The sequence below is a fragment of the Drosophila kikkawai genome, chromosome 2R (genome assembly GCF_030179895.1).
Source record: "Drosophila kikkawai strain 14028-0561.14 chromosome 2R, DkikHiC1v2, whole genome shotgun sequence".
Lineage (NCBI taxonomy): Eukaryota > Metazoa > Arthropoda > Insecta > Diptera > Drosophilidae > Drosophila > Drosophila kikkawai.
Window position 1 is genome coordinate 3,300,196 of NC_091729.1, and position 60,948 is coordinate 3,361,143.

At 42.0% G+C, this 60,948-nt stretch overlaps 2 protein-coding genes across 2 annotated transcripts; both read left to right on the forward strand.

The window, feature by feature from the left end:
- The first annotated feature begins 37,176 nt into the window (after positions 1 to 37,176).
- Positions 37,177 to 38,580, forward strand: LOC138928069 (uncharacterized). The gene is made up of 3 exons (XM_070284352.1): positions 37,177 to 37,535; positions 37,600 to 37,785; positions 37,932 to 38,580. Exons 1-3 carry the CDS (start codon positions 37,177 to 37,179, stop codon positions 38,578 to 38,580), a joined length of 1,194 nt encoding a protein of 397 aa, XP_070140453.1.
- Positions 38,581 to 58,838: 20,258 nt separating this feature from the next.
- On the forward strand, positions 58,839 to 59,501 carry LOC138928070 (uncharacterized). The gene is made up of 3 exons (XM_070284353.1): positions 58,839 to 59,029; positions 59,130 to 59,389; positions 59,479 to 59,501. Exons 1-3 carry the CDS (start codon positions 58,839 to 58,841, stop codon positions 59,499 to 59,501), a joined length of 474 nt encoding a protein of 157 aa, XP_070140454.1.
- The last annotated feature ends 1,447 nt before the right edge of the window (positions 59,502 to 60,948 follow it).

A 60,948-nucleotide genomic window follows, 5' to 3' on the forward strand; every position in this document is an offset into this window, starting at 1 on the left:
ACCTTCTTCTCCGCGTATTCGTGCCTTGTGTCCGGGATTTGTGCAACACAAGTGCTGCGGATTGAAAATTCTTAGGGTGAAAAGAAGAAGGAATTTTCGAGTGACCCACCCTTGTGGTTTCTTTTGGAGCTCCAGTAGGGACCCGAGGTAGGAAAGGGGTACGTAAAGTAATTTGTTGGCCGGTGTGTCGTTGGCCATTTCTCCTTGGCCACTTCTTTTGATCCTTTGGCGGCAGCCTTGGCGCGAGCGCATCTCTGGCTAGGGTCGCGACCACGTTGAGGATCTGGGAGGCGCGTACGATGCCATGTACAAATTAAGCTGAAACGACAATTATAACATATTAAAAAGCGCAATGAACACCGAGTAAGCGTTATTACCTGGGGGAGATGAGTCGGTCGCCAGACCGCTTGGAATAGACTCCGGTCCGCCGGAGAATGGGTGATGCCCCGAGATAACCAGGAGGCATCACTGGATGGGAGGGTGCGTCGTGGCGTCTACACCTAAGCCACCAATTCGTCCAATTTGTCGTCCAAGTCTTTGTTTACATTTTTAACATAGTGATGTGAGTTTTGTCAGCGATAGGTGTTAGTCGAGACGTCCGATATTTTTTTCGGTATTCGATTGTGCGGACTGCGGGCATCGGGTCGAACCCGCCCTGGGCCACTCTGAGCTAGCCCGGCATTGCCCTGGCAAGAAGCAGTTCCGTTACATGATTATTTTCTCTTTTAATTCCAAGCGTTCCTATACATAGTTCGATATTTTATATTCATGATTACGTTGGTGCAAGTAGCACATAGATCCGCAATGCATACACTAGGCAGGAATATAGAAACAAAAGCTTACAGAGATTCTATAATGATCATTACCCAATCAGATTTTTATGTTATCAATACTAGCGCTGCTAGATGAGCATTTAGACGCGATTAGAAGTCTCACTACTTTTGCAGCCCAAAACCAGGAGTTTAGTCATATGCTACGGCTGTCGCTGCAGCAGAAAACAAAAACAAAACACAGGAGGACAGAAAGAGAGAGAAACAGGGGCACGCGACAGCCACAGCATATTATGACGAAACTCCTTTTGCTCTGCTCTCATCTCGCTCTCAATTTTTTGCTACGGCTACGGCTACGCAGAGCACTGCTATTTATTTTTTGCTATAGCTATAGCCGTAGTTTTTGATCCGAGAAAACTACGAGCAGAGCAGACCATAGGCTTTGCCGTTCTTCTGCTACGGCTCTCAGCAAAATGAGAGCGGTAGCAATAGCAAAATGAAATACTACGGGAGTAGCGTAGTTTTTCAAACGCTGCCCAAAACAACAATGCAGACAAGAAATAACGGACCGAGCTTACGGCTCTTCATGAAAGCAGCGGCCTGATGCGGACGATCATATTAGGTCACATCAAATTATTGTTTGTATATATATACATGTAAGATAATTGGATATTATCTGTTTATTAAGTTTATTAGTTTATAAGGATTATATTTAGGTTTACAAAGTAATAGGATATTGATTAAGGGGTTATATACAGTTGTGATGAAGAAAAAATCGACTTCTTCAAGTATGTATATACTGTTGAGAATATTCTCACAAAAATTCATAACGATCGGAGCATTAGAACCGAAGTTGTAGCTATTTATAGTGCACGACCTGCACATCGGCTTGAACCAACTTGAAACTTTAAACGCGATTATCTCAGAACCTTGTTTTTTCGAAATAACCCTTGCGGTGGACACGATTACTAAAAAACTATTGATCCGATCAACACGAAATTTTGACCACTTATTTATTATAACAATAGCTAGTCCTTTTTTTTTTAAACTTAGAGCATAAAAATTGAAAATCTTATACCTTGAAAAAGTAAATTTTTTGTTAAAACCTTTTTTTTTTTTTTTTTTTTTTTTTGGCATAACATTAAACAAAATTTTATTAACGTTGATCAACCAACCTAATGGCTATAAAACGTTGGTTATAAATATGAACAAAACAATAACATGGCACTTAACAGAAACGGAAACAAATTAACAAATTTTTAATGACAAGTGGAAAATGCTAGTTACTGCTTTAATACTCGCGAGGTATGTCTTCCTCTTGTCCAGAGATCGGCGGGATGTCTACGTTTGAGCCTTCTTCTGACTGACGTGTTGGCCAATGAAGCCGCTAGGCGATTGGTGTGAGCAGTGAGACGTTCGTTATACCGACTTGAATGCCGGTTGATCTGCTCCCTGATAGAGGGAATGTGGAGGTCACTTGCCAAGGCTTTATTTCTAACGTACCAGGGGGCATTAGCAATCAAGCGCAGCGCCCGGTTTTGGACTCTTTGCACCTTCATGACGTTCGAGTCAGAAGCCATGCCCCACAATTGGATGCAGTAAGTCATCGAAGGCACAACAATTGACTTAAATAGCAACATTTTGTTGCCAAGGCTGAGCTTGCTCGTTGGTCTAAGCATCCAGTTGAGCTTTTTAAGTTTAGCACGACAGGAAGCTGCTACCTTCGTTGTGTGTTGCTTCCAGGTGAGCCGCTTGTCCAGGATCAGACCCAAGTACTGTGCCTGAGGTGCTTGTGGGATGGCGATGTGATGGAGATCAACCCTAGGGAGGATCTTTCCATTAAGGGTGAAGTTGCAGTGCTGCGACTTTCTATTATTTATAGAAATATTCCACCTGTTGGTCCACTTGCCGTATGAGTCCAGAAATTCCTGGGTGATCCTTGAAGCTTCGTTTCGACAAGGGGAGTTAACAAGGAACGCGGTGTCGTCAGCATAGGTGGCCAGAAGTGTGCCCGGTCCATTAGGGCTTGGTAGGTCTGAAGTGAACAGAGTGTACAGTACTGGGCCCAGGACACTTCCCTGCGGAACGCCAGCACGAACCATACGAATGCTTGCTCTTTCCCCTCTCACCTCAACCATAAAACTACGATCGTGCAGGTATGACTTTAAAAGCAGGAATTGGCCAGTCGGTAGTAGAGACTTCAACTTATAAAGTAAGCCATCATGCCACACGCGATCAAAAGCTTCCTTGACATCAAGAAAAATAGCAGAGCTGTATTGCTTGTTTTCAAAAGCATTTAAAATGTGCTGGACGACTCGATGTGCTTGCTCTGGGGTCCCATGATGCTGCCTAAAACCAAACTGGTGGTCGGGAATGGCTTCCTGAACGCTTCTTACTCCCATTATTCTAGTAAGGAATATTCTCTCGAAAATCTTAGAGAAGGTGGGTAGTAAGCTTATCGGTCGGTATGACTCAACAAGGTTCTCCGGTTTACCAGGCTTTGGTATCATCGTTATCACAGCACACTTCCATTGAGAGGGGAAGTGGTGGATACGAAGCATGGAGTTAAAAAGGAGAACAAGGAACAAGATTCCCTTTTTAGGCAAAGCCTTGGCAATTCTGCTGTCAATGCCATCAAATCCCGGCGCTTTACTGGGATGTAACTTTCGAATATGAAGACAAACTTCTTCTGGGCTTACATGTTGGATCGGAGCCGCTTCAGGGGAGGGGGCATTTATGAAGGCTAATGTTTCTTCAACATCCTCGGGGTTCGCGAGGTCGAAAGGCTGGAAGCGCTTCTCTAGTTCATCCGCAAAAGCTAGTGAAATCTCTGCATCAGACCTGCACCATGTATCGTCAGATTTCTTAATGGGGATCTTTCGGATGGGCTGTCGCTTAATATTCCGGGTACATTTCCAGAGGTTAAAGCCGTTCGATTTGGTGGGGTCAGCGTTGAGGAGCATCTCATCAAAATATTCACGCTTTGTCTCATACAGAAGCTTTTTGAGATCGTTTTCGGCGCGTCGATATGCGGCTTTGTCGACTGGGTCTTGGGATCTCATATATCTGCGCCGAAGGGATCTCTTCAACCTTACTAGATCCATAACCTCAGGTTTTAAAAGAGCCTGAGGTGGGTTAGATGAGTTCGGTACTTGTCCACAGGTTGAGGCCTCGGCAGCGGTATGAATATTTCGTATAAATATCTCGACAGCGTCGTCTATATCGTCCGGAGAGTTTAACACCATGTTGAGGTTAACAAGCCGGTTAACTGTAGCTTGGAAGCGTGGAAGGTTCGCATTTCGAGGCAGGATGCGAGGCCTATGGCAAATTTTCTGCGCAGCAACTCTTAATTTAATTATTAATGGGATGTGATCAGAGCTAAGCTCAAAATTTTCTGAGATGGTGAGGCACTCAGGTCGTATCCCACTGTAGACAGCAAAGTCAATAGCTGTTGGAGTTCTTTGGCTATGAGGATAGTGCGTAGGCCCTCCAGTTGCAAGGACCTGGACATTAGACCTTTGAACTATGCCGGCGAGTGCTCTTCCGCGGGTAGTTGAGTTTCGAGACCCCCAAAGGCGATGATGAGCATTCCAGTCACCTGCGACGATGAAGTTCCTTCCAAGATCGTCAAAAAGTTTTTCGAAGTCGTCAGCAGAACATTGAAAATTTGGTGGACAATAGATGGACGCAATAGCAGTTTCGCCATGATCAGTTTTAACTTTAACTGCTACACATTGTAAATTTGGACTTTGCATACTGTAGAACTGGTAATATTGAAGACAGGATTTTATAATAATTGCTGAGCCACCGCGTTTTCGATCGGCAGGATGAGTAGCTTGATGGATATCGTACCCGTGCAATTTGTAGAACGACCTTGAGCAAAAGTGTGTTTCACTGACCAGCATAATATCAATATTATGACCTTGCACAAATAGCTCCAGCTCAAGGGCTTTGTTGGCAAGTCCGTCAGCGTTCCACACACCAATGTTAAGGCCAATTTGACTCATTGTTGGACTATATTAGCAGGGAAAAATCCAGAAACTGCTTGTGCAGTTCCTGGAGAAGTTTGTGGTAGGAGTCTAGAGACAAGACCCATCATCGACACCATCATTTGGAATAATTTGTCAAACTGGGCGACAAGGACGGAAATTCTTTCGTTCGATTGCAAGAACATTTGCTCTTGGCGTTGCCACTGATGGTCGTTGAAAGATTGCTGCGAGCTGCGTCGCTGTTGTTGAGGGAAAGACTGCTGCTGTTGTTGTTGTTGTGAATGCTGCAGCTGGTGCTGTTGCTGCTGCTGCTGTTGGTGCTGCTGCTGCTGGTGCTGCTGCTGCTGGTGCTCCTGCTGCTGGTGCTGCTGCTGCTGCTGCTGGAGCTGCTGCTGCTGGTGCTGCTGCTGCTGGTGCTGCTGCTGGTGGTGCTGCTGCTGCTGACGAGAGGGTTCCTTTTGGTGGCGTAGCTGACTTTTCTTACCATTGTAGCTGCCCAATGGGGGAAATTGTTGACTCTGCAGGACATTCATAGGAGCATGGTGCTGGGGGCGACTAACTTGCCCACGAACTGCGTTAGCGTAGGAGCTTGAAGTTACAAGGTTAGACCGAACTATTGGATGAGCTGGCTGTTGGGGAACGGTGCTGCGAGGAGTTGTGACACTTTTCCGTCGATTAGCAACTTGCTGATAAACGAGGCAGCCTTTATAGCTAGCTGTATGGTCTCCGCCACAGTTTACACACTTCACTGGGTGAAGATCCTTTGAGCAGGCCTCCACACCGTGTTGCAGACCGCATCTGACGCAGTTGAAAAGCTTTTGGCAATGATTTTTTGTGTGTCCAAAAGCTTGGCACCGGTGGCATTGGACAACATCATCCTTTTTGTAGGGGAGTTCAACTTGAACCCGTTGCCGACAAAGCGTTTTAATATCATGGATTTCTTTGTTATTTGTCGCTGGTTCCAGTTCAACAAAAACTAAGTTAACGAACTTGGTTTTGTCGAAGCGGCTTCTGGGCCTGTTAACAAATCGAACCGTGTGACCAGCCGATGTAAGGCTTTCCTTTATGTTTTCATCCGGGACAGAATGATGGACACCACGGATGACAACTCGATAAGACCTTTCTTCTTTCAACTGCCAAGAATGGAAAGGCACTTTTTTAAGAGTCAGGGATTTTGTTATAGCTCTGTATGTATCAGAATCAGCAGCTAAGATGGAAACAGAGTTGTTGGAATGACATTTTAGGGAGTATTTGGTCGGGTCAACGATTTTGTCTGTGGATCTGATAAGTCCGTTCAGATTCTCACAGTTATCAACCACAATCGGAGGTGGTTTGTGGGTGGATAAATGTTCCTGACTCCCAGGCCGGCTGAGATTGTTGTTGTTGCTTCCGGCATTGTTGGTAGAGCTGCTGGTAAGACTACTGCCGTTGTTAATAGTATTGCTACTGTTGGTGTTAACCTGCCTTAAGCCGGTTGAAGTACTAGCTATTGCTGGGTCTTCGGGGCTGACTGCTTGAGGACCTTCGATGTCTGTGTCCATGTCTGACAGTTCATCGAATTGGTTGGTAGAAGTATTAGGGCTATTGGAATTTTTCAGAATTTTGGTGGCTGAGCTCGGTGATCCGGAGACGAGACGGCGTTTGTTGTTCGCCGATCTAGGGGTCCACCAGTCTTCATCGTCGCCATTTATGACTGCTAGCTCTGGTTCTACATCAATGTTTGATATTGGTGCGGTGTTGACGGAGGAGGAGGCGGCAAGTCGCCGGCTGAATTCGGCTAATGAGCAATTAAGTGCCTCACTCATTTGTCGTTGCTGCCGAGCCACGATCTCGCTGATGTTTAGATCTTCTTCGGTGTCCGAAAGATTAGACATTATGGACTGCTTTACTGACTTGTTGGATTAATAGGTCCTTTATCCGACCTCCAAAAAGAAGAGCGTAGCCAAGTGGATAAGACGCAAGCCCCGCAGTCGGGCGGCACCCAGAACAAATGCGACTGTCTTTTGGTTTCACTTGGATTTCGCGATTGGAACAAACAACGGAAAGTAAGGGCACTGACACCACGACCTTAGAGGTCGGATTTGGAAAAGCAATAGCTTTTGCCACAGAGGTGGACTTGTCCATAGATTCTTCACAATGAAGTTCGCAGCGAAGCAAAAATGCGTTTGCACTTCACGAAAACATGAGAAATTTATTTATTTTTTTGTAATTTTCCCTTTTTCTTTTTTAATAGCCGAAAACACGCCCGATGCCTTTGACAGCTAACGCAAAGCGATTTTGTTAAAACCGTCGCTATTTTTTTTTTAAATCAAAATTTTTACAAATCCATGGTCTAGAGGACTAGGCAATACAATATACTAACGACATTTTTTTTAAATTTTTGATTTCGGATGAACCGTTTTCGGGATATGATGTCCACCGCAAGTCACCATCGAAAAAAAGACGATCTTGGAATTCGGCCATAACATTTTTAATATTTAATATTTTTTATGATACAATTTTATAAAGTACCCAGAAACATGTACTAAACAACGTCGGCAAAACATTTTTAATAAATATTTTTTATGATGTCAAAACAAAATCGACAAAATTGCATTTTTTTGCGCGGTACAACTGTATATAACCCCTTAAGTATTTAACAGCTTATTATCGCGACTTTCGAAGGGTTTTTCAACCGGATTATCTGCTCTACAAACGACGCTACGACTTTGTCAACTTTTCTCAACGGCTTCTCTTTCTTAGTGATGTACGACTCTTGCCGATATTTGCATGGGCTGCCAACTGATGCCCATAATGCCTCCTTACATTCGGCCATCCTGCAAAACATCTGCCCCAGATGTATCATCCTCCTCAGAACTCAGGTCGTCATCTTCTTCGTAGTAAGAATAGCGCCACAGCTTCATAAAATCAGTGCTTGTAGATGTTTGTAGTGGACCCTCAAATTCTACTGCTTTTTTGACATCGTATCTGCCGTTTCGTTTTACTTGAGTTACTTCGTAAGGTCCCATGTATTTATTAGCCAACTTTCTTCCGGTTATGAACTGCGTTGCTTTGATGGCTACTAGGTGGTAGTTCTTTTTATAGGTTTCTTGAGCTTTTTCGGTTTGTAGCCTAGTTTCTTGCCAAATTCGATTCCGTTCGTCTTGTAGGTTTAAAAGCATTTCATCTTGAAGAATCTTCATAAGCTCAGGACTGGAGTTATTTCTCATTCGTTGACCAAACATAACTTCAAAGGGTGTGAAGCTAGTCGATGCGTGGACATGTGCGTTTATAGCCTGCTGCACTTGGGATGTGTACTTATACCATTTTGCTGGTTCCGCTGCTGACATCTTTGAGAGTACAGAAATAATAACTCAGTTGACCCGTTCGATTTGGCCATTGCTCCTTGGTACGCCTGCTGTAGTCTCGATATGTTCAATCTTGTTGTTACTGCAAAATTCTCTATAAACATTTGATGAAAACGCAGCTTCTTTATCGCTGATGATTTTTTGAGGACTGCCAAATATTAAAATCCACGATTCCAGGTGGCGGATAGCTTCTTCTGCGTTTGTCGACTTAGTAGGGAATATACAAGTATATTTCGAAAAAACATCGATAACTGCGAAATACTTGTAGCTTTTCGACGTCAAGTCCAACGAACCTAAATGATCAATGTGCAATGTTAAAAGTGGTATGTGGGCTTTATCGATTGCGTGTAGATAATCCTCTTGTTTACCCAACTTTTGGTTGTGAGTGATGCATTCAATGCAGTTCGAAATTACCTGCTTTACTTTCTTTTCCAAGTGTGGTATGTAAAAATCCTGCTGAACTGCATGTATTGTCTTCTGAGTTCCCATGTGGCCAAAGTTATGTGAATTCTGTATTATCTCCTTTTCCATACATTTTGGTACTGCCAACATAATTGTCCATTTATTTGTTTAAAAATTATGTCGTTCTTGACTTCATAATCTGCCTTCTGCTTCAAAATTTCGCTAACCGTTGTTAGATGTTCATCATTCTGCTGCGCTCTTCTGATCTGTGGGTGTACCTTCAACGTAATGATCATTGCAGGAAAACGACTCAGGCTATCGACATGCTGCATTCTGGTTCCTGCTCGGTGCTCTGCATTGAAGGCAAAATCTTGTAGGTACATAAATCAGCCACGGCGTCACTTCTCGAGGAATATCTTTCTTGGAGATTGTCTGTTTAAATGCTGCACAGTCAGTGACTAAATCAAAGTGTGTTCCCAACAAGTAATGTCGAAGTCTCTTCGTTGCTAGGTAAGCTGCCTTTACTTCAAGTACGTAACTTGTAAGCCTTTCTTCTTGTGGTGTTGCTTTCTTACTCCAGTAAAAAACATGGTGCCATTTGCCATCGTGTTGCTGCAGTAGTGTTCCACCGAATCCATGCTTAGATGCATCTACACGCAGTTGTGTTTTAGCGCTTTGACTCCAAATCTTGATAACAGGTTCATCTATTAGGGCTGCTTTTAATTGTTCTACTGCTTGCTTCTGTTCTCCCTCAATTTAAAAAGCCGAATCTTTTTTCAATAGCTGCGTAAGGGGTTTAGCGATAAGGGCGTAGCTCTTAATAAACTTACGGAAGTAGCCCGTCAATCCAAGAAATGCTTGTATACCTCTGATATTTATCGGCATTGAAAAATTTTTAACGGCTTTAACCTTCTCTTTCCCAGGCCATATCTCTCCATTTTCCACCTCGTAGCCAAGGAAATTAATATGCTCTTTTAAAAAGTGGCACTTCGACCATTAAATATCGAGGCAGTACTGCTCTGCCTGCTTTAGGACCCGCTGCATGTTGTTAAGACATTCTTCAACTGTTCGTCCAAAAACAACAATGTCGTCTATGTACATCTCCATAACACCTTCATTGATCAGCTGCTGGAAAATATATGTGACATACCTCACGAAAACTGCTGGCAAATTACAAAATCCAAATGGAGCTCTGTTAAATTCGAAAAACGGTGTGTTTTTGCGGCTGGGTTCATCAATTTCGACGTGGAAGAAACCATTCTTGAGGTCAAAGACTGAAAAATACTTTGTGTTTAGGAGTGGGGTGGCTGGTAAAATCCTCCGCAAAAGGATTAGTAGAAAAATCCGTCCCACGAAGAAGAAAAAACGCAGCAAAAAATCCAGAAATTAGGGGGTCGAAAAATGACATCGGCGGAGTGCCCTTTACATGCATTTATTGACAGTCGTATTGGAACTAAAACTTGAGCTTAGCCTAAGGCCCGCTGTCGACCGAGAAGCCCAGCTTAACGGCGCGAGAGCGGGAGAGCGGGAGAACCGGGAATTGGAGCGGCGCAGCCGTCCCTAGAAGCGAGCGACGATCGGGAACACGGGAGCGTGCGATCGGGAATACCGAGGAGCGGAGAGCGGGCGAGCGTTGCTAAGCTGGAAGCGCTTGAGCTTTTGGACGCTCGGTGGGCAGAGGGGAAGCAGGGGCCTCCTGGCGTAAACATTCTCCCCCCCCTTGCAATCACTCGGGTTGCAATAAACCCGTACAGGACGATGGTATGGAGGGGCGTCAGAGCGCCGCGGAGATCGTTGATGCTGGAGCGACGAGTAGCGATGAAGGACGGATGAGTGCCAAGGAGAGGCGGCTGATTGCCATGGAGAGGCGGGAGCTTGTCGCAAGGAGCTTGCTGAACAAGGTGGAGGCGTCGAATGCCGTGACCAGGACGCATCACTGTGCGCTAGAAGACGTCGAACTGTCCGTAGCGGACGAACGTTGGCAGACTCGCCAATGGTAGGACTAAGAACCTCGAGTACGTCTGCCTTCCAGAGCGATCGCGGTGTGTGGAAGTGAAGCCCTCGTAAGTGACCTGGATGAAAAGGGATGACATGGAGATGAGTAATGGTCAATAATGTGCGAACTAGAAGTATGGGGGTGACCGACGCTGCGAGCGGAGTGGATGCTCTGGACGGTCATGCGGATGCAGGAGAGTGTGGTGGTGCTGATTGCACGTCTTGCATCGGTCACCGCTGCGGCAGGTTCCCTCGGAATGTTCGTGGGCCAAACAGTTAGAACAATAGCGGTGGTCGAGAACCGCACGGAGCCTCTTCTCAGCGCAGAGTTTCAGGAACTGTTGGCATTTCCGGAGCGGGTGGAATCCGCTGCAGACTCGGCAACGGTAGGACTGCGTACCTCGGGTACGTCTGCTCTCCAGGCCAGCAGCACTGCGAGCGGCAAGGAATTTTACCGGTGAACTTTTTGACGAAACGGAAATTCGTGTCGAGAAGACAGACACGCCGCCGGTAGCGGTTGTAGACACTGGGCCTGTGAGAACCCACCCGAAGATCGTCTCTTGGGCCAGGAGAGAGCCCAAGATGTTATTTTTGGAACCGCCCAGAAGCACAGACGGAAGTATGTCAGCTCCAATTAGGACGTCGATATCAGAACTCTCGAAGAACGCTGGATCCGCTAAGGGGAGATCAGGAAGCTGCTTTAGGAAATCTCTCGGAACTGGATATGAGGGAAGTTTTCCAGCGAGTTGAGGAAGAACATAAGCTGTCGTTTGTAACTGCAGCCCGGGTCTGGAGGGAGCGCGAATTGAAAATTTGCAGAGCTTTGTGGCTTGAGCGGCAACTGTATCGTTGAGACCGGAAACTTGGGTCTGCGTTGGCTGGGATGGAAGTTTTACGATATTGAGAAGCCTCTCAGTAATAAAGGTCGCTTCAGAACCTGAATCGATCAGGGCTCGCGTACAGTCCCGTTGCTGGTGCCCTCGCGAAAAACAATTCAAGCAGAGTTGCTTTCTTCGGATGAAGTCTGTCCGCTCATTGACATTCATGTCTAGGAAACGCGGACATATACGGATAGGGTGGTTTTCCCTGGAGCAAAGATCGCACCCTCTTGGGGCTGGAGTCTCTCGGGCCTCATACGAGTTGAGCCGGCGCGCAGGGGCGCTTGCAGGGGTCGATCGGGGGGGAAACTGCCCAGAACTGCTAGGCCTGATATCATCGATCGCCTCTAGAGTACGGTGACGCTCGGTCAAAAACGAGTTCAGCTCGTTGCAGGTCGGAATTTCGGCCTTGTTGTGGACGGATTGCTCCCACATGGACAGTGTGGTTTTGGGAAGTTTTGTGGAAACCATGTATACCAGGAGACAATCCCAGGCTTCTACTTGGATGGAGGACATAGATAAGGCTGTTAGGCAACTCTGGATAGTGCCTTGCAGCTCTTTCAGAGCGGCTCCTGACTCTTGGGGGACTGCTGGAAGGTTGAATAGGATCTTCAACTGGCTGTTGACAAGCAACCGCCGATTTTCGAAACGTTCGGTGAGGCTCTGCCATGCGGAGATGAACCCTTCGTTTGTGAGAGGAGCCTTCGACACAATGGCATGGGCATCGCCACTTGTCTTTGACAGCAGGTGGAACAGCTTTTCCACCGGTGTGAGGCGCGAATTCTGGATATAGATCGCCGTAAAAAGGTCTCAGAACGTTGGCCACCGAATATAGTCCCCAGTGAAGACTTCGGTGTCCACTGGTGGCAGACGACAACCCGTAGAAGGGGGTGGTTGACTACTGGCGGAAGCCTGTGTGGGTTGGAAGGCGGCCCTGTCAATTACGCCCTGCAGCTGAAACACACACTTCGAAAACACAGAATAGCAGTAACTATACTTCGATTCTAGCTCTGATGCAATGGTCGGAGGATCGTCGGCTTCGGCAAGGAGGTCGGAGCAGCTTTCATAGCTTTTCTCCACCTTTTCCCACAGGGCCCTAATTTGGTCCCGATGGATTTGGCACATGCCAGGGGGCAATCTGTCCGTGTCAGGGGCAGCCGGAGTGTGCAGGTTAGCCTCGAATTGGGTAACACGGTCTGTTGCGGCAATGAATTTTTTGAGGGCGATATCTATCGCCTTTTGAGCCATGTTGGACACGGATCGCGTAACCTTTGGCGCTGGACCGGGGCAAAGGTTCACTGAATTGTCGCTTTTTGCCCTTGGGATGGCAATGGCTGCCTTCGACCTTAGAGGAGTTGAGCGCGGAGACGGGCGCGGAGATGCGGATCGGGATCTCTCCAAACGGATTGACGGGAGCACACGGAGCTTCTTGTCGTCACCTGTGGGCATTCTCGGACTCACAGACGGTCAAATTAATGCACTCGGCACAATCTGGGTCGCTAACAACGTTACTTGTCGCCCAAGAAATACACACGAATTGCGAAGGAAAGACGACTCAACTCTGGTTCGCGTAACGCCAGTGGACACAGCACCAGCGACAAAAAAAAATGTCAGCGGCAAGCGAAGAGAAAACAGGAGCAAATCCTCAGCGGAGAAGTTCGGCCACGAAACACAAATGATGGATGGGAAGCGATTGCAGCGATTGCTGCTGCTGGCCGAATTAGTGCTGAATGTCGGACCCGGGCTCTGGATATTAGGAGCCAATTGTATATTTATATATGTATATTCCGTGGTTCGGACGTGGAGCTTGTATGTATGAATTGGAAACTTTCTTTATTAATTATATTCCGTAATAAAGAGAAAAAAAAATAATTAATTTTTAGTGTCGGAAATAATGGATAAGAAGTATTTAATTATCGACACGTAATTACCGCGGCGCCGAAAAGGCTGAATTAAAAAAATAACCCTTGGCGATGACGTGGAAACCTCACTGTATTATGCCGTCGGCAAAGCAGTGCGCAAACGAGGCGCTTACGAGAGATAAAGGCACAGAAAACCGAAACAACAACAACACCAGCGCGGCTGATGCGGCGGTCAGCGCGGGAATCTGAAACTAACCGTAAATCGCAGTTTGGTTTTGCCGTCGGCAAAACACCGTATAAGCGAAGAGTTCAGGAGCTAGAACAAGGCGGATCACAAAAAACACAACAACAACACGTCTGCTGCGGCGGTTGTGCGGATCTTGGAGAAATAACACTTGCACTTGAGTTTCTTATTTCGGTTATTTTCGTTTGTTGGTTTTATTGTAATTTAATTCCTGTATGGGCGGGCAGAAAAATATAATGACATATGTATGGAGTTGGATACGCCTGCAAAAATATATGTATGGTTATTTGCACAGTGGAACACCGATATCGGGAACTGCAGCGACGTACAAAAAATATATATTTGAGGCAGAAAATATTTACATATGGGCAATCAGAACGGGTTTGTGTGGGGGTATGTGTTGGATGTTTCGCCTTATGGTACAGTGGGAACACGAAGAGTGGACTGTATTTTGGAGTTTGGCAGATAAATCTGTGAAGGCCTCTGAACCTTGCGTGGAGAAAAAAAAACAAATGGCACACAACAAAAATATATATGTTGACACCGGCGTATATTAATTGAGCCTTTTTGTTTTATTTATTTAATTTGATTTATTTATTTCACACAATTTCACTGTATTTCGGCGGAGACGGACTTGCACGGAAAATGTATGTGCATAAGTTATCACACGTATGTAGGTATGTATGTTGATGTACATATGCCTTGACCGTTGGCGAGTGGAGCGGAGAAGCGAAAGAACAAAAAAAACGGCAGGCAATATGGCGATCACACAAAACGGAGACGGATTGAAAAAACTGGGCGATGGAATTAGGGAGAAATGGATTTTTCCTTCAAACTGCCGTTGTGTCGGAAAACTCGGATCGGGAGTTGACACAAAAAATCGTACGTAGGTTGACCGAAATTTAAATTTCGAACAACTATTAACGACCGGCACGTAGAGACGGGAGGACACTTTTTACTTATCTTTTCTGCGGCGGCACCACCAAAGCTGCTGGGAGAAAAGGATTCCAGGACGATATCCTTATCCGGCTCGAAGGACCATGTTTAGGAGTGGGGTGGCTGGTAAAATCCTCCGCAAAAGGATTAGTAGAAAAATCCGTCCCACGAAGAAGAAAAAACGCAGCAAAAAATCCAGAAATTAGGGGGTCGAAAAATGACATCGGCGGAGTGCCCTTTACATGCATTTATTGACAGTCGTATTGGAACTAAAACTTGAGCTTAGCCTAAGGCCCGCTGTCGACCGAGAAGCCCAGCTTAACGGCGCGAGAGCGGGAGAGCGGGAGAACCGGGAATTGGAGCGGCGCAGCCGTCCCTAGAAGCGAGCGACGATCGGGAACACGGGAGCGTGCGATCGGGAATACCGAGGAGCGGAGAGCGGGCGAGCGTTGCTAAGCTGGAAGCGCTTGAGCTTTTGGACGCTCGGTGGGCAGAGGGGAAGCAGGGGCCTCCTGGCGTAAACACTTTGCACCTTGCATCTTATCAAGCACTTCCTCTATGAGTGGAACTGGGAATCTATCTTTCAGAACCATTGTGTTCAAAATACGGTAGTCTATGCAAAGCCTGTATGTGTTATCCTTCTTCTTAGCTAGGAAAACTTTACTCGCAACATCAGAATGGGATTCACGTACAATACCCTGCTGTAACCATTCCAAGACCTGTTTGCGAATTATCTCTCGTTCTGCTGCTGATGATCAACTAGGCTGCTCCCTAAATGCCATTTTGTTGCAATTCGGAATTATTGTCATCTTCACTGGACAGGTTAGCTCCCTCGACGGTTTGTAATTATCAACTAACTGCTTGACGACTGTTTTGTATTTGTGTGGAACATCTAGTTCTGTATCCTGACTTACAACGTTGTAGACATTATGTTGTACACAAGCTTCTTCGGCGTCATCTTCTCCAGTGAAAGCATATTTGCCTTTCTCCAGCAAAACTGTGAACTTCTTCAGGAAATTAAAGCCGATGATTACGTTGACATTGACTTTGGAATCAGGGACGATGAGAAACTTATGATGAGTAGCCATTCCATCCACTTTGACTTGTGCATTCACCGCACCTGTACCAACTGTACTAGTTGTCGCAATATTTCCAAGACCGTACAATTTAGCAAAACTTGTTTGCAGTGGATTTTCAGCAAACTTCTCCTTATATGTCCAGAATCGCATAAGGGACACGTCAGCACCAGTGTCGACTAGACAGGAAACGCTTTTGTTGTTGATGGTAAGGGTCTTCTCCCTTGACTCGCTGATCACACCGATATTCGGATTTTCTCCTCTACAATTGCGTGATGTGTGCCCACTGCCGCTGCACTTAAAACATTTAGTCTCCTCTTTGCATTCAGCTCTCATATGCTCGGGCGAGCCGCAGTCGAAACAATACCTTTTGTTTTGGTTTTGTTATTCGAATCGCCTCCCTGGTTTTACTGCTTTGCCGACGTCACTCTGATGCACTGCTTGCTTTCGTCCGGCTGTTGGTTTTGTCATCATTTCGATCGTTTCAAATCGGCTTTGCAACTCCTTAAAACTTGGCGCACTGTAAAGAAGATATTTAAGATCGTTACTCAGCTTTAGTCCATCTGCTATATAATAAATCACCGATTCATCTTCAACCAATCCTTGAGCTGCTATCTTTCGCATATGCAATAGGTATTCATGAAAGTTCTCACTTTTCTTTCGTTCTCCCAACTGCTTGTGCACTTCAGCACTGCTTAGAGATTTATCAAATTCATCCAACAATACGGCAGTTAATTTCTCATACGTTGGCACAGTGGTAGTCTCAAGAAATAACTTAGCTGTGCCCTTCATTTTCATATGAGCGTTCACATATTTCTTCTTGGTTGTCAGCTCATAGGCATCTGCGTTCTCGTCAAAACATTTTAGCCACTGCTTAATTGGGATTGAAACTCCATCAAAATCTGGCACAACTTTAGAGAAGCTTTCAATTGGAATGGCATTCCTGTTGGAATCGCTTTGTCCAATTTTCGCTGCAAGCAGTTTGAGCACTTCTCTCAATTCGTTGTTGTTGTTATTCTGGTTGTGATTTTTGTTCTTCTTTGCAGTCCGAATCATTATTACAATGTTTTATTAAACTGCAACTTGATCTTTCCTGTTTTGTCTCTGTCCTCTGTATTCGACTGACGCTCACACACACAACTGTACTTTTTTCGACTCTTTCAATGGCTGCTTCGATTGAGCCCCCATGTAAGATAATTGGATATTATCTGTTTATTATGTTTATTAGTTTATAAGGATTATATTTAGGTTTACAAAGTAATAGGATATTGATTAAGTATTTAACAGCTTATTATCGGGACTTTCGAAGGGTTTTACAACTTATTTATCTGCTCTACAAACGACGCTACGGCTTCTTCAACTTTTCTCGACGGCTTCTCTCTCTTAGTGATGTACGATAGCTACTCCCTCTTGAAGATACGACTCTTGCCGATATTTGCATGGGCTGCCAACTGATGCCCATAACGCCTGCTTACATACATATTGGTTCACTTACCCCATCCAATCTCCGTTGAAGGCCTTCACGATGACGTGGATGACGAGCTGTTTGCTTATCCCCCAATTTAATGCAACTAATTTAACATGACTGATTATTTTGATCTATCCCTTCCTGCTTATCGCTTCATCTGCATTTTTGGTTGTGGTTGTTGGTAGTGATAATGAACCTAGGTCATGTTTTACACAAATCGCTTTAGCTTAGCGAGCGCATGCAAGTACTACAGGATTCATCCGTTAAAAGAAGCCAAATGCAAACTGGATTGGATTAAGAACGCGAAGCTTTTACATTTTAACTAATCCTAACCAACTCTGGGCTCCAGATAGAAGCTGTATCTAATGCCTGTTTTTGTTTAGGAAGGAATTTCCTCTGATTCTCCACATTCGTCCAGTGCTGGGCGATCCGGGTGATCCCTCGCCACAGCTTTTGTCGTCGCCCTTCCTCTGCAGCAGCTTACGCAGCTCGGTAAGGAAAATAGGTAATCCCACGCCGATGATGACCAAGCTGGCCCGTAATCCGTTTTTACGGAAAGAGCTTTACGTCGTATCAGAAAAACTATTTACCGACTGACGATGAATGCAGAGTAAACTGCGATATGCTTGAGTGTCTCTATCGAACAAATATTAATGCAAGACTGCAAAAGGCTGGGAGTCTCAAAATAATTACCCAAAACCGGTGCGCGACACTGGCGGGCAGTTAACTGGTATGATGCAATGACCGATGCCTTGTATTCCGGCATTTCCTGAATCTCACTAGCTACCTTTTGTGCCGATATTTTGGGATTTTTTAAAAATTTTCGAACAATGAATCGTTCATCGGAGGCACTAAAAATTTTGTTCGGAGCTTTTCTTCCTTTATTTTCGATACGATTTCTGAAAACAGAACGATGTATTATGGCTTTAACTGTGCCATCAGGTAAATTGACCATTTCACCAATTTTCCGGCGAGAATGTCCTGTTTTGTAATGATTTAGGACTAACTCACGTTGTTCTATAGTTGTGCGTTTTCCCATGGTCGTAACACGTGCCTTCGCGATCAAATCTTACTTAAAGTGAGGAATATACATATGTAGGTTGCGAATGCAGTCAACATAAGCAACAACAAAAACCGTAATTCTTACTAACCGGACAACGCAATTGTTCTTGGAATATTATGGGTCAAATAAGCTATGGCGTTAAAATAAACAGTATTTTTTGTTTTTGTTCATTAATTAAAAAGTTGTTGGTTAAGGGGTTATATACAGTTGTGATGATAAAAAAAAATCTACTTTTTTTTATTGCATATTCTTCAAGTATATACTATTGAGAATACTCTCACAAAAATTCATAAAGATTCATAAAGTAAATTTTTTGTTAAAACCGTCGCCATTTTTTTTTTAATCAAAATTTTTACAAATCCATGGTCTAGAGGACTAGGCAATACAATATACTAACGAAATTTTTTTTAATTGTTGATTTCGGATGAACCGTTCTCGGGATATGATGTCCACCGCAAGTCACCATCGAAAAAAAGACGATCTTGGAATTCGGCCATAACATTTTTAATATTTAATATTTTTTTATGAAAAAATTTTATAAAGTACCTAGAAACATGTACTAAACAACGTCGGCAAAAAATTTTTAATAAATAATTTTTATGATGTCAAAAAAAAATCGACAAAATTGCATTTTTTTTGTGCGGTACAACTGTATATAACCCCTTAAAATGAATATACTAAACTATATTTTTTAAGTTAAAATGTTAGCTTACCATTCTGCGATTAATTTTTGTCGGTTGCTCTTATGGTTCAGAAGTTATAGCTCTTTAAAGTTGGAAATTAGGTGTGGGTCAAAAAGGCTGTAAGCCACTGTATAAGAAAACGAGTTGGTCGCAAATAAACTCTAAAGCTAAGCGGAGCACTTCGAGTCTTTTGTCTTCTTGGGCGGGTAACAGTTTTCCCCCTTAATACATGTTTGGCAAGACCATTTTTTTCTGAAAATTAGTTAAGGGTTGTCCTTTTTCATGTGATTTCAATTCATAAGCTGGCTGTACTAGTTTCAAGACAACTTTTTTATAACATTTTTAGAAAATGGCCACTTTTGCATCTTACGCAATAATCCAAGCAAAATATACTTGATTTGTTTGAAACTGTATTTTTGTTTGAGTTGTACGAATTAATAAGTACTAACAGGATGGTCAAATATATCATATTGCTCCCAATGGAACGGGTAGAAAATTTAACAAATTTCTCTGAGATGAAATTTTAAGAAAGAAAATTGAAATCTTGTAGTTCTTCAATATGTTTTTGAGATATGGCCATTTCTTAATGGTCAAGAATTTCTTATAACTGCCATAGGAACTATAGGGAAATTAAATCCTTAAAATTTATTTAAAACAAATAAAATAATTCATAAATGTGTACGATTTTTTAATTATGTACTTACTATAGGGGTATTTAAACATCGATATGCCGAAGTTAGCTTTCTTACTTGCCATTCTTTTTAATAAAATATTTTGTACACTGCTGGTCAATCAACTCGGCTTTTGATACCGTAAATGAAAATGCAATCAAAGGCCACTTATATTAAATACTGAGATTCTTCTTTTACCCCATCAGTTCTTGCCGGCGGCAGCTACTCTTTTAACACAGATTCAATTCTTATTGATTACTGATGTGACTGCAGCTCGAATTTCACACACCCCGTCACTCCCTAACCAACACCTCTCATAGAGGGGGATAAGTCAACAGTCGACGATGTGTTGCTACGTGATGGGATTTTAGAAAAGCTCCGCCAAATCGTTTTTATTCGTAGATAAGCTAACTTTCATTGCTAACTTTGTTATTCGGTATGTGCATATATACATACATACATACATTTATATATTTTGTATCAATTGGTGGCAGAAATGATATTCTTTATTCATAACTAATATGCAATTCAATTATGGGCGATGATTTGATTTCTTGAAAGTAAATGAGATAATAAATATTCTACGAAATAAAAACTTGAATTTTAAAATATACTCAAATATTAACATACAATAATATCCTAACGTTTCGGCCTACCAATACTCTGGATATTATAATATTAGTGAGAAGGTATACAGTGGATAACATTAATATTCGTTTTATTATTTTTAAACTTTAAACGCAAATAAAATATTTTGAAAACACATAATTAACAAGAAAGGAAGCTAACTTCGGCACGCCGAAGTTTGTATACCCTTGCAGATTGGTTTCGATGTTTATATTATAGATTTAAATGCTGAAAACACTCACAAAACAGAGTTTCATTACATTTTACTTATACTTATTATGTTTATAGTTTGACAGTTACAGTTTTACATTCCCAGCTTTACATATTTTATACATTTACCAATCGCTTCTATGGCAGCTATATGATATAGTTGTCCGATTTTTATAAAATTTATACCAGAATTCTAGAATAATAAAAAAAGCTTATATCTTAGAGTAGATAAACATACGTTGAAAAACAACGAAGCTATAATTTTTTTCCTATTTAATTCTTGGACGTTCCTATGGCAGCTATATCATATAGTCGTCCGATTTTCATAAAATTTTTAACGAAATTCTAAAATAATATAAAATGGCCATATCTAAAAAATTATTCAAATATGTTGAAAAACAGCAAAGTTATAATTTTTTTTCTAAAAATATATCGAACATTTGTATGGCAGCTATATGATATAGTCATCCGATCCGGCCCGTTCCGACATATATAGCAGGGAGAGTATATAGATATAGTCTTCTTCTGCAAAGTTTTATTCAGATAGCTTTAAAACTGAGGGACTAGTTTGCGTAGAAACGGACAGACGGACAGACAGACGGACGGACGGACAGACGGACGGACGGACATGGCTAGATCGACTCGGCTGTTGAATATATATACTTTATCGGGTCGGAAAGGTCTCCTTCACTGCGTTGCAAACTTCTGACTGAAATTATAATACCCTGCAAGGGTATAAAAAGAGAAAGTAAAACTTCGCTGTTTTTCAACAAAATTTTCACATTCTTTGCGATATGGCTTTTTATTTATTTTTATTATTTCAGACTTATGGTTTTGTTGTTTGAAAATCTGACTACTATATCATAATTAATATAATATTATACATTCCTTGTTTTTCAACGAATTTTCATCTACTCTGAGATATGACATTTTTCTTATTATTTTAGAACTTCTATTTTATTTCTATGAAAATGGGACTAAAGAAAAATGCCACGCTGCGAATGTAAAACTGTAACTGATGCAATGAAAACTTTAAAACTGTGATATAAAACTGTAAATATAATAAGTTTAGATAAATGTATAAAAGATGTTATTACTTTGTTTTTTTTCAGCATATATGTTTATCTATTTCTATTACATAAGATATTTTAAATTCAATATATATTAATTTTATACTTAGATGGAACATTTTTGTTTTCGAATTGGCAAAATACAGACTAATATTTTTCAGAATTCGGTTCGGTTTTTTTTTTTGACTAGTGTTATTATACGCATGTAAAAATATTAGAACAAATTAGAAAATTAGTTTAGTTATTAGTTTTGCGGTTATTATACATGAATATGAAATAATTTCGGCGAAAAGTCTAACACGCAACCCGTGAACTACGGTTGAGTTTTATTTTGATAAAAAAAATAAGAAAGGAAGCTAACTTCGGCACGCCGAAGTTTGTATACCCTTGCAGATTGGTTTTGATGTTTATATTATTTATATTATTATATTATTAAATGCTGAAAACACTCACAAAACAGAGTTTCATTACATTTTACCTATACTTATTATGTTTACAGTTACAGTTTTACATTCCCAGCTTTACATATTCTATATATTTACCGATCGCTTCTATGGCAGCTATATGATACAGTTGTCCGATTTTTATGAAATTTATACCAAAGATCTAAACTAATAAAAAAAGCTTATACCTCAGAGTTGATAAAAATACGTTGAAAGACAACGAAGCTATAATTTTTATACCCTTGCAGGGTATTATAATTTCAGTCAGAGTTTGCAACGCAGTGAAGGAGACGTTTCCGACCCTATATAGTATATATATTCTTGATCAGCATCAACAGCCGAGTCGATCTAGCCATGTCCGTCTGTCTGTCCGTCCGTCCGTCCGTCCGTCTGTCCGTTTCTACGCAAACTAGTCCCTCAGTTTTAAAGCTATCTGAATGAAACTTTGCATAGTTTTCTATATACTCACACTGCTATATATGTCGGAACGGGCCTGATCGGACGACTAAATCATATAGCTGCCATACAAATGTTCGATAAATTTTTAGAAAAAATTTATATATTAGCTGTTTTTCTACATTTTTGCATCATTTTTGAGATATGGCCATTTTATATTATTTCAGAATTTCGGTTTTAATTTTTTGAAAATCGGACGACTATATCACATAGCTGCCATAGGAACGATCCAGAAATTAATAGGAAAAAAAACTATAACTTCGTTATAGTTTATAACTTTGTGGCCTGGCAAAAATCCTCCATCTGAACCCTCCCTAAGGGTGCCGGCTGGGCAATGGGCACTTTTTTAGCCCGGACACGGTAATAAAGTGTCTGGCGAAGGCCACGGTTCAACTACTTCTGCCCTAGAAAGCCTAAGGAAGTGAGCCGTTAGCCATGGGTGGAGGTGCCTGGCGGAAGGCATAAAAGGCAAGTGGGCGGTTCCCCCATAAAAGATTAAAAGATACCACTCTGGAGGTTTTAAAGGATGAAACCAATGCTGGGATGTCATCCCAAACGTCGGTGGAAGGCGTGACCGCTACCACCGGCGGGCACGGGGGGGGGGAGCAATCTTCTCTGCGTATCGCCAGCGGTTACACCTCTGATGTGACGGGAGCAGGTCATGTCAGTTGCAACGCTATTGCCGAAAAAACTACGCAGGGGAAGTTGAGCCGCTCACGTGCCATAGTCGATACAGACTCGGACCTTAAGAGCGTGTAGCTTCTCCACTCACCGAAACCAGGCACCAGCGCAGGGACGGGCCAAAGCGGTCAAGCGAGGGAATGAAGGCCAAGGCGCTGTACAAGGCTGCCCTCCGCATCCAGGATCGGCTCCAGAAAAAAGCCGCCCTATCCCCAGAGGAGAAGGTAAAGCTTACTTGGGCTGAGGAGAAAATCGCTGAGGGGAGGCTTCACTTCGCCAAACTCCAAACTCCAAACTGAGTTCGACACGCGGATTCGCCAACAAGAAGGAGGAGACGTTTGCCAACAAAAGGCAACGCTCAACCGAAAGCGCCTCTATGAACGCATCGGGGAGCAAGCGGCAACGCGGGCCTAAGGAGGCAGGCCCTCCCCAAATGGCGAAAAAGCCCAAAAAAACCGCAAAAGTCAGTGAGGTGACCAAACGACACACCTCATTGACAGAAGCGATGAAGCCGGCAAAATTACCGAGTCATTGTACGCACGGATGGAGGATGATCCCGAAGCTCCCATGCCCACCATCGATGGTGCTGGGTGGCGAAATGGGGTCAAAATCCTAAAGTGCATGGATGACCCGACGAGAAAGTGGCTGACGCAAGCGGTCTGCCAGTTGGAGGCGCTGTGGGAGGGAGCCAAGCTAGAGGTGGTGGACCGGGAGCTAATCCCATCCACTCCAAAAGCGAAAATACTCTTCCCCATCGCAATCAAAGCGGACCGGGTGCTGAAGCTGCTGCAGCGTCAGAACCCGGATATCCCAACCGCGGACTGGAAGGTTCTGCACGTTGCGGCCCCATTACCCAAGGAGGGGGGGGGGGGGGGCAAAGTGCAGTCCTCCAGATAAACAAGGAGTCAGAGGACATCCTTTATTCCAGATACGGGAAGATGGCGTGGGGCATGGGTAGCGTATACCTGCGCCTCAAAAAGCGCCACCCCGGGGATAAGGTTGCTCACACCCTGAAGGCAGATGTGGTGGAGAAGGACCTAGGTCTGGAAACCATCGTGGATGCCGACCGGGAAATGACGCTGGATGAGTCCGACGAAGGAGAGGACGGTGACCTGACCGTAGTAGTCAACCCGTCGTATGGAGGTGAGGCCAGTACCCATGACACTCAGGGTGCTGTAGCTCAACCTCCATAAGAGCAAGGTCGCGTCGGCGGAACTCCTCATAGCCATGGAGCAAGGATCCGCCGACATAGCTTTGGTCCAGGAGCCATGGATCGCCTCAGGCAATGCCATCGTCGGACTGAAGTCCGCAAATTACAATTTGCTCCATCCACCAACGGTAAGCAGGAATAGAACCGCCGTACTTGTACGGAAGGGTCTACACGCTAACCTCACTACAGCTCTGATGACCTGACCGTGGTGATGCTAGAGAGCGGGAAAAAGCACCTTTTGGTAGCTTCCTGCTACATGGCACACGACAGAACGGCCCCACCAGAAGAACTCACGAGATTGGTGAAGGCCAGCCCGAAGGACCAGCAACTGCTCATGGGTGCAGACGCCAACGCGCACCACTGCGTATGGGGGAGCCCCTACATAAACGACAGAGGTGAGTCCCTCTTAGACTTTATACTCTCAACCAACCTAAGTATAGCAAACGTGGGGGAGGAACACACCTTTGTATGTCCCACCTCCTCAAACGTGCTAGATCTTACTCTTGTAAGGGGACAAAGTACTTTGGTATCGGAACGGAAAGTCCTTGAGAGACCATCCTTTTTAGATCATAAGTACTTTCGGTTCTAATACGTATTCGAAGTCTTTCCAAAACAATCAGTCTTCAGGAACCCCCGGAATACTAACTGGGCTCGCGATCTCTCCGGGCATAGTAGAATCCGCGGAAGACATAGAAAAGTCCCTAGAGACCCTCTCTAAAGAACTGCTTGTTTAAGCACGGGCTATATCCCTATCCAATGGATAACCTCTCGGATTGTCTTCCTGCCCAAATCAGCAAAGTGCAAGGATTACAGACCGATAAGCCTCACCTCATTTCTACTTGAAACGCTGGAAAAGCTGCTGGACCTATACATCAGTAACGATGTAGGGAGACTACTGTCGACCAACCAGCATGCCTACACGAAGCGGAAATCAGTGGAGACGGCACTACATTCGTTGGTAGCCACCATTGAGGGAGCCCTACACAATAAGGAATATGCACTTGGAGTGGTCGTGGACATATCCGGGGCATTCAACAACGTTAGCACGGACGCAATAATGGATAGCCTAGAAGCGACCAACTCGTCCCCCGCTATCAACTTGTGGATAAGAAATCTTGTAAGTTGCCGGCGAGTACAAACAGATTGGGGCACCGCTTCCATGGTGAGAGGAGCGCACAGAGGCACGCCGCAAGGTGGGGTCCTATCGCCCCTCCTATGGAATCTGGTGGAAGACGATCTAATCAAGAGATTGAAGAGGAAAGCACCAAAGATAACAGCTTATGCAGATTACATAAGCATAATTATCACGGGAGTCTGTCCATCTATCCTCACATCGAACACGGAAACAACGCCCACAAAACCAGACTGTCCCCGAAAACACAAGTCAAATACCTCGGCATGGTACTTGACAGCAAGCTGACGTGGAAGGCCAATGTAGTAGAGACGGTGAAAAAGGCCACCATAGCGCTATATGAATCCAAGACCATGCTTAGCAGCTCTCTCACCCGCTGTAATGCATTGGGTCTACATATCAGTGGTGCGTCCTACTTTGCAGTATGGAGTCTTAGTATGGTGGCAAGTTATGGAGAAGAAAACATATAATAAGCTTATGGAGAGAACCCAGCGGCAGGTACTGCTGTGTTAACCCCCACCAAAGCACTCGAAACCATAATCGGTATATATCCCCTAGATATCCAAGCGCAACTAACAGCAGGAAGGGCGGCACAATGTCTGGTTGCATCAGGAAACTGGTCGCTACAAGAATTCGGGCACAGTCGAGACATGAGCAACAGAGAAGAGCGGCAGCAATCCACCGGATCAACCGGACCACCGGATAAACAACGACAACGACACTCCACAATAATTCTCGTATATTTGTGCACACAAGCGTAGTTCGTCTGCGAATCGTATTTTGATTCGGTGTTTGTGTTGAAGTTGAGCGAGAAATGCTCGAAAGAGAAGTGAGTAAAAACGAGAACACAATACTTGAGCCAAAAACAACACCGAGTGACGTTCATTTTTGTGATTACTTTTGCAACCTGGTACAACCAAAATACATTGAAGTAAATTAAAAATACAGTATACATTTCCTGATTTCTTGTTCTTTTGATTAACGAGCAGCAGGAAGGCCGGGCTGTATCCGAGACGCTGGTATTGATGGCGAGGCTCAGTTCTGGTATCAGTTGGTCCCAAGTACTCTGGTCGCCGCCGACCTACTGCGAGATCATAGTCTTGACAGTTCGGTTTGCTCGCTCCGAGGGATTCTCGCGTGGACAATTTGGGGCAGTGTACTGTAATTCCACGCCCGTCTCCTTAAGGAATTCGCTGAAGGCTTTGCTGGTGAATTGGGTGCCATTGTCGCACACCATCTTCTTTGGGGCTCCGAATCGCCCAATGATCCTCTCACCGAAGGCTTGTATTAGCGTGGTCGTGGTGGCCTTACGCAGTGGGACCAGTTCCACCCACTTGGTGAAACTGTCGAAGAAAACCAGTAGCATCGTGTTTCCTGCCTTGGAGCGCGGTAGTGGTCCCACGAAAGCCGCACACACTATTCCGAAGGGTTCGTCGACTTGCCTCGTCAGCATCCTTCCCGCTTGTGGCTTTTGTTCTGCTTTGTATTTTTGGCAGAGGACGCACTGGCGAACGTATTGTTTCACGTCGCGGAACATTCCTGGCCAGTAATACTTCTGGGAGATCCGCAGAATTGTGTTCCGGGTGCCGAGGTGGCCGGCCGTGGGCGCGTCGTGGCATTCTTGAAGAATCCGTGATCGATGCTCGACTTGGCGTTCATCTGGCGATAATCTACGCATATGCGCCACCGTCCAGTCTTTTTCCTAACCAGGACTAAGAGGGCGCTGTGCGGGCTGCGCGATGGCTCGATGCAATTCTCGTCGATAATATTCTGCATGGCCGGGTTCTTTGGTAAATACCGCTGTTTAATTGGCCGATCGCCTCGCATTGGCCACTCCTGCCATTCCTTCAAACTGGGCCAGCTGCTCGCGTAGGAACGCTTGGACGCGGGGTCTTGCTTCTCGTTGGCGGGCTCCTGAGTTTCGATAAGGTCGCGCTCGGGTGTCCCTGTGTTGACCCTCTCGGGGTGTCATCGAGATTACCATATTCTCGTGGGTCTCAGTGTGATTGTCCTCGGGTGTGTCGGTGTTTGTATTCCCGTATGTATTCACGTAATTATTCTCATGGGCTCCTGCGTTTGTGTTCCCGTGTGTCTCTGTGTAATTCTCCTGTGCGCCTTCGTTTGTGTTTCCGTGTGTCTCTATGTAATTCTCCTGTGCGCCTGCATTTGTGTTCCCGTGTGTCTCTGTGTAATTTTCCTGTGCTCCTGCGTTTGTATTCCCGTGTGTCTCTGTATTTTCTCTCTCTCTCTGTATTCTCGTGTGCTCTTGCGTTTCCGTGTGTCTTTGTGTCGTGCTCTGCGATGCCCAGGCGATGTTCTTCCTGGCTGGCGGTGCCTGGATAGTGGTGCCGATCGTGGCCAAAAAATCCATTCCCAAGATCAAAGGTTCCAACATAGCCGGCATGACGAAGAGGGTCTTTCGAGCGAGAGTGATATCGGCGCGCAGGATTTGTCGAACCTCGACTCGCGCGATGTATCTGGGTGGGAGGAAAAAGTCGAGGAATTCGAGTCGGAATGTGCCCCAATCAGCCCCTTGGAGGCGGCTTGTTTGGAACCACTTGTCGGCTCTGCTCGTCAGCAGGTCCGCCATGACTCGAGGAAGGAGCCCTAGGTCGATTCCATAAGACAAGGCCCGACATTCGACCTGTTCGATGAAGGCCAATAGGTCGGAATACCCATCAAATTGTAAGCCCCATTTGCGGATCCGCTCTGGGACGCACACAAAGTCGTGACGGGGCCGGTCGTAGCTCGGCTCAGCGTAGATTTCTCGAGGGGTAGTGAAAGTAGGAGGGGCGGCAACGGCGAGGCTTGGGGCGGTGACAGTGAAACTCGGAGCGGTACCAACGAAGCCAGCAAGAGGAATAGTGGAACCGGGGGCACTACGTGGGCGTCAGGATTTTGCGTTTTTACTCGCGGAGAGACCACTGGGTCCCGGCCTCTCTTCTCCTTGAGGCACAGGGCTCGGGCCCCGAATTGTATATCGACGCTCCAAGTCGGCGAGCCGAGTCCAAACTTCCTGTGGTTGTTCGGATTCCTTGATCTAGGTGACAAAACTCAGCCGTAGGTCATCAACGACCCCGTCGGGAGAGAACCCAAATTATTCAGCGAAGGCTTGTAAATTGGCCTTCGGGCGGGAGTAAATGCTTTTGACTTTCATAGCGAACGGTCGTGTTTTTGTTTTGCGCTCCGAACTTTTGTGTTGTTTTGCATTTAAACCACCGGGGTCCAAATTTTAAATTGTTAAAATACAATTCGTAATTTTGCCGTTTCGCTACGCGAGTGCATGTGCATGTGGCTTTCAGAGTTTCATTAATATATATATTATTAATCACCTTTAGTTTTTGTGTTTTTGCGTTTTCTTATCCCCTCTTTGTGATGTCCCGTTTATTTGCTTCTAGCAGCAGCACTTAACCGGCTCCAAAGCTTTTGTGGTTCTCTTCTCACCCACGATTACGCTCCCGCTCTCTTGTTTTTTTTCGGTACTGCTTATCTGCGCACCGTGGTTAAAGGTTAGTGAAAATGGTTTCAAATATCATTTGTGATATTAAAGGCTGCCAAAAGGAGGTTTTGGCAGATCAGCCCGGCCTTTACTGCTGGCTTGGCGATGCGGTCGTTCACGCTAAGTGTCTAGGCTTAACGGGCCGTATCGCTGACGCAATTTCTGCCAAAAATGGCTTGCGCTATTGTTGCCATGCCTGTCGTGAGGTGGAGAAGGATATGTTATCCTTCATGCGGCAAACCAAAAGTGGATTTAGTAAACTTAGGGTCAATTTTCGCAAAGCAAATGACCTGTTCACAGCGCTGGACGCTCAATTTAGCGGCATGAAGCTGTTAAGCGAGTCACCAAAGCGAAAAAACAATATTTGTTTCTCGGCTTGCCCCTGATCTCGCATCGGAAGGTGTACTAGCTCATATACTGAGCAAAATACAAGCAAAAAATGTGAAAGTGGAAAAATTCAATTTCTCATACCCCAGAGATATCTCATCTTTCAAGATAAGTGTCTCCCTTGATCTTTTTGACACAATTTGTTCTGGCGACTTCTGGCCCGAGCACGCTGTAGTCAAGGAGTACGAGGTAAAAATAAGGAAAACACGGCCTTCACGGCCGGCACAAACCACAGCGACAGCGGGCGTCACGGCAGTGCCAAAAAACTAAATACCTCCATCCTACTTTCCAATCAGAATATTAGAGGCTTACGCAGCAAGCTCTCTAAATTGTATTCTGATAGTTTTTCGTTTGCATCCCAGGTGCCCTAGATTGTGTTTACCGAAACCTGGTTGAAGCCGGAGATTCTCAGCTCCGAAAATTTTCCGGGTAAGTACACAACTTATAGATTGGACCGTCATTCCCAGCGAGGTGGTGGAGTTTTAATTGCCGTTGACTCCACTCTTATTTCCGAACTGGTTCAAATTGACGATCTCACAGGTATTAAATTTATCTGTGTAAAACTATCATTTCCAGGTAGTTTTATCTATATAACCTGTTCTTACGTTCCTCCATCTGCTGAAGAGCCTATTTATTGGAAACACCTTTCGGCAATTCAGGCCGTTTCCAACATGCTTTCGGATAGAGACCAACTAGTAACTCAATGACTTCAATATACCTGGAGCTCGTTGGTCATCAGATGGTACGTCCAATGTCCTCCAAACTGCGGCACAGCATGACCTCATAGATGGCTTGCTTGACATTTCGTTGTCCCAAGTCAACCATGTTGTAAATTCTTTAAATAGCCTACTAGATCTGTGTTTCGTCTCTGATCCTGTAGGTGTAAACTTAACAAGAGTCGATCCATTGACGCTTCCCGAAGATCCTTACCATCCTACTTTCGATTTGGGAATTGTCGTAAAGACCAAACCTGATCTGAGTCGCTCAGCCACTAAAATTCGCTGCTTTCGTAAAGCAAACTTTCATAGGCTAGATATCTTTATTTCTGAATTTAATTGGTCTGAACTTTACAGGTGCACTGACATGGCGTCCGCCGTGAATATTTTTTACAGTGCCATGAATGCGTTCTTTGCATCGTGTGTTCCGTTGACCTATCCGTCGGTGTCTAGTAAACCACCTTGGTTCACTAAAGAGCTGACACGCCTAAAAAACGTTAAGTCTAGGCTTTATAATCGTTATAAACGTACCGGTTCTAATACTGTTCATTCAAGTGATCTCATTGCTCGGTCGAATTTCACCGTGCTAAACGCGCAGTGTTATTTCACTCGCTGTACGGTTCAGTTCACGCAGGACCCGAAACAGTTTTACAACTTTGTTAACACTAAGCGAAAACCCAATCTACATCCATCATCGCTTTCGTTCAAGAATGCTACAGCAAACTCTGATCAGGCCATCGCCGGTCTCTTTGCCGACTTTTTCAAAACTACGTATTGCTCCTCAAATAGCTTAGATCAGGCTTACTCTTTTGATTTGCCCAAGTCGAACCTAATTTTCAGTCCTATTTTAACCGAAAGCTCCCGCAGTTCGGATCTTCATCGTGTAAAACCAGTTTACTCACCGGGTCCCGATGGAATACAAGGCTGCGTGCTCAGGTATTGTGCTGGAGCTCTGTGCAATCCCCTTCTGAAATTGTTTACCTTATCTTTAGAAACCTCAGAATTTCCCCTTATTTTGAAGGAATCATTTATCATTCCTCTCCACAAAAAAGGTAGCAAATCGGACGCCAGCAACTATAGAGGATTCTCTAAGTTGTCGGCAATTCCAAAACTTTTCGAGAATGTAATTACTCCTCACTTGCAGCATTTATGCAGATCCGTAATTTCTCCATGTCGGCATGGTTTTATGAGGCGAAGATCGACCACTACAAATCTCCTGGAACTCACCTCTTTCGTTATTAGAGGTTTCCAACGTAACTTTCAAACCCACGTGACTTACACAGACTTAAGTAAAGCTTTTGACTCGGGTAATCACTCTCTTCTTGTAAGGAAGCTTGACTTAATCGGGTTTCCTGTCGATCTTCTTAAATGGATTTTGAGCTATTTGAGTGACAGAACTCAAAAGGTTCTGTTCAAAAATGCTCTATCCAAATTCCTCAGATTCACTTCTGGTGTCCCACAAGGTAGCCACCTCGGCCCGCTGCTATTTACATTGTTTATCAATGACCTCCCGCTGGTTCTAACGAATTCTAGAGTACTTATGTACGCTGATAACGTTAAGCTATGCTTGCAGTATAAGGACAGCTCTTGCCAGTCAGACCTGCAATCGGATCTTAATAACTTTCATGCATGGTGTCATGCTAATTTATTACATCTCAATAGCTCTAAATGCAAGCAGATGACATTTTCACGTGACACTCCCCAGTTTGCCACTTATATGCTAAATGACTGCGCTCTTGAAAGAATATCTCTTGTTGATGATTTAGGCGTTCGCTTAGACCCTAAACTTTCGTTCTCTGAACATAATTCGTGCATGGTTAATAAAGCGAAAGGCATGCTCGGTTTTATTAAGAGGTGGTCGAAGGAATTCGATTCCCCTTATATAACGAAGACCCTTTTTACTTCGTTAGTTCGCCCTATATTGGAGAATGGTTCATGCGTCTGGAGTCCTCAATTCGGAATCCATATTAACCGTATTGAATCTGTACAAAAGAACTTTTTACTTTTCGTCCTCCGTGGCCTACCTTGGGATGCTGATGAGAGGCTACCGTCCTATTCTAGAAGACTCCTATTAATTAACTTACCCGCCCTAGCTAACCGTAGAACGATGCTTGGTGTCGTATTTCTTAACAACTTAATAAACGGTGATGTTGAAAGCCCCCCCCTATCTCTTAGGGCAGCTCAATTTCCACGTTCCTCGACTAACATTTAGAACCCTTATTCCTTTAGTAGTAAATCACTGTAGGCGGGAGTTTGAAGTATATGAACCCTTTAGGGTTTTATGTACGGATTACAACCGCCTCTCTGACATTATTATTCGTAGTGATAGCCCTTCTGTACTAAAAACTTTAATACTTGTTGAGTTAGCTCGTAATGTATCACCGTAGTCTAATTTTGCATGCGTTCTTATTTATTGATCGTAGTTATTATTTAGTTACATTATATTATTTTTTTAATATTTATTTTGCATGCGCTTTTATTTATTTATCGTAGTTATTAGTTAGTTATATCATATTATATTTTATATATTTATTTTGCATGCGTTTTTACTTATATATATATTTTATTATATTATATTTTTTTCTTATTAAATTTATTTTTGTACTCTCGTAACGTTTCCTCGTCCTTTTCTTCCTTCATTCACCGCGTCTATCTATTTCGCGATTCGTGCCGTACGTCACGCGGCTGCGCCCCTCGGTCGGGAGGTGGAAACGGGACCCCGCGCTAAAAACAAAAAAAAAAAAAAAAAATCCACCGCGAGGAGACCCCAGGATTTTTAATTAAACGTGGAACGAACTCACCGGCATTTTTCTGGTCGGGATCCATGGCTCCTCTTGGCATTGCTTGGTCGTCCTCTTGTATGATCGCTGTATCTGGGTAGTGTGGCCGCTGGGGCACTTGGTGGGCGTCAATTGTTCTTTTTACACTAACACTCGTTCGCGTTGACTGTACAGAAACGCGGCTGAGCTCGTGAGCTCTCGGACGCGGCTACTGGTGAACACTTGTCGCGGTCGCGGAATTCGGTTGAGGTTAATTTCCGGCTTAGGCCCGGGCCACACGTCTGTTATATAGGTGTTATTTTTCCTGGTTTTTAACCCAATCCCGTTCCTGTTCGGGCGCCACCTGTAACGAATCTCTCCGGCCGGGATAGATCCCAGTCGTGACAAGAAATTTGTATAGAGAGGACGGGAATATTGGTAGGAAATTATTATAAGCAGCGTATGGGGGCCCGGGACGCGAGCTTGCGCACCCCTCTTGCTGTGGTTGTTGGCGGATAGTCGACAGTAGCCGACCTGGTCGACCGCGCGGTCAGCAGTCTGGTGCTGGTCGCTCTCTGCTGGCTGCGGGCCACTCTGGCACACTGCTTGTGCGCACTGCTTTGGGGGCCTGCTTTGCGCCCTGCTTGTGTACACTGCTTGTGTACACTGCTTGTGTACACTGCTTGTGCGTACTGCTTGCTATGCCGACGGGGTGGCAACTCTGTCGGGCACCTGCCGGAATTTGGCCCGATCTTGCCCAAAGTCGCCGCAAGGGGCCGAGATATAGGTCAAGGGGTCAGGGAGGCGTCGCCTAGCTACGGCTCCACTCCGATTGGTCGCGGAGGTTGGCTGCAGTTCGGGAAAGGACACACGACTGCGAGGCGACGCACGGTGCACGGAAGAGCCAGTGCCGGTGGGTCGCGGCGACTGTAGGTGCCGAAAAGTCCCTAATCTCGGAGTGGACAATGGAGCGGATGCACTCTTAGTCGCGGCGGCACGCTGTGCACGGAAAGGCCTGTGCTGGCGTGACGCTGCGGCTGCGGGCACGGAAAGGATTCCTAATCTGGGCGTGGGCAGAGGTGTAGATGTACTCCCAGTCGCGGCGGCGCGCTGTGTACGGAAAAAAAGGGCACGTAGGAACGAAGGAAGGCTGGACGACCGCAAATAGTTGCGGATGGAAGTTCCGAAACGCAATATTTGTGGCGTCAGCGGGGCAGAGAACAGAGGAACCTTACAGAAAGCCTGCAACTTACGGTTCTGGCCCCCGTAAAGCTGCGGATCGCGTTTTGCTTCCAAGAATCGGCGCGTGGGTTCGGGATCTCTTGTGGCTAGTTCGCGGTTCAAAGGATCGGCGCGGTCGTTGGCGTGGGTGCGTTGTTAAACTTGTTCGCGGAGCACGGCGTTGGGCACGTCTGACCAAGTCGAAAGTCACCAGCGGAAGAGATCGAGTGCCGGAAAACTGTCATAGCTTTCGTGAACTTGTGGTTCGAACCAGTTCACCGCGATCCTAACTAGTTCGGACTAGTTCCACTATTCGACTGTTTACCCGGTTCGGCCGATTCTAGGGTGCCGAACTTAGCTTATGGTTTTAAATTATCTATTTTTACATTAAGGATACTACAAATCTGCGTCTGTTAAGGCTTCAGTGCCAACTTAAGTATTTAATTTACAAAAATCTCTATATGGCTCCAGTGCCGACTTAATTCTAATGCTTAACGTAGTGATAGTGGGGATATTTATGTATACTTATTATTTTAATTCGTAATTTTCAAAAGAATGTTGTGCGCCTTTTTGAATAGAGGCGTCACACTACATATCGATGACGAAATCAAAAAAAAAATTCGTGCCCAATGCTCCACTTTTGTAATTGAGCTTATCAAGCAGCTAAAGCAAAGGTGACAAATTTGGAAAATTCTTTTATCGATCGTAAAATATTATTTATGTTAATTGCAGGCTCCCAGAAAACTTTCAAATTTTAAAAAACATTGCCATTTTTCAGTTTTGTCAACCAACAAGAAAGAAATTACGGAAATCTTGGAGCACTTTAACATTGGAAAAATAGCAGACATTGAGCGGCAGTAAAGAGGTATAAATCTGGTTAAGTGGGAAAACGTCAATGATACCAAAATGTTTTGGATTGAAGTGTTCACCTACAAGGACTCTGGTGGCAATCGCAGATTACTTAAACTCTCATCTGTTGCTATGCAAATGCTTTCGTTGCCATGGTCCAACGCGGAGATTGAGCGCGTATTTAGCCAGCTTAGCTTGGTAAAATCCAAGCTAAAAAACTTAATGAGCGTAAGAACGACTAATAGCATTCTTAGCATAAGGTAATGTTTATTGTAAGTAAAAAGATGAAACCAATTTGAATACATTTTATTTTAACCCTTTCATGCCCACTGTTGCCTATAGGCAACATTGACTTGAAATTTAAATTTCGGTTACGATTCAAAATTTTTGTGAACTTTTTTTTATGGGGGATTCCCCTTATTAATGTTCTTTCATTTTTGGTAATTTTTGCGAATGCAGCTGCAGCGTGTGCTCAATTACACAGGAACACAAAATTAAACTTTGTGAAATTTCCACGAACCATTTCAAGTTTTCCATGATATTTGGGTGCTCCTGAGTAAAAGTCCCATACAAAATTATTTTCCATCACCTACAGGTTCCGCGGTATACCTAAGAATACAAAAAACCGATGTTTGCCGACATTTTGAATTACGTGGCCTATATAATTGGACTTACCTTTATTATTTTCGGTAGGACCTACTCTCAATACATCACGGCACTACTAAAAAATAGTCCCAATTGTGGACCATTGCCCATGTCTTTGGAATTCGACGCCAAAGTTGAAACTCCCAAAATGTTCAACATTTCTGTGATGAAAAAACAATTCTGAGAATTAAATCTTATATGGAACCAATTTTAAATATTCATTGAATCTATTGTTCATTGTATTCTTTAATTTCGGTTTAAAGCGTTTTCATGAGGACAATTTATTGGATTTATTAAACGAATAAAACAGCTTTTTTGGTTTGATTATCTACTACTATTTTCTGTCGAAATTCAAATAAGTCAAGGCAACCTATAAAATAGTAGTAGATATGTATCTTTTTATATATAATATAAATTTAGATTTTTTACTCGCATTCTATAGGTTGCCTTGACTTATTTGAATTTCGACAGAAAATAGTAGTAGATAATCAAACCAAAAAAGCTGTTTTATTCGTTTAATAAATCCAATAAAATGTCCTCATGAAAACGCTTTAAACCGAAATTAAAGAATACAATGAACAATAGATTCAATGAATATTTAAAATTGGTTCCATATAAGATTTAATTCTCAGAATTGTTTTTTCATCACAGAAATGTTGAAAATTTTGGGAGTTTCAACTTTGGCGTCGAATTCCAAAGACATGGGCAATGGTCCACAATTGGGACTATTTTTTAGTAGTGCCGTGATGTATTGAGAGTAGGTCCTACCGAAAATAATAAAGGTAAGTCCAATTATATAGGCCACGTAATTCAAAATGTCGGCAAACATCTGTTTTTTGTATTCTTAGGTATACCGCGGAACCTGTAGGTGATGGAAAATAATGTTGTATGGGATTTTTACTCAGGAGCACCCAAATATCATGGAAAACTTGAAATGGTTCGTGGAAATTTTTGGCTGGGTACCTGTGTTATCACTAATTATTCGAAGCGACCACAGCTGCCGAAAATTTTTTTTAAAAGTTTTGCCAAAAAGTGTCCGTGAAAAAAGTGCGATTAACTAAAATTAGTGTCAAATATTAAAAAAATAAGTACGTACACATCTTTAAAATAGGTAAGACTGTGATAAAAGTATAAAATTGGGCTTGAAAATTGTTTTATAAAGAGTGTGGATGGACAAATGTTGCCTATAGGCAACATTGCAGTAAGGACATACCAAAGGACTTAGAGTATCCAAAATGAACGCTAATTGGGGCTCCTATTAATCATTTATGGCGTTAAATATTTTCTATGTGTTCCCAGTTTAATTTGGGCATGAAAGGGTTAATATACAGGTATGGTTTACGAAGACTGGGAAAATGCTGCTATGACTACGAAGTGCCATTAAATTATCTTCGAATGATCGAAACTTACATGAGTTACGATAGCGAAACTAATGATAGTCGTGATGAATTGGACGAATTGCTAAATATCCTATAAATAACAAAATTAAAAAGTTTTTGAGCTTTTTTTCCCTTCTCTCCAGATAAAAACGGTTTTTTTTTTTTTTGATCTAAAGTTGTCAGCACTGCTTCCGTGCGCGCATCAATTCAGATTTCTGCGAAAAATTCAGAAACACGGTTCTGGCTCAACAATGTTTAGACCGTAAAAAACATCGCGCTGCCAAAACAAACTGTTGATATAGACGAATTGCGCAGTAAGTATAGCTACCTGAAGAACCTGCCACTAAAGTCTTATTCTGCGCAGCCAACCTTGTTAATCGGAACAAACAATTGGAAAATGGCCGTTCCTAGCAGGATCTGCGAAGGCAAGGGGAACGATCCAATAGCTTCAAAATGCATGTTAGGATGGACCATCCGGTGATCATCAAACTCCAAATGCCACGTTTCCATGCACCACTGCGACTGCAATTGGCAAGAGTTTCACGATCAAGTCAAGGAGCAATTTGACCTTGAAGTAATTTCGCCTAAAAAGCTCCTGTCTAGTGAGGATAAACGAGCAGTCGAAATAGTGGAACAGGCGTGCCAAAACAAATCTGGAAAATATGAAGTTGGGCTCATATGGCGGAACGATCTTGAAAAGCTCCCCGAGAGTCGAGCTACCGCTCTAAAGCGTCTGCAATGCATGAGAAAAAGGATTCCGGGCGATCTGTACACAAAAATCGACGACCAAATCAAAAATCTTCTTTTAAAAAGATACGCCAAGCAACTAACCGACGAGGAGGCTGGAAAGGATGAAGATCGCACTTGGTACTTACCCATATTTATAGCCTTAAACCCGAATAAGCTGGGAAAAATTAGGCTTCGGAATTAGCTGCGCACCATTTATAGCTCACTACGTGCGCAACAAAAACGCCGAACTCCACCAACATCAATTCCCAATTCGTCGTGCGCACTACCTCGACGACTTTATCGACAGTATGAGCGACGAGGAAAAAGCCATCGAAATACCCAACCAAGTCAAAGAGGTTCACGCCAGAGGCGGATTTGAAATTCGCCAGTGGGCGTCAATTCCAGAGAAGTCCTCTCTCATCTTAAGAACAACGGAGACATCGAAAATCAGAAGCCAGTGCAGTTAAGCGCTACAAAAAGGGTTTTGGGTATGTACTGGGACCCACGTAACGACATTTTTATGTTTGTTTGCAGATTCTCAAGACTTAAGCGAGACGACTTTATTGATACTGCGGTCCCAACTAAGACAGAAGTTCTCCAGGTTCTGATGTCTCTCTTCGACCCCTTGGGTCTGCTATCATGTCATACCATTGGGCTAAAAATTCTTCTGCAGAAGATCTGGCGCGCCAATATTTACTGGGACGAAGAGCTGCCAGAGTCATTGCTGGAGGACTGGAAACAGTGGAAGCTGTTACTGTCCCAAGTTGCAACAGTCAGCATTCCAAGATGCTACTCCATGGGGATACCTGAAGCAAGCCGCATCGACCTGCATACGTTTGTGGACTCTAGCGAGCATGCTTATTCCGCTGCCTGCTACCTGCGGGTACAGAAAAAGGACAAGGTGGACGTAATGCTCGTGGTCGCTAAAAGCAAAGTGGCGCCACTAAAACCACTGTCCATTCCACGCATGGAGCTCGAAGCGGCAGAGATGGGCTCACGCCTGGCGAAAAAGATCGTCAATGTCCGTAACTTTCAAGTCGACAGTACTACCTTTTGGTCGAACTCACGCACCTTTCTACAATGGCTGGTTATAGACCCCCGCCACTTTCAACAGTTCGTTATGCACAGACTCCGCGAAATCCTGGAAACCACTCGAGCGGAATGTACGGCCACACTGGCTTGACCTCTCTCCCTCTTCCTTTTGATCTTGAAAGTGGCTGGTCGTGTGTGCGTAAGAAATAAAACAATAATCAACTAAAATATCAAACATCATAAAGGTAAAACATATAATTTGTTTGTTATTGGTCTGGGAAATATTGGAGTGACAATTAAGCGTATTATTTGAATAGGTTATGGGCCCAGACTACCTTTATTAGACAGAATTCAAGTGAATAAAAGTTTTTCTTTTAAATCCGAATTTGAGACACACACACGTGATAATATATATACAAGATGGACAAAACTAAGCGAAACATCAAACCGTTCGACGGCGACAAATATTCTGTGTGGAAATTTAGGATTCGGGCACTTCTTGCTGAACAAGACATATTAAAAGTGATTGATGATGAAATTCCTGATGAAACAGATGAAAGTTGGGTTAAGGCAGAGAGGAGTGCTAAAAGCACATTGATAGAGCATTTGGGCGACTCTTTTCTCAATTTCGCAACAAACAACAACACAGCGCGCGAAATTCTCAGAAGTCTAGATTCTGTGTACAAAAGAAAAAGTCTCGCGTCGCAATTATCCGTGCGCAAACGGTTGTTGTCTTTCAAACTCAAGAGTGAGATGGCACTAGTGAACCATTTCATCATTTTTGATGAACTAATTGGCGAATTATTAGCGTCAGGGGCAAAGATAGACGAAATGGATAGGGTTTCGCATTTACTGCTCACATTGCCGGCTTCATATGACGGGGTAATAACAGCTATAGAGACCCTTTCAGAAGAAAATATTACATTAGCTTTTGTGAAGAATCGTTTACTCGACCATGAGGTAAAAATTAAAAATGCTAACAACGACACAAGCAAAAAGGTTATGCAGGTTGAGGCTAGAAATAATTTCCAAAATAACTACAAAAACAAATTTAAGAGCGAAAATAAATATAAATTTAAAACAAAAAATTATAACACAAATAACAATAATCGCAAACCATATAATGTGAAACAAAAACCAAATAACATAAAATGCCACCACTTTGGAAAATTAGGACACCTAGAAAGGGATTGTTATGGCTATAAAAAACAAATAAATAGTGAAAATAATAAAGAAAATAATAAGCAAGCGCACACTGCAACGACCACGCCAGGATTCGCGTTCATATTAAGAAGTGTAAATAAAATTCAAAGTAAATTAAACGCGAACGTGAACTTTATCCTTGACTCGGGTGCGAGTGACCACCTTATAAACGACGAGGCATTATTTGTGGACCATGCTGATCTGGAAACTCCAATTAAGATTGCCGTTGCCAAACATGGAGAGTATATATTTGCAATCGTCCGCCTGGAAAGTGAATACCAGATAACGCTGGAAGATGTACTCTACTGCGGAGAAGTTGCAGAAAATTTGATCTCTGTAAAAAGGCTCCAAGAGGCTGGAGTAACGGTTGTGTTTGGCGAGAATGGAGTGAAGCTGATTAAAAGTGGTGTCACAATTGCTGAAAACTCAGGGGCGTACGATATGCCAGTAATTGAATTTAAAGCAAATAAGAAATAAAGAAAATAAGAATTTATATAAATTATGGCATGAAAGGCTGGGACATGTAAGCAAAGGGAAAATGTTAGAAATAAAAAGAAACAATTTATTTAGTGACAATAATCTTCTTGATAGTGTTAATCCTACCGACGATATATGTGAAGCTTGTTTGAATGGGAGACAAGCAAGATTACGTTTTGATAAATATACAGGCCTGTTCTAGTTTCCACTTCCGCAAAATTTATTCGGATTCGGATTTCCCTGACCTGTTCTAGTATTCACTTCCGAAAAATTCTTACGGATTCGTATTTCCCTCTGTTAAGTCTCTGTTAATTTGCAGGCGAAACGTTCGGAAACTTTCCGTGTGCCATTTGGCCGGCGGATTCAAATCCGCAAAATCAGAAATTAATTATTTTAAAATACAATGCGATTATGTATATTACAAATGTTAATTGTAATCTATTCCTAGAGGTTTTGGGAACATTATTGCATAATTGAATTAGCTAATACTAAAGTACTTGATTTATAAATAATTATTTTGTGGGTGCACCTTAAAATCGGTTCGATTCTAGCCTTCAACATTATTGCAAATCCGCCGCCGCTGTGTCGTATTTGAGAGGGACCATTTAAGGGCTGTCAGCGTTTCAAAAAAAAAGGCATGTGTTTAAGATTAATTTTGAACAATTACTTTTTATGTTGTTTTACAATTAAAAGATCTGCTATTAGGGTAAAAAATATGAAAAAGTATTTTTGTTTAAAATACCAGCCAATTTAATCTACAAACTGAACAAAATGTTATGCGAAGGGAATTTTTTCTAAACCCTCGGCAACTCTACTTTCGAGCATTTTGCCACCAGAACAGCTGATTGCAATTACAAATATTTCAAAATGTTTATTTCCTGTCTTAATGCTTATTCCTTAGATTTTATTATTTAAATTAGTGCTTCATTACTATCTATGAGTTGGAGACTACAGCGGGCCAAAATTTGATCAGCCCCTTTTAGCAAATCTTAGGCAAGGGAATCTCTTGTTGAACGCGACCAGCTGATTTTGTTTGGGAATTTAAGGGAAATTAAAAAAAATGTCCTGAAATCACCAAGGGAAATTCGCTTATGTTAAAGGGAAATCCTCAAATGTTATCAAATTCACTTCCGAGTGGAAACTAGAACAGGCCTGATAAAAATAAATAGCATATAAATAGAGCTCTTTATGTTATTCATTCTGATGTCTGTGGTCCGATAACTCCAACAACTATTGACGATAAAAATTACTATGTAATTTTTGTAGACCAGTTTACTCATTATTGTGTCACTTACTTAATAAAACATAAATCGAATGTGTTTAATATGTTTAAAGATTTTGTGGCAAAAAGCGAAGCACACTTTAATCTTAAAATTGTTAATCTATACATTGACAATGGTAGAATATTTGTCTAGTGACATGCGTGAGTTCTGTGTTCAGAAAGGAATAAGTTACCATTTAAGTGTACCATATACTCCACAGTTAAATGGAGTTTCAGAACGAATGATCAGAACAATTACTGAAAAGGCTCGTGCCATGGTGAACGGTGCAAAACTAGATAAATCCTTTTGGGGTGAAGCTGTGTTGACAGCAACGTATATAATAAACAGAATTCCAAGTAGGGCACTTATAGATCGTGCAACAACTCCTTATGAGATGTGGCATAATAGAAAGCCGTTTTTGAAATATTTAAAAGTATTTGGCTCGACTGTGTATGTACACAATAAAATTAGAAAACAGAAGTTTGAAGATAAATCGTTTAAAACTATATTTGTCGGATACGAACCAAATGTTTTAAAATTATGGGATATTGAAAATGAAAAATTCATAGTTGCTAGAGATGTAATTGTAGATGAGACAAATATGGTTAACTCTAGAGCTGCTAAAAGTGAAATCCTGAATAATAGTAAGGACAATGAGAATATTATATTCCTGAAAGAGAGTAAGGAAAGTAATCTCCTGAATGAAAGTAAGGTGTTGAATATAATTTCCAGAATGAGAGTATGGAATGTTGTGAAAAAGAAATCCTGAATGAGAGTAAGGATTATGAGAATGAAAGTTTCCAGAATGAGAGTATGGAATGTTTTGATCGAGAAATCCTGAATCAAAGTAAGGATAGTGATAAAGACAGTTTCCTGAATGAGAGTAAGGAAGATAAACAGCCTAGAAAAATGTCAACAAACGAAATCGCTAATAAAGTTACTAAAGATGTAACTAGAAGAAGCGATAGATTAAAAAATAAACCATCAATATCCTATAATGAAGATGAAATAAATCTAAATAGTTTTATAATGAATGCACATACTGTTTTTAACGAAGTGCCTAATTCATTTGATGAGGTACAAAGTAGAAAAATAAGTCGTTATGGGAAGAAGCCATTAAGGTCGAACTTTCTGCTCATGAATTAAATAAGACATGGACTATTGTTAAGAGACCACAAAATAGGAATATTTTAGATTGTTAGTGGGTATTTACTTTAAAGCATGATGAAATGGGAAATCCAGTTAGACATAAAGCAAGATTAGTTGCACGTGGTTTTACACAAAGATATCAAATAGATTATGATGAAACGTTCGCTCCTGTTGCTAGAATTTCTAGTTTTCGATTTATTTTATCCATTGCAAACCAATATGATTTTAATATACATCACATGGATGTTAAAACTGCTTTTCTTAATGGAACACTGAAAGAAGAATGTTCGAATTAAGCGCCTCATCCAAAGTACCAATCTGGTAACTCCATCTGAGGACCGTTTTGGCCAGCATATTATTCTCAACTGGCCACACTTTTGATTTCAGTTTTTCGCGGCGTGGTTTCAAGAGCAGTCGATCTTGCGTGCCATTCTTTTGTTCTCCATTCAATATATAATAAACTTATGTATATGTATTAATCCGAAACGGCTAAAGTCTACTTATTTAATCCGGATACTCATGCACCTGCATTGGGGGGAAAACCCCAACAGGTTATGGGCCCAGGACGCGTAGTATCGAACGCGGAAAATTTAATAAGTGCGAAAGGAGAGAAACGAGAGACGCCGTGAAAAATGGCGGGTACATACATGCGCATCGAACCGCTAAACGCGGAGAACTACGATACATGGACGTGGCAAATGTGTGCTATACTTGTGAAGAATGATTTATGGCCATATGTGAACGGTACTAAAAAGTGTCCCAGTGATGAAGCTGCTCTCGCAGAGTGGACCATTAAAGACGAGAAAGCTCGAGCAGATATACTTTTGTCGATAAGTACATCCGAGCTAGGATTGATCGAAGATTGCACTACATCGAGAGATTATTGGTTGAAATTGCAAACCACATTTCAATCAAAAGGGCCAGTGCGAAAGGCCAGCTTGTTAAAACGTGTAGCATTGTCGCGAATGAGTGAGGGGGACGACGCCCGCCTTCACATCAACGGTTTCTTCGATGCGGTGAAGAAATTAAAAGAGATCGGAGTGACAATTGGAGATGATTTGCTCGCGATTCTCTTGCTATACAGCTTGCCCGACTCATACGAAACATTTAGGTGTGCGATCGAGACACGTGACGACTTGCCAAGTCCAGACGTGCTCCGTGTTAAAATATTGGAGGAATCGGAGGCAAGAAAATCGAAAAGTGACCGCGAAGAACAAAGTGCTTTGTACGCGAAATTGTCGAGTGAAGCCGAAAGAGAACTACAACAGTGCGAAGAACGAGGAACGCGAAACCAACGGAAATCGGTACAAAAAGGAGATGACAATGAACGTGAATGAACACGCATTCATAGCCGAAGGGCGTAATGACATGTAGTGTCTGGACAGCGGTTGTTCGGCACATATGAGTTCTAATAAGAATTTGTTCGGTGAAATAAAAAGTGTTGAAAAAACATTGCATTTGGCCGACAGCAACACGACGAAGGTTAATGGTGTTGGTGATGTGAAGATAGACATTAAAGGAAAGAGAAATGAGAATATCACCCTTAAAGAAGTGCTATTTGTGTCGGATCTTCGTCAGAATTTGCTTTCTGTTTCAAAAATAACGGAAAAAGGTGTTTTCGTAAGGAAGAAGCGATAATTATGAAAAATAAAAATGAAGTTTGGCTTCGAGCGAAGAAATACGGAAATTTGTATTATTTGAATACCGAAAAGAATGAAGCAAACAAAGTGAACGAAGAACAAAGCGAAATAGAAACATGGCATCGCCGGTTGGGCCATCTAAACGAAAAAGACTTAAAGAGAATGGCGTTGTGTGGAAAAGTTCACGGAATGAAGCTAAAAGAGAATGACAAACTACCGCAATGCGAAATTTGCATCAGCGAAAAGCAAACGGCAAATACGTATAAAAGTGCTACGGAAAAGAGATCGCAGAAAACTCTAGAAATTGTGCACAGTGACGTGTGTGTGGACCGATGCGTACACAGTCAAAAAGCGGATGCAAGTACTTCGTTACATTTATCGATGACTATTCGCGATATAGCTCGGTATATTTTTTGAAGCAAAAGTCGGACGTATTAAACGCGTTTAAATCGTTCAAAGCCTTAGCTGAAAATTTAACAGGTAACAAAATTAAACAATTACAGAGCGATAATGGAACCGAATTCCTGAATAAGGAATCCGACGAATTCCTGCGACAAAGCGGAATTACCAGACGTCTGTCAGCGCCACATACTCCTCAACAAAACGGCGTGGCAGAGCGGCAGATCCGTACACTGGTAGAAATGGCCAGGTGTATGATGAAACAAGCGGGGGCTCCACCGTCATTTTGGGCAGAAGCTATTAGCACGGCTTCCTATCTGCGTAACCGGTGCCCAACAAAGGCTCTATTTGGGGAGCTACCCTACACCTATTGGACAGGTAAAGTTCCCACGGTAATGTATTTACGTACATTTGGAACAAAGGCGTATGCATTAATAAAAGGCACGAATAAGGGGAAGTTTGAGTCACGATCTGAGGAATGCATACTGGTAGGATACGCTGCAGAATCGAAAGCGTATCTCCTTTATTCTCCTCATAGGAGATCCATCGTGGTGAGCAATGATGTAAAGTTTATGAATACATCAGGGTTCAAGAGTAAATATGAAGAATTTTACGAGAACGAACCTGAGGGAGAATTGTCTATTCAGATGACTGATAATTTACCGGACGAACAAGTAGAACCCTCTAGCAGCAGTGAAGTAGAAGAAGAGAATCCTGTTGTGGAGAAAAGGGGCAGAGGACGCCCAAAATTGCTGAGAACCGGACAGCGTGGGAGGCCACGTAAGATGTATCAGCAAAGACAGGAAGATGAAACTCCCAACAATGATCCGCAGAAAATGACACATCGATTGATGACGAATTTGAGGATTGCGAATAGGCATTCTTAGCAGTAACAGGGGATCCTTTGACACTGGAAGAAGCGTTCAAATCCAAAGAGGCAGCTCATTGGAAGCGCGCAGTGGAAGACGAGTTTATGGCCCAAGTCCTCAACAAAACTTGGGAGATAACAGAACGCCCAAACAATCGGAAAGTGATTGGAAACAAGATGGTTTTCCAAACCAAGAACGACGGCAGCATTTTGGGAAGAAAGAAAGCCCGTTTAGTTGCCAAGGGATATGCGCAGAAACCTGGAGAAGATTTCTTTGAGTCCTACTCACCTGTAGCGCGATTTACATCAGTGCGACTATTGGTTGCTCTATCAGCAGAATTTCAGATGGAAATTCACCAAATGGACGTCGTCACTGCCTACCTCAACGGTGAGCTAGGGGAGCAGGTATTCATGGATATACCTGAGGGTTTCAGCGAGTTCATGGAGCAGCTGGAATCAGACGAGAAAATCGGATCAAAGCAGGAGTTAGCATCGACAGATTTTAGAAAGGCAGCATGTTTTTGGAGAAAATCCTTAAAACAAATGAGAGATCCTGTTTGTTTACTACGAAAGGCACTCTACGGACTTCGTCAATCAGGACTTCGTTGGTATTGCAAGCTTACAAGGAAGCTTAAGGAAATCGGACTTAACCCAACTGAGCAAGATCCATGCCTGTTTGTCAAGCAAGGAGACGGAAAGTTTCTACTTGTCACCATATATGTTGATGATTTGCTTTTGGCATCAAATTATCCTAATTGGCTGCTTGAAACCAAAGCTCACTTGGGAGCATCATTCAAGATGAAGGATTTTGGACCAGTCAAAACGTGCTTGGGCATCGAGTTCAAACAGAATGCGAGGCCGCAGACAGTCTTCATGAGCCAAGAGAAGTACATCGACGCTATCCTTCGAAAATACGGCATGGAAGACTGCAAGCCGGCTATCACCCCGATCGAGTCCAAATCAGCACTGAAGCAACCAGAGAACCCAGACGAGGAGGAGATGAAACGGTATCCTTATCAAAGCTTAATTGGTTCTCTTATGTTTCTTGCAGTTTCTACGCGACCAGATATCGCGTTCGCAGTGAATTTCCTGAGTCAGTTCAACTCCAACTACTCAGACGAGCACTGGAAGGCGTCGAAGCGTATCCTATGATACTTAAAGGGTACGAAGATTCTTGGGTTACTCTTCAAGAAGACTGGAGATGACCTTTACGGCCTCGTGGATGCGGATTGGAGGTCCAACCTATCCGACCAATCCTGGCAGGCGCTTCCATATCCTGGGAGGCGCGTAAGCAGCGTACCGTGGCTTTGTCGAGTACTGAGTCAGAGTACTTGGCGATGTCGGAAGCCGTTAAGGAGGCGCTGTATTTGAAGGCTGTCCTTAACCGGATCGGATCGACCTGTGATTCTGTCCGAATTTTCAACGACAACCAGAGCGCACAACAACTGGTGAAGGGGTTCGGCTTCCATCCTCGGACTAAACACATTGATGTCCGACACCACTTCATACAAGAGAAGGAGAAGAGTGGTGATATCACGGTGGCGTACATGCCGACTAAGAAGATGCCCGCTGATGTCCTCACCAAAGGATTATGCAGTAGCAAGCATAATAATTGTATTCTTTCTTTGGGCATAACTTCTACTACTAACTACTTTGAGGGGGTGTGTTCGAATTAAGCGCCACATCCAAAGTACCAATCTGGTAACTCCATCTGAGGACCGTTTTGGCCAGCATATTATTCTCAACTGGCCACACTTTTAATTTCAGTTTTTCGCGGCGTGGTTTCAAGAGCAGTCGATCTTGCGTGCCATTCTTTTGTTCTCCATTCAATATATAATAAACATATGTATATGTATTAATCCGAAACGGCTAAAGTCTACCTATTTAATCCGGATACTCATGCACCTGCGTTGGGGGGAAAATCCCAACAATGAAATATACATGAAAGTCCTTCAAGGAATTGTTTGCAATTATGAAAATTTATGCAAATTGAACAAGGCAATTTATGGGCTCAAACAAGCAGTTAGATGCTGGTTTGAAGAATTTGAGCAGGCATTAAAGGAATGTGGATTTAAGAATTCACCTGTTGATCGATGTATATATCGACGCATTTTCGCGAAAGTATCGTATGTCGCTTTTTTTCGAAATTGAGATTTTAATGCAAAATTGTTGGGCACCTAATGTTTCACTACCCTGTGAAATATTATAACTGAAAACCCTATAGTTCCGAAAAAAATTAAGTTTCAATTTTGTCTTTTCTATAGAGCTTCCTAAGAGATTAAAGCACAAAAAAGCTTCTCCTGTAAAATTGGATTTTTCGACATACGATACTTTCGCGAAAATGCGTCGATATGTTCAAGATAGAGGTGACATCAAGAATAATATATATGTATTATTATATGTGGACGACTTAGTTATAGCAACGTTAGACATGAAAGTATTAGGCAACTTTAAACAATACCTAATGACAAAATTTAGAATGACTGATTTGGGCGAAATACGATACTCTATTGGTGCGAAAATAGAGATAGGCCAAGATGAGATATCTTTAAGTCAGTCTGCTTACATTAAAAAGGTGTTAAGTAAATTCAATATGGAAGAATGCAAATCAGTAAATACTCCGCTCCCGAGTAAGCTGGATTATGAATCGTTGGATTCTGACGATAAACATGAGGCTCCTTGTCGTAATCTTATTGGTAGTCTAATGTACATAATGCTTTGTACGCGTCCTGATATAGCCACTGCCATTAATATCTTAAGTAGATATATCAACAAAAATAATATAGAACTATTGCATTGTCTAAAAAGAGTTTTAAGATATCTCAAAGGAAATATTGATATGAAGTTAATTTTTAAGAAAAATTTAAATTATGAACATATATTTGCTGGCTATGTTGACTCAGATTGGGGAGGAAATGAAAATGACAGGAAAAGTACAACTGGTTATCTTTTTAAAATGTTTATTTCAAATTTAATTTGTTGGAATACAAAGAGGCAGAATTCTGTAGCAGCTTCATCCACTGAAGCAGAATACATGGCCATGTTTGAAGCTGTAAGAGAAGCTTTATGGCTTAAGTCACTCTCAGAAAGCATAAACATAAAACTTGATAAACCAATAAAAATATATGAAGATAACCAGGGTTGTATTAGCATAGCCAGCCATCCCTCTTGTCATAAGAGATCAAAACATATTGATATTAAGTATCATTTTTCGAGAGAGCAAATAGAGAATAATATTATTTCTATTGAGTATATTTCTTCAGAAAAACAGCTGGCAGATATCTTCACTAAACCATTACCTCCTGGAAGATTTGTGGAAATAAGAGGAGAATAGGGATTACACCAAGAAGACTAATTTAAACCACAACAGCGATGAAGAAACAACGAGAACAAATTTTTGAACAACAACTATGAAGAAACAACGAGAACAAAACTATTTTGAACAACGACGATGAAGAAACAACGAGAACTAATTTCTTGAACAACGATGAAGAAACGAGAACTAAATTTTTTTTAACAACAATTAAGAAACAACGAGAACTAATTTTATGTACCAACCGCAAAATTCGAGTTCGAATGAACCAAAACCACTCAACACTGCAAAGCTTGCATAATGGTATTCCACAAGGATCACCGCTATCAGTAATTTTATTCCTAATAGCATTTAACAGCGTAGCGGATATAATCGAAAAACACAAACACCTCAACTTCACAGCCTATGCAGATGACTTCAACATAATTATAGACCTAAAAAAAAGCAAAAACATAAGACACAACCTAGATCCTGTGTTCACAGAGATCAGCAATTGGTGTGCACGTTCTGGAGCTTCACTATCATTAAACAAAAGTAATCATTTACATATATGCAGGAAAAGAAATTGCAATTGCAAAATTGAAATTAGCTCATACGAGATCGAAACATCAAAAGAGATCAAGGTTTTAGGATTAGTCATTAACACAAAGTACAAATGGAATTCTCACATCGCAAAACTAAAAAACTCATTGTCGAATTCGTTAAACGTTATTAAGTGTCTGTCAAGTCATAAGTACAACTGTCACCCATACACTCTAGTCCAAATTGTGAAAAGTCTCTGTATAGCAAAAATAGAATATGCACTACCCATATACGGCAAAGCCTCAAACTCGTCTTTAAGGCCAATAAAAACATTAATCAACGCAGCATTACGCTCCGCTCTAGGAGCATTTCCCACAACACCAACCCATAATTTGTATGTGGAGGCAAACGTCCTACCACTAAAAGAAAGGATTAAAACTTTAACGGCTAAACTATTCCACATACTAATTCACTCAAATGACACCCCACTTGGTCCTATAATAAAAAAAATAACAAAAAAGAGCAATTCAAAATATAGAAATTCAACAATACAAGAAAGCATTAACATCTGCAGTAGCTTAGGCCTGACAATTAATCTCACCAAAAAACTACCCAAATCTAAACCTCCGTGGCACCTAAAATTAGAAGCAATAGACACGCAACTAGCCAAATACCAAAAGTCTGAAACCCCGAAAGAAATATACCTCAAAGAATTTAAAGAAATAAAAAACAACCTTAGCAACTTCTCCTTCCTCTACACAGATGGATCGATGTCTAAAGAGAGAATAGGATACGCTGTAACTACTGAATCCAGAGTATTAACAATGGGAGTCCTCCCATTCTACTCTTCAGTATACGCAGCCGAAGCAACAGCAATACTCAACGCTATCCAAATAGGGCTAACGACTAGAGGAAAAAAATGTATCTGCACAGACTCACTATCGATCACCGAAGCTTTAAAAAATATTGATAATTCTGAACACATGATCTCCAAAATACGTGGGTTGATAAACAACCACTTCCCAAAAATAAAAATTCTGTGGGTACCCAGCCATATAGGTATCCCAGGGAACGAATTCGCTGACGAGACAGCGAAAGCAGCCACAAACTCGCCCTTATTAACATCGGAAAACACATATCGACCAGACATTATCAGGCTCCTTAAATCATGCATACCGGAATTACTCCCCTTAACCTCTAACTGGTATCAACACATAAATAAAGAAGGCTTCAACATTGCCAACTACACAAAAAATTCAACATTCACCAATATACCACGTATCGAACAAATAAAAATTATAAGACTACGTCTTGGACATACCAGACTGACTCACATAAACAAATATGCACAACCACCATCAAACCAATGCCAATTCTGCAATAGCACAGAAGCCACAATCGAACACATCCTAAATCAATGCCCAGGCTTTCAAAATCTGCGAATCCCAACCACACACTTCCTGCCACTCCTAAGCAACCCAACACCCGATAACATTAATGAAATTCTTTCTTTTCTAAAAAAATCCAACCTAGTACATAAATTATAAATTTTAGAAATTAATGAAATAATAAATATTAAAATTACCAATAAGCACTAGAAGTAAAAATGTATAAATCATGAAAATAAAAGTTAAACCCAGCCGAAAGCCACAGCAGCTATGGCTGATATACATCCTGTAGCTTAATTTAGAATTAAGCATACAGCGTACAAATAAAATAAATAAAATAAATAATTTTATGTACAACTAAGATGAAGAAACAAAGAAAAATTTTTGATATACTATTTATGTTCTTTCCTACAAATTTTAAATTGCATTTGTCAGATACGATATTTATAAAACTGAAGTTCCTTATTTAAATTTTAATATTTTATTCTTATATCATTATGCCTTAACTTACCTAATTTCTAAAAAAAAAAAAAAAAAAAAAAAAAATTATATATATGTATATTGAAGTCACAAATATTAATTTAAGTATATATACAAATTATATTAAGGATATTGATCTGATTGGGTTTTATCTGGGTTTCCCCAATCCTCGCAGCAAATGCTGGATCAATTATGTAATACTCCCCAGAAAACACACCAGTCACATTAAATGAAAAATAATTTTATTTTATATATGTATGTAAAAGTAATATAACGTAATTTTTGAGGGGGCGTGTTGGATATAACATAGCAAAATCCCCTAATGCCATGTTAAACAAAAATTACCATAAAAGTATTTTTGAATGAGGAATGTACGGCCACACTGGCTTGATCTCTCTCCCTCTTCCTTTTGATCTTGAACGTGGCTGGTCGTGTGTGCGTAAGAAATAAAACAATAATCAACTAAAATATCAAACATCATAAAGTGAAAACATATAATTTGTTTGTGATTGGTCTGGGAAATATTGGAGTGACCATTAAGCGTATTATTTCAATAATCGATTTCGACAAAATAGCTATAAAAATCGATGGCATATAACATATCACGTTGCTGTGGTGATAGAGATAGCGGATGGTGGATTAAACTAAGGCAGAATACGCGCTTGCATTTCCCGTTTGGGGGGTAAGTTAGGTTTCCGCTTAGCTCTGCTCTCCTGCGTTAGCAATAATTATTTAAAATAAATTCGCGTACAAAAAGGATAATAAAGGAGGAGTGTTAGTGTTAGTTAGTTCCAACCTTCTTCCTAATTCTGGCCTTTTTGAACGTTGGCGCTAGCTTGGCGTTAAATCCTTTAACAAAAAAAGCTACTCGATATGGACTGCTATTAATGGCTGAGTGTAGGCTGGAACGCAGAGAACATGCAATAGAGCTAAGTTGCTCATCCCAATTAGTTTGGTCGCTACTAATATAGGATTTTATCGCAGCTAACACCGATCTGTTTACGCGCTCGGCAGCATTGGCCTGCGGGGCATAAACAGCTGTATAGGTATGTCGCACCTGATACTTCTGCAATAATGCAGTGAATTTTTGCAATTTGAACTGTACACCATTGTCTGACAGGATTACTTCAGGGACTCCGAAACAATGAAATGGGTCTTCCTCCATGAACGGAATAATTGCCTCCGCAGTAAACTTTTTTACAAGTTTTAGAAATGGAAATTTTGAAAAATGGTCTACGACTACAAAAATACCAATATTTCCGGACTTGCTGCGGGGATATGGTCCCAAAAAATCAATATATTATTTCTGAAAGAACCTTTTTCTTTCAGTTGGCTTTCCCATAACTGGTCGCAATGTATAATGTGCGTCCGGCACAACGTTTTGCGATCCTTTTCTGTGGACAATCTTAAACGTATACCTTCCAAGTTTTCCTGACCAACGCCCTAATCTTGATCCTAAATCAGGCTGTGACATTAACCACTCTAGAGAAGCATGGTCAGTAATGATAGAGAATTCTTGTCCTTCAACATAAGGTCTAAATTTCTTCACACACATAACAGCGGCAAGACACTCTTTTTCTGTCACCGAATAGTTACGTTGACTTTGATTTAACTTCCGTGACATATACGCAATTGGAACTTCACTACCATCGCTGTCTGTCTGCATTAATACTCCGCCGACACCTGTGTGGCTAGCATCGCAGTGAATAGCAAATGGCTTGCTAGAATTGGGAATATGTAAAACCAGGCTTTCGTACAATAATTGCTTGAGTAGCTCAAATGCACTCTGAGTGCTTGCGGTCCATTCAAACTTTCGCTTATGCTTCAAAGTATCAGTTATCGGAGCAGCAACGCCAGCATAACTATGCACGAATTTATGATACCATCCGGTAAGACCAAGAAACCTTCGGACTTGTTTCACTGAACGCGGCACCGGGAATTCTTTAATATCTTCCACTTTTTCCGGATCTGTTTTAATTGTTCCGTGTCCGATTACATGGCCAAGGTACTTGACCTCTTTTCGACAAAAATTGAATTTTTCCACATTAATCGTTAGACCAGCTTGCACTAGTCTGTTAGCTAATTCTGCCAAGACAGAGAGATGTTTATCAAGAGAATAGGTCGTCAAGATAAACAAAGACTTCGTTCCTCAATGAAGGCGGAATGACTTTATCCACGAGTTTGCACATGGTTTGAGGGGCATTCGCTAGGCCGAATGGCATAAAAGTGAATCTATACAGGGGCCTGCCTGGAACTGTAAATGCCGTTTTGTCTCGGGCACTTTCCTCTAACGGTATCTGCCAGTAGGCATCCTTTAAGTCAATAATGGATATAAATTCAGCTCTAGGAAGTCGGCTTAGAATACCCTCAATCAGAGGCATCGGATAGGCGTTCTTAACGGTTACCTCATTAAGTTTTCGGCAGTCGACACAAAGTCGAACCTTGCCTGGCTTACGTACCAGAACGACCGGTGAAGACCACGAGCCATCGGATTCTTCTATGACTCCGAGAGAAAGCATTCTATCTAGTTCAGTATACATCATCTGTTCAATTGCAGGGGATACAGCATAGTGCCTCTGCTTAATGGGTTTGACGCTACCGGTATCAATCTCATGCTCTATTAGGGTAGTTTTCCCTAGACCTTTTTCTGCGAACGAGGGAAATAGTCTGATGGCCGCTGCTAATAGCATTTGCTGTTGCTGTGTTATGTCTAACTGGTTTGGATCGTTATGTTCGAGACCTGCAATTTGCACTAAAGCATTAGGTTGCCTTTGATTAACTAAAATTCAAGCAATAACTTAAAGCTTTTCCAAAAATCCATCCATCCTGCAATAACGATGGGACTATATATAAACGAAAGAGTTTCGACTCTCCTCTGAACGATATAGAGGTTTTAATACGGCCAACAATGGGCTGCTTCTGACCATCTGCCGTACTAACATTGGCCTGAATTGGCTTATATTCGTTGGGAGTTTTGACTATTTCAGCTGCCACCCTTCCACCAACACAACTGATGGAGGCTACAGTATCCTACTCGCTTTCCTAAAACTGTCACTTCGGCATACGGCCTGCAGTCTTGGGTATTACTTATAATAGAGGACAGGAGGGCTTGCTTCGCCATCTTACTATTTTGCCTATACGAGGAAAGCCGTTGTTGAGATCTGCTATTACTCAACGACTGCTTTAAATCACAATCCGGTAGTTGCACCTTTGTACAAATTGGTATTTCAGGTGAACTGGACACAATTGGGTTAATAAGACTTATTGGATTAACTTCTATTCGGTTTTTAAATACGCTGACGGGTTCGGTCTGCGTGCACCGATCGGTGGTGCACGGCCTAATACGTTTTTTGACGCATTGCACCGTTTACAGGAGGGCTTATAAGTTTCGGGTTTGCCACATCCGTAACAGAAAACTTTTCTTTCCCCGACACACTCCTGGTAACGATGACCGTGTGCTCCACAATTCCAACAATTAAGAGTTACTGCCGAAATGTCCTGTACAAGTTTTTCTCCTTGATCAGACTCATCTTCAGTAGAATTACCAGATATTGCTAACTATGTGACGCAATTGGGAAATACTAAATATAGGTACATGTAAGATTTCATGTTGTATGTCCGTCAACAAATTGGCTCTCAAGACTTCTAACAGAGCTGGTTCCGTCATAGGTAAGGAAAGTTTACTCGCAATAGAAAGGATTTCGTCATAAAATTTATCAAAGGTTTCCGCTGGTTTTTGTTTCCGTTGAGACAATGCCGTACGGATTTCCAAATCACTTCGGCCATCCTGAAATTGCGCTTTAAGAGCTGCGCTTAATTGCTCCCAAGTAACTAGCGAGACACTTTTATGATAGCGCCAAAAAGCACATGGAAGACGATCCCGAAAATCGTATCTTCCAATTGAATATTATTTGACTTATTCTATCAGACCTAAGCTCTGTCGAGAGATGCGAAATCCCAGGAAAGGTTTGGTGCCCTTTCGCTGGTTGTGATGGGGACACACTTTGAGTAGATATCCTGAGACAGGGCCTCTGCCATTTTGCTAATTTGTGCCATTGTTTGGGTTAGCGATACATTTAATTGAGCTATTCCATCCTACATACGGACAACAGCCTCTGTATCTCTATTACATTTTGAAGTTTCACTAGGCGTTGTGTTTCCTGTTCTGCCGCCCTAATTGACCGAGCCTCATCGGCTTGTGCGGCCTCCTCTATGCCCTGTGATCGTAGTCTAGGCATGATTCGCACTCCTAATTGCGATGTTGACAACTCTTCGGCTAAAGAAGGTGCTGGACTTTGCAGGTATTCACTGCAGACCGGACAGACAGTTATAGCTCCCCGCCGTGTATTGAAACAACCTAAGTGAAACCTGTGATTGCACCTCGTCCGAAACTCTGGAGCTTGATGTTCTATATTTCTGATACAATCCCACAAATATTATTACTAACTCGACTATTTTCGTCTTCCCTACTAAGTTGCGAAGTAGACATGCTCTTTGTAGCATTAGAATATTGTAGAGAATTATTATTATTTTATTATTATTATTTTATTTTATTTGTTTTTTTTTATTATTATTTTTCTCCTGTGCTAAGTTTTGCCAAAATTAAATTCCATAACAAAGTTGTTTGAATCTCAGTCGTGTCTTCCTGCTTCTAGCTCGTATAACTTCCGATATTTTCCGTTCCTTATAGCTATTGCTGAAATGGTTTAATTTTGCTCATTAATTAATAGTAGTATTCAACAAATTCTCATTCGATTATCCGATGGTGGCAGTTCGTAACTATGAGTAACTGCAACTGTTCCTTCCCACCGGATAATTCGTTTGAGTGAGGAAGCTTAATTCAGCGTAGTAGGGTTACAATGTCGGTTAACTGTAGATCTAGTCCACTAAAAAGTCATCTCCTAACATGCACATCTATTACTTTGAATAAGAAAATGGTATTTTGCATAGTCCCGTGGATAATTAATTGGTAAGAGGTACCTGTAGAATTTTTCCACACAGTCAATCTTCTATTACTAGTCTATCATCCCGTACTTTACACAAAAAGGTTTTCCAAAGTTAATTAAGTAACCAGCGAAGGCGAGTATTGCCTAGCGGTGTTAATTATTTGTTTAATATTGGCTCAATGTTTGATTAAACATCGGCCACACGGTTGGGCGCCATTAAATAATATTATTAACTGTAAAATATCACGTTGCTGTGGTGATAGAGAGAGCGGATGGTGGTTTAAACTAAGGCAGAGTACGCGCTTGCATTTCCGGCTGGGGGAGTAAGATAGGTTTCCGCTTAGCTCTGCTCTCCTGCGTTAGCAATAATTATTTAATTGTGGTTTTTCAGCGACCTTTCCTTAGTTTATATACTGTTGAGCCGGCTTGAGGTCAGGGAGGGGGGTGGAGTATAAACATAAATAAAAGGCTTTTTTATTCAGTTTGGTTCGATATATTTCGGTTGAACTAACGTCAACCGTCTTCAGGGCAAAATATTTTACACGTCCGCTCTGTTCGACGTGGAGTTTTGTACAAAACTTTTAGTTAGTTCAACCGAAATATATCGGACCAAACTGAATAAAAAAGCCTTTTATTTATGTTTATACTCCACCCCCCTCCCTAACCTCAAGCCGGCTCAACAGTATATAAAATAATTATTTAAAATGAATTCGCGTACAAAAAGGATAATAAAGGAGGAGTGTCGTCACTACTATTCTCCTCAGCTTAATGAAGGACCGGCGCTATAAGAGAACAAAAAGTAAACAGCAATGGAAACCTTCCTACTGGTTTTCGCATAGCTGCGAAAATCGCCTGAATCGACCGAAAATAATCAGAAATCCCTTGAAAGGTTAACCTCTACTGGGCCATGGCATTTCAACACGACTGGATTCAAGCATTATATTCATTTAGTGCATCTTCAAGCAAACAATATTTATTTTACAAATAAAAATAATCAAAAATTGGTTCAGCTTCATTTCCAAAAATTTGTGCTGTTTTATATGGAATATGATATTAACAATATAGTTTTAATAAATATAGCTTTAACCTATTCATTTTTCCAAAAGGTAGCTATACTATACAATAGAAAGATATTTAAAGTGTAATACTAGAGCTAATAATATAGGCGTACGAGAATACTTGGTAGGCAGTGTAATGTAAAACGTAGTTTAAGTAACGTTAATATAACTAATTTGGCAAAATTCAAAAATAATTAACGGACAGCAATGTCTGCATTACCGAACTTCTAATTCTTATTCACTTGAGCTTTAAAGCTTGGCATTACGAAAATCTTGCATTTTGACAACCAATTAACTCACATGTCTGCAATTCCCACGTCGAGAGCTGCAAGAGGCGTTTATGTTTATGAAAATAAATCTAAAAGTCGGTAACGAAAACACTAAAGCTTTAACCCTGCTTGATTGCGGTTTTCGGGTCTTGTTTTGATTATGATCATTCGCACTGTCGCCATATTTTCGGTACACTTCAAACAATTATTTTCCATTATTTTTTTCAAAATAAATTAAAATAAGAGGTATATATATCAGATAGTTTCTTGGCAGATAATCTGCAGACTTCGAATTATGATTTCAGTAAATAAACACCATTTATGATTTAATTTCATGTACGAGGCTATTTTTTTCAGCACTTAAAAAAATTATATTTGAAATTCCAATAGGTAATTTTATAGTAAAAATTGCAACTAGATTGTTGGCGCTAAATTTCTGTTTTGGCCATTCTATATTCTTTTCTCAACTTCACTCAGTTTCCTATTTCTCATTTTTCTTGTCACTTTATTAAATAGGAAATTTCTCTGACGTCACTAGGAATTTTCACCACAACGAAAGTTCACAGCGCTCAGGGCATGTGCATTTAATTTCTCGCGTTTGTATGGCCGAGTACTCGGTAGTAATTTTTTTCCCGTGTACACGCACATTTCTCGCACAAAAAAGAACTCTGCGGCTGCGACTAAGGGTTATTTCCAACAAAAGGAAAATCTCTGCTGCGGCTGACGATAATGAAGGTGAAGGTGGCGAAGACGATGATGCTACTTGCAGGTGGCGAAACGATTCCCACGGCTAAGGGTGTCGCCGTCAATTCGTCGCTTTTTAGGTTAAGCACGATCTAGCACTAGGTCAGGCCTAGGTAACGAATGGGTTCCAGTTTGGACAACCCACGCTGCCATGTGTGGGCAATTAATTCCCAATTTGCTGCCAATTCTACAAAGAATGTTTTTTCACTATTACAATCACTGGAACTGTGTGCGAGAGGCCACTTCTATTTACCTGTGATTGGCAACAATAATATTTGCACCTTTTTATCCTCGAGTGACAAGCCTTCGACGCTGCTGCCTAATTGCAAAGTTTACCGAAGAGAAAAAGGTGGTTTGCACGCCGTATTGGCTTTATATACCCTCCGGTAGAAATTTTTTTCTTCCGTTCCTTTTCGTCCTCGTTTTGACAGCGATCAGCTATTAAATAGCTATATGCAGCTATGCCTAATTTTTACCTAAATTTTAGCTAAATGCAGCTATGCACAATTATTAACTATTTAAAGCTAGAGAAATGCAAATATAAATATAATCGATAGCTTAGATAGATAATTAGCTTGGGCAATTCCCTTAGGGTTATTGAAAATTAAAAGTATGCTTTTGGGCCGCATCCGCGACAAGCGCAACTATTACAGGCATTAAATGGCGATTTAACTCTCCAGGCGCCCCCCACATGGGCGGAGCATGGGAAAGATTGGTCCGCACTACCAAGACAGTCCTAAAACACATCTGCCCAAACTATTCATTCAACGACGAAAGCCTGAGAAGTGCTCTAATGGAGGCACAATTCATCATTAACTCACGTCCGTTAATCTTTCTCAGCCTGGACTCTGAAGACGATTCCGCGCTCACTTCAAACCACCTGTTAATGGGATCATCGAATGGATACAAACCGATCAACCCGGAGCATTTGAATTTGAGAAGTCAATGGAACGAGATAAAACGTTTCGGAGATCGTTTCTAGCAAACGTTGGGTGAGGGAGTTTACACCGATACTCACTAGAAGAACAAAATGGTTTGAGAAGTGCCCGCCGATATCGGTCGGAAGCAAAGTCATCATCGTCGACGAGAACTTGCCCAGAAATCTATGGCTTAAGGGACGCGTAACCAACACTACTCCGGCCAAGGATGGCCAAGTTCGTCGAGCCACTATTAAAACGCAGCATGGAATTCTCGATCGACCAGCTACCAAGATTGTGGTTCTAGATGTCGGAGAAGGAGAGGGTAACTGACCGCCCTGGGATCAATTACGGAAGGGGGAATGTTGCCGCAATAATTTAACTTTAATTTATTTTTCTTTGTTATAACTGTAGACTTTATCGATGTACCGATATAAATGTATCGAATGCGATGTACGATTTCCAGAAGGGACGCCAAATCAATTGGAAAAAAGATCGAAGACAAAAGACAAAAGTTTTTAAGCGTCTCACGCACCTGCCTATATTCACATCGATTCGGAAGCAAATCTATATATATGTCGGAAAGTTGGTTTCTAAGTGCAAATTTGGAATGCTTGTTGCCTTGGCAACAGAATTATTCGGCATGCTCAGGTATTGTTAGCCCTGTAGGTGTCGCAATTACCGTTGAGTCGGTAACAGGACAAGGACAGAAGACTGTCTGTTACTGAGTGAGGTCTGTTCGTCTGTCGCAACAATAGGAGAGAAGGAGAAAGACAGCTTGAGATTGTCTAGGATTGACGTCTGAGTGAAAAGTAAGAAAAGGTGAAAGGGCCACAGGAAAAGTGGCGTGATGACAGATGCGATTTGACTGCGCAGGCGAACAGAATTCGCTGGCTCGACTTCGGTGAAATTAAATAACGGTTATCTCCGACATATATAAAAATGGAGACAAAAAATGTTACTAATGGCATCACAAGAGAACGACTGGGCCGATTTGGCTCAAATTTTGGGAAAACCTTCCGGAAAAGCCACTAGCGGCTCAGCAGATGTACACACTGTTGTATGTAAAATTCTGAAACACCCTACAAAGATCATAGCTGCGTTGAAATTGTGTATCAATGAACTCGGTAAAAAAATATTTAAACAAAAAAATCGAGCTAACGAAGCATTACCAATTGGAAGTAATGCCTGCTGTTAGACGATCAAGACTTGGACGGCGTTCACGCAATGCAATAAGTAGTCAGAATTTCCGTAATAGTCGGACGCAAGCGGAACGTACAGAAATAAATGCATCGATACGTGCCCAGATGGCACAGCTTCGCGCTGCACAAAGACCACCTGAAGCCCGACATAATAATAGAGGAAGACGAACCGCAAATGAAAACTTGAATCGCGCTGCATTCGCATACAATTCTGCAACGCCCTACAAGGATCATAGCTGCGTTGTTATTGGTTCATTGTCGGTCGTATGTCAGCATTGCAATGCACTGAAGTTTCGGTTGGAAAACCTCGGCTTATGCTATGCAGGTGGCAAAATTAATTTGCCCGTTTTGGCTCATCCACCAGAGCTATTGTATTCACTACAATATGGAAATTCAGCCCAATCAAACAGTTTCCTAAAGCTTGCACAAAAATATAACGGATGCTTTCAAATGAAGTAATTTGGAGCCGATGTTGTTCATCAACCAGGCTTCAATCCAAGTTATAAGGTAATGGCGTCACCACCGAGCGGGCACCTTGTTACCACCACAAAACAAAGATCATAAATTCCTTTAGATCTATTTCATTTGTGATTCGGCAGTTGAACTAAATCACCGCTGTGCAATTTTTACTGTAACTAAACGTAAAATTATCGAACAATTGCAAAATCTTCTCCATGAGCAT

Coding starts and splice junctions, on each gene's coding strand:
- LOC138928069 (XM_070284352.1), top strand. CDS start 37,177: ATGCACCACTGCGACTGCAATTGGCAAGAGTTTCACGATCAAGTCAAG. Junction 37,536..37,599: donor AAGGATGAAGATCGCACTTG/GTACTTACCCAT, acceptor CTTCGGAATTAG/CTGCGCACCATTTATAGCTC. Junction 37,786..37,931: donor GGCGGATTTGAAATTCGCCA/GTGGGCGTCAAT, acceptor GTTTGTTTGCAG/ATTCTCAAGACTTAAGCGAG.
- LOC138928070 (XM_070284353.1), top strand. CDS start 58,839: ATGGGCGGAGCATGGGAAAGATTGGTCCGCACTACCAAGACAGTCCTA. Junction 59,030..59,129: donor GCGCTCACTTCAAACCACCT/GTTAATGGGATC, acceptor GATCGTTTCTAG/CAAACGTTGGGTGAGGGAGT. Junction 59,390..59,478: donor AGATGTCGGAGAAGGAGAGG/GTAACTGACCGC, acceptor TTATAACTGTAG/ACTTTATCGATGTACCGATA.